Here is a 60,948-nt window from a genome sequence, read left to right as displayed (position 1 = left end):
TTGCCATAGCCTTGATATTTGGCCTACAGCATCCAGGAGAGATGATAATAATTTGACTTCTGAAGTGCTCCCACATCAAAGCAATCAGTGCACTGTACCAAATGCAAAATGCAATTAAACTAATGTGTCGCACTAGGGAGAATAAAGCTGAGCCTCAGATTTTATTTTTTAAATGAGTGGGTGTGAAAAATAACCACATTAATCATCTACTGAAGTTTTCATATGGAAGTGATGCCACCAGCACAGTCACAGGAGTTGCACCAGCAAACAATGTGATGAAGAGAGGTTTTCAGGCCCACGTAAGAACTCTGTTAACAATTGCAAACACATCTGAGTTGGAGATTCACATCAGGTGAACTGAGGTGGGTAAACGGGCTACAAAATACAGGACAAAGGGACTTTGGGAGCATCCAAATGATGACTCTTAGTGTCTGACAGGTGGGTAAACTGAGGCACAGGTAAAGCTATGGCTTTATGGCTGACACCTGCTGACAGAGCTGGGAGGAGGGCTGGACTTGCAGCCATAATCTACCAGTGAGTCTTTATTACTATTTTCCATTACTCCAATTCCGTTGGAGTAATTTGGGCACCTCTGTGCACAGAGATGTTGCAGGGTGTGCTCCCATTCCCAGCAGCACTGGCAATGCTTTCTTATTATCATTAATTCAATGGGCCCATGCAGAATACGCCACACTGCAGTCCGGTGCCTGGGAGCAGGCTGTTGGGCAGTCCCCATCCTGACCTAAGCAAGCTGGGATTATAACTGCTATTGGAGTGAGCAAATGGCACAAAATCAGTGGGGAAAAGCTGCGGCATCAGTTCAGTCTGAGCTCTGAGCTGCTGGGACTGGAGCATGCATAGCTGGAGCTAGTGCAGAGTTGTCTACCTGGGGAGCAGCCCTGCAGTGCAGCTAAGCTTGGTGTGCTCCATTCCTCAGTAAAACACCTCTTTGCATTTCCCGCTTATCTCTTTTAATAACAGAAAGTACTTTGGATTTTACAGCGGAGTAAGTTCCGCACGTAGTGTCTTGTAAGCACAAAATTGCATAGGCACTGGGATTTTTTCTGCTCTTGGTGTTGTTCTGGCAATGGACTCTCAATTACAAGCACGAGGGGTCTGTGAGCAGAACAGATTTGTCCTGCAGTGGGGCTGTCCCTGAAATGTGGCACACAGAGCGTCATCTTCCACAGCCTCATGCTCTGCTCACTCCAGGGACGGGGTCTTGCACACAGCAGTGGAGTGAATAAAAGTGGAGAGAGTGCCAGAATGATATCCTGTCATGCTGGGATTCCCTTCTACTTCCAGCTAGAAGCATGCCTGCATGACAGCAATAGCAATAACAATGAATAATTTTTTAAAAAATCCATGTAATGCAGAACTCTGCTGGAGAGCTGTAACGTAAGGCAAGGGGCTGGATTTGATTAACGTGATGAAATTACACAAGCTTCTCCTCGCTCCCTCAGTGCCTGCCGAGCAGCATCTCTCTCTCTCCTCATCCCTCTGCTCCCTCTCTTCTTGCTCTGCAGCAGAGCTGGGGCGGGCAGTGCAGTGAGGTAGGGTAGGCAGCCCTCCACTTTCCTCTCTGCCCTGGGCTCCCAGGATCCCGGGATCCCCCCCTGGGCTGCATCATTGACATGCAGCACCCAGCAGGGCTGCATCACTGCTAGAGATGCTGGCACGGAGCCTCCCGTTGCGCTGCGCAGCAAACAGGATCAGCTGCAACTTGGGGTGCCCAAGGTAAGAGCAAAGTCTTCTCTCTCAGTTCAGGGGGGAGTAGGGGGGGAAGGAGTGAGAAGAGGCTGCCAGAAAGCCAACAGCTCCTGGGGGCTTGGTGCTGAGTGCTGGGGAGGCAGCGTAAGGAGCAGGGAAAAGCTCTCTCTAAAGATAATACAAAAGGTGCTGCTGAAAATGAGGATGCTCGAGGAGGCAGTTGGTGTCTGAGCTGTGATGAATCCATGGGAATCGTTGGGGGGCACCGTAGTGCAGTGAGATCTGGGGGGAAGCAGCAATTCCAACTTGCTCCATCACTCTGTTCAGCTCCCTGTGCTCACTACGAGCTGCTGCCTTTTATCTTCTTATCTTGGGTTGAGGTGATTTTTAAAGAACTGCTCACATGTCCGTCTGCATGCCTGTGTGAATGCTGCACCCTGGGTTGGGTGCAAGTGTGCTGCACCCTGCACACACCAACCCCACACACACTGCTGCCCTCCCAGCTGCCAGCACACCTATGGCTCATCCTCCCATTTTTTATCCTTCCCATCCTTCTAGGAGATCTTAAACACAGATAGAACTGAAACCTGCAGTTTGTCAGTTCTGTTAGGAAGGATGAAATGAAGGTAAAGAGAGAATGAAGCGTGGAGAGCTGGCAGGATTTGTACTCTGAGCAGGGCTGTCATGGGATGTGGGTTCTCCAGTGGGGAGTTCCTGTACACGTGTGTATGCACCTGTCCTTTCCCTATGGCACATCCAGACCTACAGAGCTGTAAGGACTGATGTTCTTTTGCTCTGATAGAACAACTGTTGTTCAAGGGAAATTTTACTCATGTATCTAACTGCAATAATAAAACCCACTGAAGTCCTATTAAAAATCATGGGTAGCAACTGGATTCAGAAGTAGTTCAGCTGTCATAGATCACCTTCTCTCAAGAAAAAAAAAAAATAGTAAAAGAGTAACAACCCAATGATTGTAATGTATAGGTGGGGAGGATTGCAGTGCTCAGGGAAACCTGTGCTGTGTTGAGATCAGGCACTTTTAAACACAGCACCAGAGCTTAAAGGACTTTCTTTCCATGGGCAGAAATTACAGAGAGTGCAGCACATCCTGAAAACTGCTGCCTCATGTCTGGTTCTCCAGCATTACCCTTTGGGAGAAGAGAGAGAGGTTAATGCTTTAGAGAGAGGAAAAGGGTTAATGCTTTGCCAGTAGCCAGATGCTGAATGTACAGTAAAGCCTCTGTGTCCTCTTAGGGTGCAGTGTTGAGCCAGAAGTCTGCCTCTGCAACAGAAAGAAGGGAGGGCATCCACGAGCTCCTGGTGTGCTCCCAGTGCCTCCTGTCTGCAGGGCCCTGCTGGAGAGCCATGCCCACTTGTGTCAATGGAGTCACATTTGGTTTTCCTGATGTGATTTTGCAAAAGTGTAATGGGAAAACCATACAAGGGTATCAAAGCCAAGTAGAAAACATCCACCAATAGACAGCCTCTCCAGTTATCTTACCCCTTGGAGTATCAATGTGATTTGCACCACTTATGTTCTGGGACACTGAAAATCAAGAAACAGATTGCTGTTTCTTGAGGGAGCTGATTTGAAGGTACAAGCCCAGATTTCATGTATCCCTCTGCCAGGCACAGCTGAGTGCTATCTGAGAGGCAGCCAGATGATCTCTGTAAACCTGGCTGCTTGTCTACAGGCAGGGTTTGGGCATCTGCTTTTAGAAGTACTTTCCAAGTGGATGTGAGAAATGTCATGGTAAGTCTAAAAACACGTGCCATGGTATTTGGTACAGGCAGTATGTGAGTTTAATTTCAAAACTGGGATTGATTCCCTGCAGAGAAAAATATAGGATGGTGAAGAAGTGGTTCTATCTTGCTCTTGGGACAGGCTGACCAGGGAGGTGGAGTCACAGTCCCTGGAGATGTCCAAAAACCACGGAGATATGGCACTAAGGAACATGATTAGTGGGCATGGTGAGGGTGGGTGAGTGATTGGACTGGGTGATCTTCATGGTATTTTCCAAACTTAATTATTCTATGGTTCTATGATAACAATTTCTGAGTTGGGAGCATTGTCTTTGGTGCAATGAAATGCACCAAAATGGGAAGTGAAAAAGACAGAGAAGCCCCTGTGCTATCAGTGCTGGGGACTGTCATCTTTGCCTACACTTGGTGCTAGCTCTGGCTTCTCCTCCCACTCCTGGTCTGGTGGCCAAATCCTGGGGTGAGGAACAGTCTTGCTGTGAAAGCTGGAGCCAACCTCCAAGGTCTTCTTTCTGCATTGTCAGCCTGGCAAATTAATTTTTCAGATCATGAGCTGAAACTCATGAAATTGTTCTTGTCTGAGTAGATTATGGAATTACTCCCATGCTAATCAATGCATTAATGTTACAGCAACTGAAAGTCCCATTAGGGTTTTGACAGCCAAATAAAGACACTGCGGTGGCTGTGCCAGACCTCACTCCGTGTCTGCAGCAGGTGGGAAGAGGAGTATGGCTGAAGCTCCCCCCTTTATTCCTCCTTCTGTGGGGGCAATAGGGAAGGCACAACAATATCCAGTGCTTTTCCTACTCTGCAACTCTCCGGCAAATATCCATTCCTGGGTCAGCTCTGCTGGTTGCAGCATCCTGCTGTGAGATCATCTAAGATTAGCACTACCCTTCTTTCTTCTTGAGGCATTGATGCCATACTGTGCAGTTTTGGACCATGACACATGTCCCCAAATACACGGTAAAGCAGAGTAGCCAGGACCCCAACAACAGATCCCTGGGGCGAGATGGGGCAGAGCACAGGAGCTGCAAGGCGAAGGGAAGGCTGCTCTATATTTGGGTGTGGGATCTGCACAGAAGGGCTAATCCTCTTTCCTCGAATTATCCATCCTGAGGATTAGAATGCGTTAAACCCCCTGGGCCTCCCCCGCTGGAAGGGGACAGGGTTGGGGGTGCAGGCAGGTTGCTGATGACTCACGGCTGCCGCAGCCCTGCTGTGCCCTCCTGGAGGTCACCGGGGGTCCAGACGCAGAGTGACACACGAGTGACGTGTGTCGAGAAAGGGAACGTGGTGGTGTCCCGATTAGGAGAGAACACAGAGCTTTATAAATAATTGCAGAGATGAGGGAGTGTGGCAGAAGGTAGGAGGAAGGACGGGAGATCCAAAGCTGCGCTTTCCCAAACTGAAAGAGCCTCACCAGACTTTTCCAAGTTCTGTCTTTGTTAATCAGAAAAATGAATGCTTTTTGGGTTGCAGCCAATGCATCTGAGGTGCTTCCAACCTACCTTCTCTGTCTGGCTCTGGAAATGTGGTTCTGGGGACAAGTTCAGGTTCATCTGTTTGGAGTGCGAATGAATCATTGTCAGTACCCCATTAAAATGTTGAAGGGAGGCCAATAACACAGCTCAGGGACAGTGTGTAGGAGGAATAGAATGTGAGGAGGGTGGCAGTCGGAATGGCACCAAAACCAAAACCGGGATCCACTGCTGGGCACTAGCTGGTCTGGGAGGCTGAGGTAGGTGGTACAAGTGATGATCTGAGTCTGGACTTGTCACGGGGCCATTGCTTTTCGTCAGTCTCTGGAAGCTGAAATCCATCTCAACAGTGCTATGGTACTTTCCTGCATTTAAATCAGTTTACTCCATTCCCTGCAGTCCATCCTGCATGACCCAAATCAGGGATTAGACGCAATTGTATTTTCCTCTTCCCAGAACTGAGGCAAATGGGAAGCCTCACCTTGATGTTCAGCATTCCCAGCATCTAGAGGCTGTCATTTAAATAACTTCAGAGCAGCTTCGTTTGAACGGGGCATAAATGACTGTGCTCCCACCTCCCGTTTCAGAAGGGAAATACCTTTGACTGTGCATGAGGTAAGAACTAGAAATCATCAGGAAAAGCCTGGATAGAAGAGAGAAAGAGCAGAAAGGGGGAAGACCATGGGAAACCTCTGCCTTTAACGTGAGCTAGTGCCTTTCCTCCCTGCATCAAGCATCCTCAATTTCCTATTTAACTTAAAGTCAACACATCTGTCACGTTAGCATCTCCCGCTGCCTGGTTCCCCTGAGCCACCCCCTCCCATCTGCTCTGCCTCCAGCCTCCCCCTGCTCCTATTGCTTTGTGCCTGGGGTGTGCGTGCATGCGCCTGTGTTTGCTGTTGCCTGATGGACTTTTCCACTGCTTCTGCTCCGGTACCTGGATGCAGGCGCAGTGGGATGATCGGCTTGGCTTGCAGAGCATTTACTTCTAATCTCCGGCAGAAAGGGGAGACCCTTTCAGGAGCAGCTCTGCGGGCTTGAAAGAGGAGAAATGGCTGGTGAATGGCTGCAGTGAGATATTTCGTAGTTCTGGTAAGAGATGATTTTCTCTTTGGTCCCTTTCTGGACAATCGGTCGGGAATTAGAAGTAGTAAGATTCAATGGGGTAAAAAAACAAAGGGAAAGGAGCCGAAAAAACAACAGAAAAGAAGAAAAAAAAATCAACAGTGAAGGCAGTTGTGTTTGTACTGAAGCTTTTCCAGGGGTCAGTGCCCATCAAAGCAATTTAATGACTATTAGTGAGAGGCTGGGAGGCGAGCAGATCAGACAATGCATGTGCCCAGGCAGTTGGAGTAGCTTTAACTCACATACTGTTTCATTGCCCGCTTGGAATCTTCATTTCTGTGCTATTTCCAGCTTGGTCGGGGTCACACTGTGAGCTGATGGTCTGACACCAGCGGTGCTCCCGTGGGGTGATAATCCTGGATGAGCTGCTACCCAAATGCTGCTTCTCTGTCCTTTGCAGGAGTTTTGGAAGGTCATGAATTCGTGCCCCTAAGTTGATGCATAAAGCCTGTCATATTTTCTAGCTGATAAACTTTCTCCATTGCAAAGTCTGTGTTTTTCCTTGAAACCAGCCCCTTAGGCATTGAGAATATCTGGTATCTTGGGAGCACAGATAAAGATGCTTGGAAGGAAGGGTCTGGCTGGACTATACTGCTATGTGATATCCTGAAGGAAAGGTCTGTGAGTCGATTTAACTCTCATGACTTCCCCAGTGGGCTTTCTGCACCTAATAGCAGAGCTCTGACACCAGGGATGAATTTAGGGACCTTGCCTCAAGAGGATCAGGGAATAAAAAACCTAAGAGCAGCCTTAGTAACCTGGTGGTATCGAATCCGCAGAGCTGTACATAATGTTCCTCTGCTGAGAAAAAAAAAAAAGAAGAGGAAAGGAAAGGAAAATTAATAGAGTGACAAAGCTTTGGCTATTTTGCTGACAGTACACAGCTATGACCTTCTGGGCAGACCTGTGTTCCAACCAAATGCTGGTGCTTTGATCCAGCACTTCCTAAGGTTATTTAGTGAGAGGAGGCTTTTGAAATCTTTTGGCTTCATGACAGCAATGCAAATTCTTTCTTGATTTATTTACAAGTGAAATAAATAAATAAACAAATAAATAACATTCCTGAAACACTCCTGGAGAAAATAGCAGGGGTGATTTGTTTATAAACATGTTCCTCTCCTGGAGTGTTCATAGAGAAACCTCCACCTGCAATAAACTCACACGTGTTGTGCTCCCTGATGGCAGGTACTTGGGGTGAGGACTCTGCTCCTTGTGCTCACTTGTGAGCAGCCTTGGCGTTTCAAGCACCAGTTTCATTATACTTAAAGCTCTTTGTCTTCTAAGCAGCAAGTTTTGGCTTTGATTTTTGTTTCTCGTGGGCTTCAGGGCGACAGTCTTATGTGCAAGATCTGTGTCTTGTGAACAGTGGGTGAAGTGCATGCAGGAACGGGGAGTGAGCTTTGCATGACTGAATCCCTGTCTTGTGTAAGGAGAGAGTGCAGGAACTGCCAAACATGTTGTCTTTGGAGAGCTGGATGACTGCATATGGAGGGAAATCTTGAATAAAGCAGGGTTTGTTTCCCCTGAAGATCACAGAGTTTCTTTGCTATTTGTTGTGCATCTGTGCACCTGACATTTCCCCCACATTCAGCCCGAGCCGTTGGTCAGTGGTGACTGTGCTTTCCTGATCTCTGCTGCAGTGCTGCCTGGCAGGGTTAATTTCCCCTGTGTGATTAATGGCTCTGTAACATTTATAAGGAGAAAATCCTCATACTCATCTGTGGTAATGTTGGTACATCTGCCGAGAGTCCAGGGCCAAATTAATATTGCCGTACGCTAGATGTATAGATTTCTTTATCATCTCAAAGATATTTCCTGAGGGATGCTGATTTGATATTGGGGAAGAGAAGGACAGACACTGAAGTCTTTGGCTGAGGACTTCTGCTTGAATTTCAGTCTTTTCTCATGGACTTTTGGGCTGCAGAGGCTAGATTTCTCCAGTGAAAAATCCACCTTGTAAAGGCAGCGAGTTGCATGAGATCCTAAATGGAGAATACCTGTATCATTCTTGTGAAGACACTTAACATCAATGTAATTATCTCTTCTGGACAAGGTAATCAAGGAGATGGAAGATGAAACCTTTCTTTGCCAGGGAAAATTCCACAGTACTTGACTGACATTGGATTCCAGTCACCTCGTGCTTGTCTGTCCAGATTTTTCTTACCACATCTGTTAAGTTATTGCCAGTTATTTGTGTTTAAAATGAGGGCATCCTCCTGCACAACCCATCTGCTCAGCATCTTTGTTCTTCCTATGCAGTCACGACTTTGAGATCACGTTTATGCCAGCAGATGCATGCTGCTGTTTGGCGGTAGAAGAAAGCTGGGGAGCAAGGTGGCCTTGTGAATTCGTTTGTCTGAGATGAATTAGAAGGAAGGACTGGGTCAAAAGAGGGTGTAGAACCCTTATAGAAGAGATTAGAGCCTGGGTAAAGGAGCCTGGAAGTTCAGGCCACTTGAAGGACAAATAGCTTTTTTCCTAGAACTGTCCTATAGATGCTTATGATCAGACTTAAGAGATTCCACCACGTCTAAGGTGACCCAGATCTCCTGTGCTTGTTCTGGAATGCCTTAATCCCAGAGAAAAAAAAGAAGTCAAGGCTTTTCTTCTTTGGAGGTGGATGAAATGTGAAAGTGTTTTAGAGTATTTGGATTTGCCACAGTGAAGCATAAGGGTTACTGGCTTTCAGAGTTGCTTGTTGCTCTTCTTGGTATTACAGACTGGGGATATGGCTGTAGGTATGGAGGGATAGCATAGATCTACAAAGCTGTGAGAGACATGGAGACAGAGTAGAGCTGCATACTGTCTCTTCTCATCCAAGACCCAGAAGACATCAGATCAAGACAACAGAAGCCAGATACAGGTCCAAGATACTTCTACCTGTCCTCTCAAAGGTGATGCAATCTTGTCCCATAACCTAAAATACCATCTCCAAATAACAAGAACTCCTATGGCTGACATGGCTTACAGACCGGAACTGCCCTGTGTCCATTGCTTAAATCCATTTTTGAGAAATGCCTTCCTCTGTGTCTTGCCTTGAGGTTGTGGATGTCCTGCAGAAGACAGAGACCTGCAGAGCAGGCCTGATGCTGGATGAGCTCCTGCAGGAAATGCCGCAGGGCTGTGTGACAGCTGCTTCTGTGATTCAGTGCTTTGGTTAGATTCGATGTTTTGCTGTGATTCACAGCAGCTCTTGTGAAGTTCATCCACTCTCAGCTGGGTGATGGATGTGTTTGTTCAGGCTTTGGTTCCATCTGTGATGCCAGCACAGCTGTTGAATCCTTAGCTTCATGTCCTCCTGAGCTGACCGTTAGCAAGAGGAGTAGATGTCCTCAGGACAAGGCAGCCCCAGTGTCACCACTCAGCACCCCTGGAGGTTCACAAAAAAACCTTCTGGTGTGCTTTAGTTAGGAGAACTTGTGGATGAGGTGTTAAATGATTTATAGCAGACCCAGATTGAGAAATCCCAGTGGTTTCTTCTCCTGAAACGTCTGCTACTGGCTGCTAGCCAAGGTTTTTGGCATTTGGGAGGAGCTGAGGAGCCTTTCCTTTTGCGATAGCCCCAAATTGCAAACTTTGATGGAGGCCCAGAAGGAGCATGGAGCCTACTTCCAGTGCACATGTGACAGATCCCACCATAACCACTGCCATCCACGAGCCCTTCTGGTGACTGTGGCAGTGCTCTGAGGTCGTGCCATCCTCTGGAAAATGAAGGTATGTTCTTAGATCTGGTGAATTAAAGCAGATAATTTGTAATTAATCTGGCATTTATTATTTATTGTTAATTACATCTGCTTTCGGCTCTTTTTTCGTTTTCTCTTAGATAAGGATAGTTAGGGTTGGCTATTAGGTTCTCTTTTATTATGCTAGGAGGAGATGATCTTTGCTGTAAGGAGCTCAAGCGCCATAAATCATCAGAGAAGGTTTTGTGCTGCAGAGCCAGCAGGTGCCAGGCAGCACGGGCATCCCCAGCCCTGCACTGAGATGTTAGGGACTTTAGGGGCAGTCTGAGAGACAGCAAGGAGCACAGCAGCTTGGGGAGGGTGCAGGACCCTGATGGTCTCATAGGAAATGCTCACAGATTAGAAAAATCCTGCATTTGCCCCTCTGCCTGCTGCAAGTTCTGCAAAGTTTTGTCCATAGACAAGATTTATAAAGAGAGAAGTGGGCGAGAGCTCAAGCCCTGCTGACTCATGAGTCCAGGCTGCTGAGCACAGCAATTTCCAATCCATAAGCAGGAAATAAAGCAAGATTTACACCTGGAAGGCAATAGAGAAGCTGAAAGAGAGGAATGAAATATAAGGTGCCCCAAAGAGACGCTGTGGCAAGGGCTCCTATTTGGCTTTCTTGCAAAGGAGGAGGGAGGCAGCCAGGGCTGGTACCCGCTGTTTCAGGCCATGCTGCTGATTAAATATTGAAAGGGTTTTCTTGTTGCTTGAAAGCTTCTGTCTGGATGGAAATGAAGTTAACACGAGGACAAGTTAGTGCTGGCGCAATTAGTCTGTGCTTAAATAGGGCTGTCCTTACAGAGGCCAAAAATAGCTTTGTGGTTTTTAGCATAAAGGTGTTGTTAAAACGTTGCTTTGGGTTATCCTCTTTCTACTCTGACCTGTGGGGCAGCACAGGGGGGAGAGGGGATGCCATGGGCATTTTCCAGCTCTCAGCTGTGCATGGCCAGGAGCCTCCTGGGCTCTGAGGTTTGGTTCCTTGTTTTCTGCACCTGTACAATCAATCATGTCTGCCACAACTCAGCTAAATACTACTATAATTTGGTTGTAGCATCCTATGGTAAGGGCCTCAGTAAAAATGCCTGTGAGAAGTCATATAAGCTAAGCTTTGCTTTCTTGCAGCCTAAGTGACATTGGACAGTATTTGCTTTAAGGTTTGCAAAATCCAGCATGGAACATATTAGCTAATTTTTTAAGTGGAAAGGGAGAAAAGACAGATCACTTTTATCTTTCCTGTTCAGACTTAGGTCTGCAGCAGAATTTGCTGTTCATGACACATTTCCATTATTCTTTAGAACTAATTGAAAGTAATTCTGAAACTTGATTTCAAAAATTGCATTAAACAGTTCAGCTTGTGCTGGCCCTAAGTGGTTTTTAATGGCGTTATGTGATCATCGGTAATTGCACTTGATTAGAAGCACATATAACAGGGCTGATGGATGAATTCTCAGCAGTTACAACTGGATTCATGCACAGCCCTGAGATTCTGATCCATAAATATCTGAAACCAAATTAAAAATCCAGATTGGTGTTATTAAAATGGGATGTGTGTTCATGGAGAAAGTTATTTAATAAAATTTTGGCATCTTTTCTGTTCTTTCTGAGTGTCTAGTGTCGCCTGTTCAGATTCAATTCTTTTTTCCTAATTGTAATAAAACAATTGTCTTCATACTCAGAAATATTCCAGCTGGAAAACTTCCAAAACAAAATATTTTCTGTAGCATTTGAAAATCAAAATCCTGAAACTGATCTTTATTCCTACAAAACCGAGATCAACCATTCAATTAAAAACCATCCAGATTTTCCATTTCCGAACAGTGTGCTGTCAAATGCAGGAGCTGATAGCACTTTCTCCATTCCTAAGGAAGTTATTTAATTAACTGTTAATTTTTTTTTCTCATACCTGCTATGAAACAGTGCCATGATTTTGGCAGGCTGACAGCACTTGAGACCAGACAGCTCAGCAGAAGAGTGTATGACACACAGGAAAGAAAACACTGCCTCCTACATCTGTACTACACAGGTTTTCCCTCGAGTGGGAAGTAATACAAGCTCCATCAACCCCAAAAAGCCACAGGAAAGCTCCCCAGGTTACAGTTCATCTCTTGACAGGTGTTTCACGGGGGCCTTGATCCCCCTGTGTGTCTGCCTTGCTTGGGATCAGAGTGGTTCCTTTTTTGATGCTCTCTCCAATTCCAGCAGGTCAGCAGCACAGAACGAGGAGCTTCTCACCCTGCCAGCTGGTGGGTGCCTGCCCATGGGGTGCAGAGAAGAATGGAATTGCTTCCCTGCTTGCCTCTGGCTGCTGAGTTAATTAGTGGCCGAATCTAGGATGCTGGGAAAAAGACATTACTAATTTGAGCATGAATACTGCTTGGAGCTGGGATGGCGTGGAATTAATTTTGCCCCTGTCATTAACGAACATCAGTTTCAAGATCTATTTCCAAATGAGCATCTGAGGAGGGGATGCCACATCTGCTTCTATTGTGAGACTCATCAAGGAGGGGAAACTTGCTTGCTCCAAGCAAGAGAGATCAGAGTAAGGCTCCTGAGGGATGCCTGGAGATAAGCAGTGTCACTGCAGAAGTAGAGGCTCTCTCTGACCACCCACATGTGCACATAAATGCAGAGATCTCTCAAGATCTCACATGCAAAGGACCCACAAAGCCTTAAGTACTCTGTCAGGAGAGACCACTCAGGCATGCACCAATTTGGAGCATCCCAGTGAATATGCATGTCCCTGCAGCTGGAAAAGAGCTGTACACAAATGTTCAGAGAAGTAGTGACCATTTAGCCATGGACTTGGCTCCATGTTAGGGTCAGCACCATTTTTTCCCTGCCTGTTCCAGGTAGACAGATGTTTTCTTCAGTGGTGTTCTGAAGGCTGTAAAGTGGTTGGATCAGGGTATCACTGCCTGCTTTTGTCACATGCTCTTTCTGAAGAATATTGGATATAACAGCCTCTGAGCAGGTGAAGGGTGAAAGGGGGAGTGAAAAGGGGTAAAAGGGGTAAAACAGAGTTGCTTGTTCAGTTACAGAGCACAAAGGAAGGCTTTTCTTTCTTTTTTCTCCAGCAGTTGCTGAGTCAAATGTGCATGTCGAAGTTTACTGAAAGAGCCTTTTCTGCATCCTCTTATGCAAAATGTTTCTTGCTCAAAGATAGAGCCAATTATTGTGCATGCATTTACCCAGTTCTATGAGCCTGCCTGGCTTGTATCTATATTTCATGAGCCTCAGCTCTCCCCGAGGCTTGCCGCACTCTGCTCTGCCTGCAGTGAAGGGCTCCTGCACTGCAAAAGCAACAATGACTCAAGCAAAATGCACAAACAGATGAAACTCTCTGTGTTTACCTCCCCTGGTGGCCTGGCCTTATCCCTTTTAATGCTGGGTGGCATTTGGATGCTCTTTCAGAGCCTGCCAGGCCAACCTGCCACTGGGTTGATGAAGAAAGCAAGCTGCTCTTCACGCCGTGTGCATCTTGCCCTTCAGCCCCACAAATATTGCAGTCAGGAAGCTTTGTCTGACCTCCAGCCCCAGGTTGAATTTCAGGCTTTCACATCTGCTGTAAATGTCCCAAAACATGGCCAAGTTGATTTCTCATTTGGTGCAACTGGGGACAGATCAGCAGGAACTCAGCACTCCAGCTTTGTCCTCTGGTTTGCTATGCTTGAGAAGTTGACATGTGGTTTTTTGACTCACTGATTTCTTTGAAGTTTTCTTCTTATTCCCAGTTCCTTATTACCTGACCAGTTTACACTCTTCTTGTTCTTGAGCTCACATTGGATGAAGTAGCATTTTTTCTGTTCATTTTCTCTCCCCCTGCTCACTGTGCAGCCTGGTCCAGCTGGGTAGGGAAGACAGATCATTTGTACCATCCAGTGTTGCCAAATTCCTTCATGTAAAAGAGAAATTCCCCATCCTTGGAGAGCACGTTCCATCTCTCCGCTCAACTTTCATCCAAACATTTTATTCACAAAGGGGGAAAAAAAAAGATCAATTCTGGACAAACTGGAAATGTTTGAGAAGCAACTGTTCCCTTCTGCCCATTTTCCATTGAAAAAGACTGAACCAACTGCAATATTCTGAACCTCTGGGGAGAATCTGATAAATTTTGAAGAAAATATTGACTGATATGAAGAAAAAGGCTTTTTTTCCTTTTTTTCCCCATAGAAAACTGGACAGTCTTCTAGCCCTTTCTCCCAGATTTATCTGTCTGAATAACAGAAACAGACAAGCAAGGTGGACAAAATAGTTCAGACTCATTTTGTAATGGCCAAGCCTATTCCACTGGTTTCCAGCAGACTCCTTGTTTGCTGGGCATCCTTAGAATCATGTGAAAGAAAGGAGTGTCTGCAGAGCTGTATTCTTAGAAAGAATGCAGAAAATAAAGATAAGGCTGTATTTCTTTCAGCAGGGTGTGGGCTTTCCTATGGTGCTCCCCTTTCTTTCTATTGAATTTACTTTAGGATTGAAATATCCTGAACCCAATTGTACCTATGTGATTTCTTTCTCTTGCCTTTATTGTAGAAAGAACAAATTACTCATCAGGGGCACATCTTCAGTCACTGATAATGCAGTGTGCTATCCTTCCAGTTGAGATCAACCCAAAGCAATAATCACATTTATCTGTATGATGTGTATCTCTGAGATCTGCCATTCCCATTACTATGCGATCCAAACCCTGGTGATTTTATGACTGCTAATAAGCTCCATAATTAGGAATCTAATTAAATATCCTCTAATATTCCCCTTCTCTGTGTTGATCAGCTCAGGGGCTGCTTTGGATTCTCCATCCCCCACTTCATGCAGCCTTGTGCTGGAAGTGAAGCACGGATGCTTTTCTCATCCTTTGAAGTCTATCAGATAGTGCTCATCAGCATCTCAGAGCTCAGGGACAAATAGACCGACAGCATGAGCCGATGGGGCTGGAAAGTTTCTGCAAATGATAGCAAGTGCATTAAGAAAAAATCAGACAGAATGTCTGAGTGAGAAAGGAGCCAGGAAGGGCAGGAAAGCCTTGGCACCTCCCAGCAGAGAGAGTCAGCAGCACCCCAACCATCTGTATCAGAGCAGCTGGCGATTTGTCAGGCTGGTGTCAAAACTGCTCTGAGAAGGCTCTGATCTGTGGGTGCTGTGCAGAAGGATCAGCAGTTTTGCCTTCACTTGGCAGCCAGGATTACTCTACCAGAAGAAATCAACTCTGTCCATGAGCCAAGGGAGCTCTCTGCATGATGCCAGGCTGCAGGAAAACCCCTTGCTGCACCAGCCTGCAGGCAGTGCTTCCCTCCTGCCATGCACCTCTGAATGCTGCCCAAGACCTGGAGCCATCTTGCCTCTAACCGAGCCTGAGCTCCAACAAATGGCTGCCCAGGCATGCATTTTTCAAACTGTTTTCCTACCCTTTCCATATTTTACAGAAGAACCATACGTAATACAGGAGCAGAAGTAGCCTGAATTCAACTCTCCTGGCATAAATTGCGCTGACGGCAGTTTGACTTTAACTCCCATCTGCACTGTCGCGTCCCTACCCACAAGCATGAGTCACACTGAGCAATAAATAATAGCTAAATCCTTCCCCTGCCTCAACAGGTGGTTGTGAGGATTTTCTCTCTTGTGTGCAGATGAGCTATGTTACGGTCCATTCTGATAATATATTGAATCTATTAATTTTTGGAGATGAAGATTTTTCATCATTAATGTCCATCCTGAACATGGGAATTTATTAGGCTGTTTGGGAGGCAAACATACAGCCTTCTTACTACTATAAAGTGCTATGCCTAACTGCATATATTCTGCCCTTTTACTGCCTCAAGGTAACATCAGTTTCCAAGGCTGGCTATTCCAGATAGCAGTACATTTCCTCTCCCTTTCTTTCTGTCCTTCACCCTGCCTTGTCCTACCTCCCTTGCTATATCTCACGCTCCTCAGCAGCTGCTAAGACTCTTTTGAGTTGAAAGCCTCCTCATGGGTATAAAACACAAGATAAATGCAGTGTTGCTATATATGAGGTCTTGTATTGCTGTTAAATCAGTGCCAATATATTCCAGACCCTATGTGCAACTTGAGTTTGCACAGCTAGTGAGTGAAAATAAGATCTATCTATTTTTGTGATTTGCTGTGAGATGCCTGTTTCAAAACCACGTTCTTCAAAGATCTGGGCATCTGAGGTACTCTGCATGCAGTTTGCAGCCAAGACAAGCTTTGCAACTTGCTTTCTTAAAGAAGAAAACATCATTCATAGTGTGCATATAGCAAATACAATAACCACATTATGCTATCTGTTGGATGATCCTGGATACTACAAATTTCAGGTCTCCTTAGTAATATTTCATAACAGGAATGGTCAAAGCAATCAAAATGCAATGAAAATAGATGGAGCAAAGCCAATTACTCCCTTACTTTCTCTGCTAAATAACCTTGAAAAGAGTCTCAGAGTGAGCATCTCTGCTGCTGGTTGTGCTTCTATTTCTCCACAGGTAAGGTGCATAATGAGCAGTGCATCTGCAATTTTAAAAGCTCTTATGGCCCCACAACAATTGCATTGGAGGGTCATGCAAAAAGAGAGAGAGATGCTGGATTTGGTTTGAGAATCACCACTCTTATTTGAGCTAGCTCTTAGCTTTGCAATAACTACATTTCCTGAGACTATTTTCTTGTAGCCCCAGAAGGATGGACAAGTAACAACCCTGTTAAGGAGCACAGTGGAAGCATAAGGTTGGCTGTGACAGGCTGCAGCACGGGGGATTTCTTGGAATGAGCCTGTGCACTGGCATGGGCAGTGACTTGGTACACTTCACTGGAGCTGGCAAGCAACTGTCTCCTGAGACCAATGCCTGAGCACCCTGGGCTGGAGAAGAGCAGTTCCAAATAAAAGGAACTGTTCCCTGCAGGGAAAGCACTCAGCTGGTGGAATTCTCTGCTAGAGCCCTTCCGTAACACACTCTTAGAAAGCAAGAGAGGAAAACCTTGCAAGTGTTTTTGTTTGAGATGCATTCAACAATTTGTCCTTCTGTCTCTGGTTTGTGGAGGAGTTTGTCAGTCCCACAGGTGAACCCAGGGAAGAGAACAATGCGGTCATTTCCTTTGTGAGATAGGAAATGATCATAGAATGGTTTGGGCTGAAAGGGACCTTAAAGACTAATGCCAATCTATGCCAATCCCATACCATGGGCAGGGACACCTCCCACTAGCTCAGGCTGCACATCCAGCCTGGCCTTGAGCACCTCCAGGGATGTGTGGCACCCACAACTTCTCTGGGCAGCTGTGGCAGTGCCTCACCACCCTCTGAGTAAAGAATTTCTTCTGAATGTCTAATCTAAATCTACTCTTAGTTAAAAGCTGTTACCCCTTGCCCAATCAATACGCTCCCTAATGAAGAGTCTCTCCTCATCTTTCTCATAGGTCCTCTTTAAGTACTGAAAGGATCTGGGCAAAAAATGATTCTGTGGCACAACTGCCCTGAAGACTATCAAGAGAGTAGAGCCAAAGTGAGGGGGATCCTCTGGTTTTGGCAAGGCAGAAAGGTGAGAAGCACAAGAGCAGGGAGTGCTGGAGGGGCACAGACACAGTAGACCTTTGACACCGCTGTGTTAGCTGGAAGCTAATGAATGAAGAATGAATGAGGTATTTAATAAAGATACTTGCTCAAATCAAACTTCTGAAAGAAAGCAGCATTTAGAATTCACTCAGGGTTGCAACTGCTTTCACAACTCTGCCACTGGAGCAAATCTATTCATCACAGCCCTGTATTAATGAATGAGTTAATTAAGTGGCCCATTATTTAATAACACAGATTGCAAGTGTGATGAAATAGAAATCCCCTTTGTAGCTAGAGTCACATCTTTGCCAATGAGCTAAGCAGTTCATAGTTAATCAGGCGTGCTTGCTGTCTGACACAGGGAGAATTTGCTGAATCGTGGGCAGTTTGTAATCAAGGTTATTTCTTACAGTCATCTCTGGGACCTTGTCAGGAACTCCAGGCCCAGGAAGGTTAGACCTTGTAAGCTGTTCAAGGGCAAGTACACCTGGAAGCGTCAAACTCATTAGAGGGCACCAGGACACTGTTATTTCTGAATCAACACCAAGATACCTGCAGTTTTATGCTGTTAGGTGCGCTGCTGCTGAAGAGATTGGTTTATTAATAAGCAATAAAGTGTAAGAGACTCTAGCTCTCTAAGATATTGAAAAAGACAATGACATAACAGAAACTTGGATTCAGTGTTTGACACTGATGTGGCTTCCCTATAATCTTGGGTTAGCTTCTTGGCCTACATCTATAATGGGATATCTGGAAGCATTGCTTGATACCCAGGTCAGGTCTCGTGCCTCAGCTCCACATTAGGAAGAGAGATATGGGGCATCAGTGCCCACCATCATCTTGATCATGGTGTCAAAGATGGATGCAAAAGTTAGAAGGAGATCTCAGCTTGGCTGATCTGTAGGGGGCCTGTGGCTATGGGACATTTCAATGCCCCTGTGAAGCTTAGGTATCTTTGCCTCAGGTTATGATGTAAAAAACAAACCTAAGTACTTTTCCCTGATTTATGTGGAAATACAAGCACTGTAAGCTGCTTAGGCACTGCGATAATGGCACAGTAGGGGGAATAGATGATTAGGAGAGGCTTAGAGGCCATGAGTATTTCCTCTGCAAAAAGATGTTAATGTCAACAAGGTGGCTGAATTCCAGTTCAGGCATATGCATTGCTAAGTTTTCTTTGCGTAAAATACCATCTCCACAAAATTCTGGTGCTTGAGACCATACCCTCCTCCCACCAGTCCTCCTGCTGTGATTCTCTTCCATCATCCCTGGGTTTGTTCTTTTCCCCTTCACCTCCTCCTTCTGACTAAGACTTCAGCTGTGATTTCTCCCTCCTTTTGCTCCTTGAAGCAAGTCTGTTCATTATTTATTAGCTGCCGTACTCTTACACCATCTGTCTCAACTCATTATCCATATTCAGCTTGTCAAAATGACCTTTTATGGCCTTTTTCTGGCACCCTAATGTGTAGTCTGGCCCTCCTTATATAGCTTTGTGCTGCTACACCATTACTTTCCAACTCCTACTGTTAGTGTTCCTCTGTCTCAAGAACACCCAATTTACTATTCTATGTTCTTAAATTCAGAAAAGCTGTTTATTCTGCTTGACTGATGCTTGTTCCTTGTTTCATCTGCTCCATATTCACTGTGCCAGCTTGCTGCAGCACATACTGTCTTAGATACGACCTTTAAAGCATCAACACAAAAATATAAAATATTATAAAATATAATCTCCCCCTTACAACTGGGGGACTTTCTGTCCCTCCATTCATAATGTAACATAGTGGATTATAAATTCAGCCCTCAGTCACTCTATTGTGAAAGTCACCACCACATAAGGTGATGGGATTTCAGTGCCTGAAGCACTGGAAACCAGGAGTTTCCCCCAGCACACTCTGGATGGGACAGTGGGAAAAAGTGTAATGGCAGAACTTTTACCCCATGTGTCCTATCCGTGCTGCGGGGGAACAATCAGCAGGTGCCACCTGCACTGCTGAAAGCCAGCTCTGTGAACTGAGTGATTTCAAGTCAATGACTCAAACACCTTGCTTTTCTTTAACTCACTGCGACTCATACAAAACTCGTTACAGATAGCTTGCTCAATAAGCTCCACAGAGAGTTTTTGAACCTGTGCTACAGACCTATCAAACAAATCCTCAATAAAGACGTCTTAGGAGAAAATGCTTTTTATTCTTAGTCTCCACTTAGTGCAGTGTTCTCCCGGGAGGCCCCAGCAAAACACAGCTCTTTATCCAAAGCTCAAAGCAAGGTCTGCTTAAGGCACCTGTTACAGACAAATGGGGAAGCTTTGCATTCACATCTCCTGTTGTCCAGCCCTTGTTAGCCTCCTGTATGTATTCGCAGGTACAGCTGATTGTTGTAGCAATAAACACAACTTTACACATGAAAACCCTATATAGCCCTATATTGGCATGCTCATATGCATAAACACTGTGTAGCTCATCGCAAAGTAGCTCAGTTTTGCTCTCAACTACAATGTCAGTTGTTAGAGAACTCATATGCCTTGATTTCTTGAGATGAAGCAGAAAAAACAGCTGCTGACATTCCTAGAGATCAAAGGGGTTTCTGACCTTGAGCTGTGCTCTGGTCCTCTCAAGAATACTTGATGACCACAGTTTCATTTGGACATACTTTTTTAGGACAAACATCGCTTCTATTTTTGTGGGATGGGAGGAATAAGAGGGAATTTTCTCTCTTATAGGTGTATACAGCCCTCATTCATCCATCAGCAATTGTATATAAACTTATCTTCCAAAGGCTGATCTATATTTCTCAAGAGGCCGGATCTTCAGTGAATCAAATCATCCTGAGTTATTGACCGGTGTTCAGCAACCAGGGGTCAGTTCTTCAGGTGTCCCACTGGGAGCTCCTCAGGTACTCTTTTCTCATCAGCACTTTGGGATTAGGATATTTGATGGAAAGAGAAGTGACTGCTGGAAACCTGCAAGTCATGCCAGTTTTGATACAGTCACCTCTGTTAGAGGTCAATGAATGTTTTTCCTGATTGATGTTCCCCATAACCATCTGCATCCAAAAGAGTCACAATCATATCCTCCAAAACTTTTCTCCTTATCTGATTATTATTTTGGCAGCAAAATACTGTTACAAAAAGTCAAGCAAGAATTACTAAGGATTATGGCTGAGCTCTAACAGAGATGGGTTTATAATCCTTCGGTATGAAAGGAGAGCTGCTGTGATTACTGAACAAAAGGTGCTATTTCTTCCACCACTGGAGCATCAATAACGTGCCAGGGCTTCCATCCTCCCCTGGCCATCTCCCACCTACTCTGAGCATAGTTTGGACCATTCATCCATATATTCAATCCCTGGCTCTGGATTTCACTTGCTTTCTACCTCTCTGTAACCAAGTCCCCTCATTCCTTTTTTTCTGACAGCCCTCACATATGAATCTCTCCATTTCTTGCCACTTTTCCCTCTGCAGGATTCCTGCCAAGAACTCAGCCTTGCCATCTGTCCAGGAAAATGATGATACTGCTAAGCTCTGTTCTGGATGTTGAATCATATAGCTGGAGCAGCAGTGTTAAGGTTAGCCAAAAAATAAAAAATCCCAAACAGAATAATAACAAAACAAACAAACAAACCCTGAAACTGATTAATCAGTGGGAAAAAAGTCTTTTTCTGCCTCACACCAGAGATCAGATACTTTTAGTCATATGCTTACTTTTCCTATATTGTATTTCTCTACTTTCTCTTCTTAACGATACTCCTTAGGGAATACTATATCCATAAGGATAAACTGAAGAGTTTCTGATGCCATTCTTGTTAACAAGGCAGTGATGAAACTTTGGGTTTTTGTGTCCAGCACTGAGGTTAGTGAGGACATGTGCTGTGTGTGATGGCAAGGCTTAAACCTTGACATCCTGTCTCGGATCAGTAGCTGCCAGTGTAAAAGGGCTCAAGGTTGTAATAGGCTTGTTGTGATGTGTACATTTGTCTCAAACTCTCATGCATCACTGTGAAGTGCAATTAAAGTAATCCAAGCCTGCAATCTTTATAAGAAGTCATGATTTCTCATCTAAATGCTAAATGGGGCTGCTAATAGGAGTGAGTGCAGCTCAGCTTGAGTGAAAGGATGTTGAAGAATGGGGTCTAAATCTGCCTGTGCAAATGGCAATGAAAGGAAGAAAGCAGTCTGGAGTATCCAAGTGAAGTACTGAAGAGCACTAAGTTACAGACTGCCTCTTGGCGCTGCTCCTTCTTCTGGGCAAGATATCTATCCTACAGACCAAAGAGGAGCCCATCCCTAACGTTATCACTTCATGATAAGCCCAGTTTTCAGTACACTTCTGTCGCAACCAGAAGACAAGAGCAGTGAGGTCACTGAACTTCCTGCTCTGAGGGCATTTGGAAGCATAGCTTGCAAATAAATTATGCTTAAATACTTCCACAGCAAGGACTAATGATTCTTAGCACATATTGTTCTTTCTTTCTTCCTTTTAGTTTTGTTTTTTTTTTTCAGTTTTCTCTTTCAAACACCCTTTCCCCTACTTTTCAAAAAACAGAAGTCTCCGTGGCGCTACATTTTTACTACCAGGGAGAGCATGCTGTTAGGTCATAACACAAATCCATGTAATTGGGAAAGTTATTGCAATTCTGGGAGGTTCTGAGTCTCAAAAGTGCTCTTGGATTTTTTTCACTATTGGTGGTGACGCTCCAGCAGTGAAACAAGAGCTCTCTACCCCATCCAGGTGTTTCTGATGGCTCTATCCTGATATAGGATAGCTTTCTAGGTAACAACATGTACACACGTGGCACTAAGGAACATGGCGTAGTGATGACACTCAGTAGGTCAGGTTCATGGCTGGATTTGATTATCCATCATAAATGATTCTGTAATTCTTTGATATGTATATATAACCATGTCATTTATTAGCTGATTTACTCTTTAAGCTCAAAGTTTAAAGTCCACATTTTGTGCAAGCCTACGCTGTGCTGGCTCCTCTAGCGTGACTGTGCTGTGATTCTCACATGCATCTCTGTCCAAACCTCCTTTCCACAGCTGTGTGCAGCAACAAATGCAGGAGAACACTGGAGAGCCAGCTGGCTCAAAACTGCTTGAAGAATAATGGAAATCAGGTGTCTAAAATGAGAATGTGTTTAGATGTGACTTGGCTTCCCTTGGTTTTCCCTGTAGAGAGCAGTGATTCCATATTAGCTTTATCTTTTGCTCTCTATGAAAATTGTTCTCCACTGATAGTTTGATACGAAAGAACAGAGCTCAGTATGACTTTAGGTGACTTTATTTTGGCAGACACAGCCTATTAGTTGTACATCTGTCACACAGATGGGGAGACACCAGAGAAAAAACAGAGAAGACATCAAATAAAATTAATTTTGGGATCTGGATGAGAGAGAAAAGCAAGGTCATATTTTGTGGCATTAAGATATTAGCCATCATAGGTACTCAGGATGAGCTTGCTCTGGGTAGGAACACATGTAGAAACAGAAATCTCTGTTTAAGCAACCAAGCTTGGTACCCTTCTGTTCTCTTTAGAAACCAGCACAGCATGTGTGGGAAGCAGAACTTCTGGGAATGGCAGAATTTTGGACCTTGCAATCTACTTTAGGTTTCTCTATATTCTACACTACGTTTCCAATTAGTTTGGCAACCCTTAATGCTTTTTTTTTTTTTTCTTCCTTTTTTTTCTGAAGCTTTGGGCTTTGCAGATGCAAAAGCATTCCCCAAACATTCTGTTGTCATTCTTCACAATGGAAAATGTGTGCTCAAAATGTTGGCTGTTAAATTCAATGCATGTGTTCTTGTAAGCTTATCTTTCTCTCTTTGCTATTGTTTCCTTTTTCAGGACATGACCTTCACCTCCATGATGAATCAGGACAAACCTGTCAAGTCCTCCTAGCTCCCTGGCTGTGCCATTTGCTGTTCCCTTGCTGTTCACCAGACAGCAGCCCCAGCTCTTCCTACCCAAAGCAAGGAAGAAGCCAGCAAACCACACATGACAGCTGAAAAGTGAAGCATTATCAAAAGCTGTGTGAGACTGTCAGAGAGAAACTTTATATAGTAATTCTCCTTCTGAGCCTGGGAAGCCGTGCATCACATTAGTTACAAGGGAAAAAGAGAAGAAATGCTCAAGTAACTGAGACCTGAAATTGCACAAATCAATACATACATTTGAATAACTACATACAGTGTTCAGAAATCTGCATTCACAATGGATGATGGATACAGAAACACAAACCTCTACCAAGGGGGAAGGGAGACAAACCAAGTCTCAGATGATTACAGGTACCAGGATGGTAACTACGAGGGGTACGCACCCAACGATGGCTACTACCGTGGTGGGGATGAACCCACTCATGAAGAAGATGCCCAGAGTGATGTTACAGAAGGCCATGATGAAGATGATGAGGTCTATGAGGGGGAATACCAAGGAATTCCGCACCCAGATGACATTAAAGCCAAGCAGAAGAAGCGAGCTCCTGCCATGGATGATGAGTACAGAGACCGTGCTGACCTTATGGCAGAGAGGATGGAGGATGAGGAGCAGCTTGCCCACCAGTATGAAAACATCATTGAGGAGTGTGGCCACGGACGCTTCCAGTGGACCCTCTTCTTTGTTTTAGGGTTGGCGCTGATGGCAGATGGGGTAGAGCTGTTTGTGGTTGGATTTGTTCTGCCCAGTGCTGAGAAGGATATGTGCTTGTCCAGTTCAAACAAAGGCATGCTAGGTAAGTGCCACTTGAGCAGCTCTTCTAATCTAACTGACAGTACCTAGAATATATTTTTCTCATGACCAACTGGCTACAGAACCTTCTGGGGGCCCTTTTTAGAATGTTTTATCTCATGCATAATTGTGTCTGGGTGGATCTGATTCAAAAGAAGATTGCTTACTGCTGTGAAGGCAGCTGCTGTAAAGCAGTAACAGAACCATACCACACCTCAGTCCAACTTAAGGATGGGCTCCAGGACAGGCCACCACAGGCTGGATTTGGGCCAGGCAGCTCACAGCAAGTGGGACCACAAGGCAAAACTCCTAGGAACATTCAGAATCAAATACACAAAAATTTACGTGTGACTGTTCCTGCTTAAGCATATAATGATGCAATTTTCAGTGCTTTTAGAAATTAAATGGTTATCAGAAGTCTGCAAAGCAGTACTTTCTGAGTGTGATGGATGTAACAGACAGGGATGCTCTTGGTCTGGATCAATCTGCTATTATACTGTGTCTCTCAGTGCTTCCTCACTCTGGTTTTTCACTGCATCCAGGTTCACCTTTCATTTAGCAAAAAGTCCCAGCTGGCAGATCAGAGCAGCTGGTCCTGCACGCTGACTTCTCGGCCAGAGCACACTGCTAGTATGCACTGGGTCAGAAGTTGCCTGTGAAGGTTTCTTCTTAGGTCTGTGGAATGAGATTAATGTGCTGAATGGAGATTAAAGGGTCAGGCTACTAACGACATCACTATTGACACCTCCCTGTGGTCAAAATACAAAGGCATAGTTATTGTGAGTATGGGTGGAAAAGGTTGGATGAGCATTTTTTTCCCCTTGCACATAATAAGCCATAGGAGGAATAGAAGTCTCCCAGATCTCTAAGAACCAGGAAAGTGTCCAGCGTGTCCTGCAGTGAGAGCCAGCTATGCTTAGTACAGCACATCTGGAAGGAAAATAAAGTAGTTTTCGATAGAACTGCTCTAGGAGGGGATGGTGTGTCTGGAGGAATGTGCACCAAGGTTGCAGGGAAACCATCGGGCCTGCTAAGCATACATTTGGGCCAGAAGCTCTGCCCAGAAGAGGGGAAATGTGGATTTTGGATTAGACCTTGACTCCGTTCTATTTGCATTATTTTCATGTATCAAAGGCAATAGACAATTAGCCTTACATAGACTTCTCAGCTTGGTGCACCAAGGTCCTAGAGACTTTTTTTCTTCATTTGGTTTTCCTTCCTGCACCTTCTTTTTTCTTCTCTGAATTTGAGGATCAGGATGCTTCTTTCCATAGTGAGCCAATTTTGTACCTGGTTTTGTGCCTGCAAGGGTCTGGTAATATTTTTTGTTTCACAAACCACACTTCTAGCTCAAAATAGCTCAGGTCAGATACATAAAAGTGAACTGCTTACAATTGAATCCTGATTTCAAAGGGACTTCTGAATTCACCAGCTCCCGATGGAACACCAGGATCCCTATGGGTGCCTTTTCAGTGACAAGACCTTTTTTGAAAAGCAGGTCATTTATTCTGGTGACTATATATAAAAGCTGAGATCTTTTGAAACTCCAACCCCATAAATATCCATCTCCGTAGTTGATGTCAGAGACAGAAAACTTCAAATGTCACAAGGAAAATCTATCTTTGAAGTATTTCTGGCCCAACCACAGTTAAGAGAGAACAAGAGATCTCCCAACGGAGCTCTTTTTTTTTGCATGCTTTTTCTAGCTCAGCATTTGCACAGCTGAAAGTTCAGGGTGTTCTGATGAGCTCTGGATAAGCAAGGAGATATCTAGATCCGTATGCAGCTTGAGCTCCAGCTCACTGCACACTGACTCAGCTGGCCTGGAATTCCTAATGATGGAACAGCACTCTTCTTGTGCCTTTTTGTGCTTTTGAGAACCTGGTTTTGCAGAACTATTTCTTTTGTCCTTGTCTTGTTTATTCTGAAGGTTCTCCTGTCAAAGCTTGTATGCACACTGTATTTTTTACTTAAAGATGAACAAAAAGAAAGAATTTGCCTAAGAACAAAATCAACTGATTCATCTTGGTTTGAGAAAGATTAAGAAGACCAGAAAGCAGATATTTACAATAACACTTGCTTGTTACTGATTGGTGTTGCACAGAAGGCTAGTCTCTGATTCAGTGGCTTTGGTTAAACACATTGTTTCTACCACTGGGATCTTCCTCTGATGCAGGTTTTCTCTTAGATCTGAGGTTTACCAAATGATCCCTTGTGAAAAGGGATTAAACAGAGCTTAGAAAGCGTTAGACTGCAGAGTGGTTCACTGACATGAGTAATGAATGCTCAAGGGCATGGAGAAGTGAGGATGTAAGGAGAGCAGAGTGGGCACATGGCTGCAGGTGGCAGGATAGGGAAGTGCTATTGATGGAAACGAGAACAATCCTCCTCAAAACCATTCCTGGATTAGCTTCAGCACCCATCCACCACTGACAAGAAAAAGATATCTGCCCACAAAGCTCAGAGCCTCCAACATATGCTCATTTCCCTCGTGGTTCCCATTCCCTTGTCTGTCTATGTGTCGTGCTGTCACAAATCAATCTTGCTAATGCCCAGGCTTCAATGATCCTTACAGCTGACTTACCACAGTAATGGTGGCCAGCAAAGAACTCTTGTCCTCAATTTCTGCCTAACGTGTACTGATGATCTTGCAAGAGTGCACCTGCACAGAATGGAGAGAGCGTTGACTGGAGAGGGTGCGAGTCTTCCTTTCCTTGCCATTGGGTTTTAGGGACGTAGTGGCATTATCCACAGAGATGCTACTGCCCCTTACTTTATCACCATCAGCCATAGATGTCTACAGTGATCTGATTGCTCCCAGGTGGCTGCTCGTCTCAACACATGTTTGCTAAGGAAAAGTAATCAGACTATCCTAGGTAGACTGAGGGTTGCTTCCAGGCAGCTGTTCACAGATATACACCCACAAGGCCTCAACTGAGGCCAGGAAGGAAAATATGGGAAATAAATCAAGTAGCTAATTGAACTTACAGAAATAGGAGGGAACAAATGGGAGCTGGAGTAGTTACCCACTGAAAACTAATTGAGCAAAGGTCAGCTTTTGCTGAAAGGACATTTCGTGTTAAATACTCAGTGTATTGCATATTTTTCCTCCCTCAGAAAGCAAGAGTGGAAAAATATCCAGCAATTTATGGCCAAATTATGCAAAAAGTTACAAATAAACAGATGCCCACAGTGTTTCATGGAAAGTGAGAAACGAATGTGACACCTCTTAGAAAACGTTTACATTTTGTTCTGAAAATAAACATATCTACATCAGATGCAAATTAACAGCTATTTTAGCCCTAACTGTCCCTCATGGGACAAAACGTATTTTAAGTTTTTCTGTGATGTGAATTGTTATTTTGAACACTTTAGGAATATTTAATAAAAGAAAAAAGGAAAAAATAAGAAGAAAAACATCAACAGCTCTGTATGCTTTAGATGTTTGATTTCTATCATTTTTAAAACTAGCCATTCAGTGTAGGCTTGCTAACCTTTCACAACATAATTTTCATATATTCCTCTTGCAGATCTACTTTTGCTGAGCTTTCTCCAGCAACAGTCATAATAACAATGCATTTATTAAATTTATTACGACAAAGTTTTCCTTTTCAGTATAATACATCCTGTTGGAAACAGAGTGTTTGCTACGGACAGCCATACAGAGAGTTATACATTTCTATTTGCTGATGAACCAAAGGACACACAACATCATTCTTTGGAGAAATATCACATAAATGCACAACTTCAAGTGTTGTTAATCACCCCTTAGAGGACAGAATCTTGTATTTGCAAGCACAGAGCAGTAAGTACACAGCCAGTAGAAAAGATGGTGTCATAGTAACGTTTGCAACTTTTTCACATCCTGCATATGAAAAACTGAAGGCACAGTTGTATCATCAGATTTCCCAGGCTCCAGAGCTGCAGTTATCATTTCGCAGTTCAGTAAACTGAGACAAGAAAAATGTGAGCCCTTTGCCCATGACTGCAAAACATCCACTTACATGCTGAGAGTAAAGTCTATCTTTCAGGCTCACATTTCCTCTTTCTTATGATGGTGTTATAATAATAATATTTTAAGGAGACCATCACCTTCCAGGTTCTTAGCCTTGCAGAGTTAGATCGAAAACCAGAAAAAGAGATCCTGTTTGTGATCATGCAGTTACGTAGATATTAAAGCTTGTCTATGTGAGTCCATTAAACCAAATGTGTAACACTACCTCCTCTTTTAGTTGTCCAAAGAGGATGCTTTATTATCAGTGCAGATAAAACTGGCCTCATCTTCTTGTTGACCTGAATTCACCTGATATGACATTAAATCCTAATCCGTTTGTCAGAGATCAGTGCTTTTTCTTTTTCTGGATAAATACAGACTAGGAGCCCAGCCATGGCTCCCATGCTGTTTCCCACCTTGTTTGGCTGGGTGGGGGGACCAGATGGCCCTATGGATATCAATGTGATGGACAATCCCAGTGGAGGGGCTGAGTTGCTTGGCATGCACTGCCTTTCCAGTTCCATGACAAATGTGTGTGGATTCGCACATACAGCTTTGGCTTACAGAATCCCCCCAGTGCCTGCAGCCAGATCCATTCTGTATCTACCCCCACAGCTCAGCAAATGGAAAGCCTTTAACATGCACAATCCATTTCTCAGAGGTAGAGGAGCCATTAGTGCAGATAGAGTCTCTCTCTTGGTGTTGAATCAACAAAACACGTGCAATGGGACTACACTTTGATGTGATTCCCATTTAGGAGATCAGTGAGATTCAAGGATAAAGCAGTAATAATCTTACAAGGAAGAGCAGACAAAAAATTTCAGGAAGAAGGGGAAAAAGTCATACAGCCCAGAGCCAATCCTTTGGGAAATGTTGGCTGTTGTTGGAGCACAAGCCAAGCAGGATTTCTTCTTCTTCAAATCACTCAAGCAGTATTGAGTCCTGTGCCTTGCCTCATCCATCTTCTAAATAGTTCAAAACTGAATCACAAAATTTCGGTGTCCATAAAGTACATCCTTGTATAACAGATGCTCTGCTGTTAAGTGTTTGGATTTTGTTTTTATCACAGTTTGAATTGCAAGATGTAGAAGATCCTAATCCTTTAGGATTGTCAAAATGCTTTCAAAAACCTTCTTGTTACTGTACTGGTAATGGCCTCTGCTTGGAAAGTGGGTAGGAACTCCCACGTTCATGTGGCCACTGGCTCTGTGCAGAGCTGTGAGAAGAGGTGAGATGCTGCTGCACTGGGATCCATCAGCTTCCTCACTTCCGTGGCAGCCTGAAGGGATTCAGGACCAACTCATCACGTTTTCTGCTTGAATTTTCCATTTATCCCTTGAGCCCTTGTCATATCTTGATAGTGATACTTTCCAGATGTGACTTATTTTTAAGAACTTTAATTCCATTAAGGGTAGACAAAAGTAATTCATGCTTGTGATGGACACTTTGTAAATCTTGAATTTCTCCTTTCCTTTCCAAAGCCCTTATGAGCTTTCTTCTAATTATGCTGAAATAGTAAAAATACAGCTTAGCACACACATAGCCATCCCACATTCACCTTCTTCAGTCCTAGAACTCAGCCTTTATGACCAAGATTCCTGTTTTAGTTTGGAGCACATAGCTTCAATAAAGGCTAATAATTTTCTTAATGTGAAAATTCTGTACATGCTACCTCCTTTCCAGTGGGAATAAGGTCTCATATTTTCCTTATAATTTCAGCATTGCATGACTCATAACCCAAAATTTCATCTCAGAATTTCAGCTCTTTGGTTTTCCACAGGTTTTATGGGAGGCTGTTGCAGACTTTCCCATAGGCATTCATTATTCTCCATTACTTGTAGAATTGCCTGCAAATAATGGCTTATTCAGATTTACCCTTAACCCTGGAGCTGGATTTCTTCAAAAGGTAACAGCCATCACCACATTCTCCTAATGGTACTCAAAAAAACACTGCACACTCCACACCTCTCTGGGTCCCAGCCACCATACTGAACCATTTAGCACCTACTTGTTGCATTGCTGTATGAATCAATAATTAGTGATCCTGCTAGTGTGCAGTGCTCAGATCGGCTCTGAGTGAAAAATCACTTTATCAACATGGTTTTTTACCCAAAAATTAATGAAGTCCATTGTGCATTCCATAGTGCAGAATGGACGGATTTTCTAGTCTGATGGCTCTACAACTGTGGCCATGCACTGGCCTCTTGAAACAGCTGAGAAGTGCAGGATAAAGGCAGCAGGGTGCCAAACCCACCTCTGGGCTGCGAGGAGCATCCAACTCTTCCCTCTTACCTGAGGCAGCTCCTGGCCAGAACCACCTGCCTTGCACCAGCCAGGGAATTTGGCTGTAATAAATCAATGTAACAACCTCCTCTACCTCCTTCTAATCTGGGACATTTTCTGTTAAGAGGCTTTAGATGAACATCTGCCATGCAGGGATTTTCTCCATATATATATATGTACATGTACACATATAAACACACATAGATATATATGACAATTTTTTATTCTTCATCGTTTTCTGGCCATGTGGACTGGGCTGCGTATCTGATCCTGTTGTCTTTTCCTATCGTAACTCACGCAGGCTTCAACAGGCATTTTGCTAGCAAAAGGACCGTACCTTGTGGTTCTTCCTGGGCATATTCTTGCTCAGTGAAGTCTCTAAATCTTGGAAGTAGTTAAAATAAATGAAAGAAGATACCCCTGGACCTGTGAGCATTAATAATTAGCATTACTTGCACTGCTACTCACATAAAGTAAAAGGCAATGTAACAGGTGGTCCTTCTGGTGAAAATCTCAGTAGAAAAGCTAAAGACAAGTGCTTGTTCTTCTAGGCCAGAATTGCTATCATATAGTGAACTGGATACAGAGAGCCTATTCTCTTATTCAGTCTCCACTAAACATGCTCACTGAAATTGTCTGTCTTTTGAGGACCCCATGGTAGAAGACCTAATGAAGTCAAATTAAAATGAACTCATTTTTTTTAACAACATTAGAATAATTACTCTACAGAGCAAACGGTCAAGGCAAACTGTAGGTTCTTCCATCTCCTGAAATGCTCAGATCAAGGCTTTATTCTTTTCTGCAAGTTGTCCTTTAGTTAGACATAAGATGTTGGCTCAGTAACACAGGAAGCATCTGCACTGCACAGGTCAGATTGGCAATAGATTGATCCTTTCAAATGCTGCTAGGAAAAGCAGAGAGAGAGAGGCGATGTGCTCCAGAGGAAGCATGGGCAGGATGGGTAACACACAAAGAGATTTATCCATGCTGCAGCAGCCTCTCTCTCCTCTCACAGCTTCTCAGTGTCACTGCACTCAGGGGGGTGAGCGGAGTTAAGGCATCAGACTTCTGTTGTACCGTTGGTGGCACACAGCTGGGACACGTGCATGCTAAGCTGCTTATGCCTGGCCATTGCTTACGTGCAGAAGATATGTGAGCAGAGAGGTCGGGAAAGAAAGATGTGGGTCTGATCAAATGTGGGTATGTCTATATTGCACCATGTGATGCTGCAGGGAGTGGTGAAAGCTCACGAGTGGAAAATGGAGGAATTAGATTCCACAAATGGATAGAGCTTCTGGTATCTGAGATGGCTCATTTGGGAAGAATGGGAGTATGTAGCTTTCTTTTAATGCGTGCACTGCTTTTGAAAAGCTTTGTCTTCATAGTTGGTGTTTTTTTTTTGAGAGTAAGAAGTCATAATTGGCATGCAGAGCCAGGTGAGACCTTTCACTGCGTTATGAATGCTGGTTCCTGACAAAACTGGCCTGTCATTGACATAACTATGTTATTTGTGAGGCCTTCAGTGGTATTTCCATCTTTATTTCTCTCTCAAGTGGTAGCTGGCTGTAATGTAAGGGAACAGCAGCTGGTGTTGTCTGTGTATGGGACAGCAAACCATTTCCACCTGACAAGCAGGAGGATGGTGTTACCAAACTCAGTGTTTCTCTTCCTGTCTTCTAGGCCTGATAGTCTACCTGGGAATGATGGTGGGGGCTGTCATGCTGGGTGGCCTCGCTGATAAACTGGGAAGAAAGAAATGCCTCATCATATCACTTGCAATCAATGCTGCCTTCGCCTTCCTGTCCTCTTTTGTCCAGGGATACGGATTCTTCCTTTTCTGCCGCCTTATCTCAGGCCTCGGGTGTGTAACTGGTGAATTATCCTTATCAAAACAACTTTTATTTTATATCCAGTCTTAATCTCTCCCCTTTTAGTTTGAAATCATTTGCCCTTGTCCTGACACAGCAGACCCACATCTGCGGGTGTTCTAACCTGAACAATCCTATCCACGTGACATTGAAGAAAACTCATTTTTTCCATGTGCTGTTTTTTCCTCTCAGTATTGGGGGATCCCTCCCCATCGTGTTTGCCTATTTCTCTGAATTCCTGTCTCGTGAGAAGAGGGGTGAGCACCTGAGCTGGCTGTGCATGTTCTGGATGATCGGTGGTATTTTTGCTTCAGCAATGGCGTGGAGCATCATCCCACATTACGGTAATGGTTTTGTGCTTTTGGCTTTTGACAGCACCACTTTCCTGCACCACCACACTACTCCAAAACCCACACAAGTTAACATTTGTCAGACCTTACACATCCAAGCATGAACGGTATTGAAAACAGTAAATATCTGAAGTGTGCACAGAAGGTCTAATAAGGGGGCTGATTGATTAATTGACTGATGCTAAGTAGTAGCACACTGCAAAAGAAGTGATCCAGTTATCAATAGTAAGGAAATTTAATGGGGGAATTACTGGGTGCTATGAATGCTAGCAGTGAGAACAGCACACATTCCTTTCCTTAGATAAGTGCCACCACTCCTGGGGCTGTGGAGCTGGTGGCATCTCCCCAGCATGCCGTGGCCTGATGTCAGGCACGGCCCCACCTACCTGAGCTCAGGAGTGAATTGGGTCCCCTGTGCAGAGCTGTACCCAAGTGGACTCTGAAATGTGCTCCAAAGAGCAAAAAAACTTCATGTCCTCCTTTTAGCTCATATGCGTACATTTGGAAAACACCTGAAGCAAATATCTCCTGGAAAAGATTAATTCACTCAGCATTCAGCAACAGCAGCTGTCTGAAAGATTCTGTTTGAGGAAAAGTGGGACAAAGACCAGGAAGGAAAAAAACATTTATCTACCTATCAATTCATTTTATTGTGTTTAAAATGCAGTCAGTATAAAGCTCTTGGTTCTGATCAATACCACAGAGACTGCTGGAACAAATATACAAAGTTACTGCATAGCAATGACTTTTTATTATTATTATCTATCAATACACTTCTTTTTTTTAAAAAAAAAAAAAAAGTCTGCATTTACATTACATTTATTTTCTGGATACAATTTTGCTGTTATCCCTTCAGATTTGAGCCCAGGGAAAGGAAAAAAAGGCTTTTATTCATTTTTTTTTTTTTTAACTTTAATCATCTTTTGCTTTAAGAATCTGCACTGGTGTATGTTGTTACAGGAACAACATAAGAATGATGCTGTACTATCAGAGGACTTGCTTACGTATCAGGAAAAGGCAGGAAAGAGGGAATCCCAAAAGCTGGATGATGGTCCTGATTCTTCTGAGTTTGAGTCTCAGCTCAGATTTTGCAATTTTGGAAAAACAATCTTGTCTTCCTAGCTTGCTGTTGTTAATAGTGAAATATGTGTGTGAGGTATGAGATGGAAAGGAACTGCTTCTAATGTGCCTTTCAGATCAGAGGAAATTTAACCTCTGTAAACTTTTGGTGACATTTCTGAGAAGCAATAAATTCTGGCCCTGATTCCTCTGCCCCTTCCCACTCTGACTTGCCTACAGCTGCATGGAGCTATTCTTATTGCTAGGTGATTTTTATACTCAGAGATAAAAGGAGCTTTTTAAAAGGCAGAGCCTGAGCAAGGATGTTCCATTTTCTGTAATGAATGTGAACTCACTTGCTATTATCTGCTGAACATGGTACTGAGCCTCTAAAAGCCATCATTACTAAGAATAGCAAACTTTCAACCTGTTGCCGTGTCACGCATGGCTGTAAAGTTCAGAGCTGCTTTACAAGAGAAAAATCAATCTGCCTGCTTGGAATTTTCACTTGTTGGCTCTTGCTGTTTCCAGGCTGGGGGTTCAGTATGGGAACCAAGTACCACTTCCACAGCTGGAGAGTCTTTGTTCTGGTCTGCTCCCTGCCCTGTATCGCCTCCTTGGTAGCACTGAAGTTCATGCCTGAAAGCCCGCGGTTCTTGCTGGAGGTAAGATGATGATTTATGTGAACATCACAGCCTGCCATTAGCAGAGGATGGCTGGTCCCTAGTGTGTCACCATCTCCCTTTGTTTGTCCCATCAAACACTCAGTACAAGCTCGGAGGCAAAGGCACTCCTACACACACAAAGTATCTCCATAGATTGCTGCGGCCCCAGAGGCTGCAGACTGTGACATTAGTCCAGGGGTGGTGAGTGGTTACCTCTGAACGTGGCACCAGAAGAAGGCACAGAATTCCAGAAATTTTGTATCCAACAAAGACATATTGAGTATGGGCATGTAACAGGTGAATCCTGATAGAAGTACCATCTCTGCAAGACCTCAGCAGAGATGGGAACAAAGTCCAGGTCTTCTCACACATCTCCTCTTCCCCGATCTGTTCCTCTTCTGCTCCAGCCAGTTTTTGGGCAACTCCTTCCCTCAGCACAGATGTGCTGCACTGTGCACACAAACCATCCCTGCAGATCTTTGCCCTTCAAACAGCCATGCTTCATGGGTCTTCTCTGGTGTATTTGACCTGTAGAACTGATTCCTCTCTACACTTATTTTCCTTTCCCTTGGTGCTTCCAGATGGGTAAGCATGATGAAGCCTGGATGATCCTCAAGCAAGTTCATGACACCAACATGCGGGCCAAGGGTGAGCCAGAGAGAGTGTTTACGGTGAGTTTTACAAAACCATTGACATAGAAAAGAAAAAATGGGCATAACTCCCCCAGTGAAGCACAGCACCTGTTAATTCCTTCTTGGGAATCTCCCTTTCACTGTGATCACTCCCACCAATCAGCACTCTGAGATGCACTTAACACATTTCAAATTGAATGCCAGCCTGCTATTTCAATCATTAGTCAATCCTGTGAATTGCTGTGAATACTCTTCATCCCTGGTGTTTCACTCCAGCATTCCGAGCAGTGATTTTCCAATTACACGTACACTTAATCGGTTTGCTCTAAGAGACTAGAACCAAGTAAGAGAGATATTAGCCATGTGGGAGATCTGACTCACTTCTTTCTCCTTTCCGTCTTCTAATCAAACTCTGATTAAACTTCATGTACCTTCTAATGAGCTTCCATCTGCCTCATACCCAATCTTTAATCTCTCCCAGGGAAAGCGAAGTGAGTGGTTACTTCTCATTAGTTTGCTGCTTCTGAAAAAGTCCTCACCAGGGGTCTTGATTTATAAGCAAAATGAGGGAAAAGGTGTTTGCTGGGGTTAGTTGCAGATTTCTATAATTCAGTTGTAGACTCCCGATAAGCCAGCTGGGGAATAGATCTAGATTTATGCTTTTAAATTTAAGAAGACAGATACTCTTAAAGGACAGATAGAAAGAGGAAAAAGAGATGCACTTGTACTTAAAACATGCTCATTGCTCCATCCAATGGCGTCATGGTGCTGCGGGCTGAGCTGAGCCAAGCGCTATACCTCGAGGCTGAGTCAAAGTTGAGTGGCATCTGCTGGCATGAGCGGATGGCACATCGGGCTGGTGTGGAGCAAACTGTCAGATTGTGTGGTTTTCTGATAGGCCAGAAGTTGCAGCTTGTGGTGAGTCAGTTGTCACCAGGACAGTTCCCAGAGATGACATTTAAGCGGTGCCAACAAGAGGAACACAGAGACTCCACAGCCGAGCCAAGGCACTCGTTCACACTCTGAAATTTATTCAGTGAATTTTCACCTCCCTTGTATTTACAAACAGATTGTGGCTTCCTGGAGCATATCCTCCATTTAAAGTTACTGAGCAAATATTTTCCAGGACTCGTTTTTAAGGTTTCTAGTCAGCATTCAATGTTGAAAATTCAGACTATTTTGGTGGAGAGAAATGATGGCATGATGTGGGCTCAAATCACGACTGGATGCATTTTCAGATGCAAAGATTCCCATCCACGCCTTCAGTTGATGCAGATATTCTGCCAGAAGTTCTGAAAAGGTGTTAAATGAGAAATACCAGTTGCGATTTAAGAAGGAGGTCCTGGGGCACAATGAGATGCAGATACAAATGGCTGATCACAAAGATGATTTTTACTGTTGTTCAATCCTTATTTCAAGCAGGAATCTAAAGGATGCAGAAATAGCATAATGCATAGTCATATTAACCAATGTACAAAAGACTAAAGTGGATGTAATTCACTTCAACTACTTCAGAGAGGGAGAGAGAGAGAAAAGATGAAAGGATATAGGGATGGAAGGCAGGAAGGTGAGAAGGAAGGCAGGATGGAAGGAGGGCAGGCAGGAAGATTTCTTGCTGTAATAAAAACTCTTGTTGTAAATAAATTAATTAACTAATGTCTATTGATCACATTCAGGAAAAAAATAGTAAGGGATATCAGGCTGAAACTCTGCTCAGAAGACTGTGTAAACCCAGTATTGATTATGGAGACTTTGGGTCAATGTTCTTTTTCTCTCTCAATCTCTTTTCCTCTTTAGGTTTCTTATATCAAAACTCCAAAGCAAGTTGATGAATTCATTGAAATTCAAAGCTCAACAGGGACTTGGTACCAGCGGTGGCTGGTCAGAATCACAACCACCTTCAAACAGGTAAAGGGATGCAAACCCATCCCATGGGAGCTTTTGAGCTCAGGGCTCAGTGTCACTGGGCTTTGGAAGCCTCACTCTCCCTCAAAAAGCCTGCTCTGTTTGCACGCTGATTGCAGTTTCCATCAGATGTGAGCATGTGCAGATGCCACACTACCCTGAGATGCCCCTGTGAGCAGCACGGCGGTCAAGCTGTGCTAATGGCAGAGCTTCCAGCCCCAGCCCCAAGTACTTGACTCTCCTTCAGAGCAGATAGATATTGATTCCCTCTCCTCTAAGCCGAAGTGAATTTACCACCTGCAGTGGATTGAGAAGAGTGCTTGCTACTTGCTCCTGCTGAGACTGAGTTTATAACAACCTCACATTATGTCTTCAGCTAATTTAACCCCTCATACTTGCTATGCTTACCTATACCTAGGCAAAACTTTGTGGACAAACTTGCTAGATTATTCCTGTTAAGAGGATGAGCCTCAAATAAAGGAGAGTCCATCTGAACTAATTGCAATGCAGGTGCTATGTTGTTGTTATATTTATGTGGCAAGTAAAGAGCACGAAGAATTATTTACCTGTATGCACCTGGCAGTATTTCCTGCTGTAGCTCAAGAGAAGACTTTGCTCTCTGTCTTGCTCTTCTTGGTTTCATCCCTACCTGAGTTTATCCTACCCCTCCTAAAGCACCATCTACGTTGAGATTTTTGCTTTTCAATGAGCTTCAGAGCTCGGTTTGAAAGCAACCCTGAGGCCACACCTACAGGTGAAAAGACAAAACTGTCAGAGGGTCTGGGATCCTCATCATAACACCAGCTCACTGTACAGATTAAAGACCTTTGCACACAGTTGAACATGTGATATTTCTGTAAACCATTGATCTAGACAAACATAATTTTGAACTAACCCTGAACATGCATCTGATCATCCCCCATTGAGCCCTTTTACTGAAAATATAGAATCTATGATGCACACAGAAATTAATCTTGTAAGTCTCTGCTAGGGTTTCCTTGCAGATGATTCTTTCTTGTGGATTTGTAGGTCTGGGACAACGTGCTATATTGCTTAACAGCCCAGTACAGGATGAACACGCTGATGCTGGCTGTGGTTTGGTTTACTATGGCCTTAAGGTAAGGTACTTACTTAACATTTTTGGGAAACTAGAGAGCTTTTAGAGTCTCAATACTACAGCCTCACACTTGCAGAAATCCGTCTTTCGAGGAAAGCTTCCAAATTTTTTGCTGTTCTGCTGGTCTCTTGGGCAGCAAGGATATAGCACATTGCTGTATTTTCTAGCAAAGGATTCACTGTCCCTAAAATTTAAATGAGTTGCATTGCTTTAGGTGAACAAAAATGAATCAGTGTGCATCTGAGAGCAGCATGTTACAGAAGGGAGACTTTTTCTTGGTCCTGTCAGACCTAAGCAAGGATTTGCATCAGAAATTTATTTGCAATAGCAATTTAGCAGGTTTACAAATTATGAAGTGGATTTTTGGAAAAGCACTGTGATATTTTCAGTGCCAGGGTCCCTAATATATTTCTCCCACTCTGCTATAGTTACTATGGCCTTATTGTCTGGTTCCCTGACATGATCCGCTATCTCCAAGAAGAGGCCTATGAGTCCCGAGTGAAGGTCTTTGATGAGGAAGAAGTGTCACACTTCACCTTTAATTTCACCCTGGAAAACCAGATCCATAGAAACGGGGAATACAGAAATGATAAGTAAGTGAACAGAAATCGGTTTGATTGATGCTGATGGGGCAAAGGGCATGAGAGGAACTGGGAATGAGATCCACCAACATACACAAGGCATTTGGAAAAGTAACCCTCATTTCTAGAAAGCTCATTTTTTTCCATTTCCCACAAACTTGTAAATCTCTGTTGTTCTTCTGGATACACAATCTGCCTCCCGCAAATCCTACAGGGAGTTTTCCACAGGACTATTAGTCTTTGGTGTCCCACTTTCCACATACCTTGCCTCAGACGCCTCTCCAACCCGAGGAGGCGCACCAGGGACGTGGGGATGCAGTGGTGACTTCTCTTTCCTTAGCACACACTGACATCTACTGGTCTTGAGCAACAAAGCCAACCACCGCAAAGGAAACTGTTGTTTTGCTGCATTTTGCAGGTAACAAATTGCGTTGTAGACCTCGGAACGACTTCTCCCTGGTCTCCACCCCACAGCCCATTAGTCTGTGTTGGCTGATTGTACTGGTGCGCTTCTGCTGTGCCGAGCAGCATCTCCCCGCGGCATGTGCCACCTTCTGTTTTAGTGCTCTGAAGTCAGAGAAGGCACTCTGGGAGAGTATCATCATTTTCTTCCCTTTTACCTTCCCTGAATCCAGCCTGACCCTGGTCATTCTAAACTCCACAGCAGTGTAAATCCTAGTGATGTGTAGCAGGTCGTTTTTATTTTCTGAATTCCAAAGTAATGAGTGGGGAAATACCCTTATCATATAGTGATCTCATTGCTGCAGAGAGCCTAGAAAGGCTGCTACTCCAGCTGCTTTGCACCATGCGGGAGGTCACACAAAAAATTTATTATTCTAGTCTTCATAACTGAAGCCACACTTCATTGCCCATCCAGGTACATCTTTCCCCTCAGGAGCTGTCTCAATTTATCTCAATTTCCTTGATGTACAGATTATGGACTTTAATGGAGGACCCCATCCTGACCTCCTACACCCTCCCTGTGACCTTTCTTGCAGTAAGGATCTGTGCTTGATGGTGCAAACTTAGCCCCGTAATTCCTATGCCCCTGCCTACAGAAAAGCCAAAGTCTGGTGAGATGTGGGTGGAGGCCAAATTTAGGATTTGAGGACTTTGGTCTTATCCTAGAGGAGATCCTCAGCTTTCCCTAACCTCCTTTGGAGTTCAGGATGCTCAGCACCTTCCAGGATGAACTCATAAAACTGTGGTGTGTATCATTGTACTGCTGCTTTTGTCTTCTCCAATTTAATAACTCAAAATATGATCAAACTGCATTCCAGCAATGTCCAGAGCATATCTCCTTATAATTTATAGGTCAGTTTTCCCTCTAGCCCTTGCCTGTGAGTTAAAACTCCATCAAACACCAGGCTGTTGCTGCATGACTCTTTTAAAGACAGATGTTAAGAAAGCAATCTGCAGGCAAAGGACTTTTAAGGGCCTTTGTGAGCACATACATCACAGGCTATTATTGAGCAAATGCAGAACAGCTTAAGTGTTGCTGTAACCTATGAGACCTTCTGCACAGTGCAAAAGACTTGAGTAGTCTTCTTGTTACATTCTAAGCATTAATAATATCTGTTAGTAGCCACAGCTAATAAGCCCTGCAGTGTTCTCTTCATGCTGTAAATAGCCATCACGCTAGACTGTCTTGTAAGTGCTCAATTCAATTAAGCTTCTGGGTATATGTTAGAAGCCTTTTTATTTGGTGACAGTTGTGGCCTCCTTAGCTAAAGCAATAATGCTTGCACTTACTAGCTCTTTACATCTTCCTGTACATGCCTGTGCATTAACTGATACATCTCCCCAGTGTCCCTGCAAAAGCTCACAGGTAAATCAATACTGTGTCATCCTTCAGGCAGGCAGGTCAGATGTGCCAAGCTTCCCATCAGAGGAGAAATCCATCACCTGACACTGTTGATTATTTTTGGTGTAATCTGTTTTCTTTACATGATATGCAATGGTCCTTGAACAGAGATGGCTACAGGCCGTACACCTCCCCCAGGAAATCTTACTGCATTTTTCCTTAAAAAATCACTGTGAGTTTAAACAACTGTCAGAAACCTTTCACCAAATGGCCACATGGACTCCTGATAATGTCTGGTTTTATTTCTGCCTGAGGAAGGGGCTGAATAAGGAAGGCAACAAGGTCAGCTCACAAAGAAAATGCCACACACAGGGTGAAATTATGTCTTCTTCAGATAGACTAGCGCTGAAAGTTAGAGGATTGATGTCTACTCAGCCTCAGAAACACATCTTCTTGCTTATGACTACTTTGAGAGACAGAGAAACAACCAGAAATTCCAACAGATCCATCTTTTAAACTCCTCAAAGCCCCGTTTCTTAATAAAATACAAAATACAGAAGGATTTTGTTGGAAGGACAGCTGTGCATTCAAGCAAGACCTTTTCTGTAAGTGACCCTAAAAACTGTCATTAGTACTCTGTCTATTAAACTAGGATGGCCTGTTATCCAGTGTAGAGAGTATCTCCAAGCACTGAGTGAAGCTCTACCTTCTGCCCCACAGATTTATTGGCATGAAATTCAAGGAGGTGAGATTTGAGGATTCGCTATTTGAAGAATGCTACTTTGAGGACGTGACATCCAGTGAAACCTTCTTTGAAAACTGCACCATCATCTCTACTGTCTTTTACAACACTGGTAATGGGATTCCTGACATGATCTCATCTCTGTGATTAGGAACTATTTCATCAGATTCTAGGAGAAAGGATGATAGGGATCTGTGTGCCTGCGTGTGCACTGTGTAATGAGGGTGATGATGGAAAAAGAGGGTGAAGACAGGCTGAGAGACTAGCTGCTTTTATCTTTATGGTTGGCTCATTCCTAGGAGACAAAAAAATAAGAAAAGAAAAAAAAAAAAGAAGAAAAGGAAAAAAAGAGGGTTTTCCCCTTATATTTTAACTAGATATATTTGTTTTCTCATAAACTGAGTTAGCTTTCCACATGAGCATAAGCCTGTCACTAAAATGTGTCATCACTCACAATGCCCCAGAGGCTGAGGATGCTCCCATTGGTTCCTTTTCTTGCTTAACTCTGTATTTGCACCAAAGCATCTGGAAGGAGTGTGCCACTAACAGATAAACTCCTCGGCCATTTCTCTTACAGATCTCTATGAACACAAATTCATCAACTGCAGGCTGATAAACACCACGTTCATGAAGGAGAAGGAAGGCTGCCATCTGGACTTTGAGGAGGACAATGATTTCTTGATCTACTTAGTCAGCTTCCTTGGCAGCCTGTCTGTGCTGCCAGGAAACATCATCTCTGCACTGCTTATGGACAAAATAGGGAGGATAAAGATGATCGGTGAGTATGGATGTAGTGGGTGTCAGATGGGAGCGTGGCTCTGCAAGGGGCCAGGGCCTTGTGCTGCTGCACGTGGAGGCAAGCTGAGCTGGCTCAGGTGGAGATGAATCATGCCCACGTCAAATGGAGCAGAAGAGTAAAAAGACTGGAGGGTGAGGCACCAGACAGTGACTCACAACAATTCAGTTCTATTCCTCTTCCTGCCAGTGATCTACTCTGTGGCAGTGGGCAAGTTACCTGCTCCTCACTTTCCCATCTATCTTTACTGTAGATTGGCGACATCTGCCTTTTCTCTTAGTTTGACTTTAATGTCAAACCCTCTGTGTTCATCCAGTGCTCAGCACCACAGGGGCTGAGCTGAAGCAGGACCATCTGGTGCTGCTGAGTTGATGCTCATGTCCGTAGCATTATGTATAAATAAATAAGACACTTTGCTTGTGGCAATGAATATTCACAAAAATTATTTGCTGTAGCTGTTTGACAGCCCAGGAGTTCCCTCTTTGGGGCTTCTGATTTTCAAATGATTTTACAGAAGCTTCAGGAAACATATGGTAGATTAACTGACCATGTCACAGCCAAGCAAACATCACTCTTTAGCCATACGGGACTAAGTTATCAGCTTTATGATTCCACTGGAAATTTCTGTGATTGCTTGCTGCAAGGCTAAAATCTGGCTCTCCCAGGTACTATGGAATAATACCTCGAGGGACAGACAAGTGAGCTTAGCAAAATCAGGGATGTGACTTAGGGGGAAAACATGAGACTCTTTTGAGTTCACCTGTCTCTCTTCTGATTACAGTGGGAATTTTAGTTTGTTTAGCCCCACACTCAGATGGGTAAAGGTATGGAAGATGACCCCGTCAGTGTGTCAGGAATTTACACTGGGAGGGCAAAATGAACCTTCATGTAGTGAATTTGGAAAAGGCCCAAACAAACCAGAGGGTTTGCAGTAAATAAATTAAACTGAATGAGAATCAAATTGCCCACCCCACAAACATGTCAGCGTTTCAGTATTTTCATCTGGAATTGAGATGACAGCTGGAAACCTGAATGCTTATTTCTGCTGCAGAATGAAAAGTACAGGACAAAAATTGGGAACGACATACTGAAACGTTTCACTATGGAATTTTCGATTGAAACAGCCTTCTGGCATCCCACCCGTAGCACTCTGTTGAACATATTATTTCTGGTCAGCTTAACATGAAGACTGAATTTCTCTTTTGCGTTATGTGCCTCACTGGGACTTCAGTTCAGTTTTATCGTGTTCCACTAAACTCTCTCCTGTGCCAAATGTCAGGTCTGGTACACACACAGTGACCCCAATGAAGTCCTGTACTTCTTCAGCAGAGGAAATATCCACACTGTGCAGTGAGGGATGCAGTTTGGGCAGGCACCAAAGAAGTGGGCATGGGGTCCTGCATGGAAGCTTTCCATAGGCAGGGCTCTGCACTGGCAAAATACAACATAATATCCAAGATGAAACATTTTAGTTCCAGTTCAGCATCCAAATTATTTCGGTTGGTGTCAAATTAATTTTAAAAACTCAAACAAGAAGTTATTTAGTTTCCTGGTAACTCCATAAATGGAGATATTTCAGCAGCAAAAGAACTGTTAAGTGAAAGATAGTTTTGATTTTGCAAAAATTGCTTCTTCCAGGTGAAAATTCCCAACTGGGGAAGAATGCAGTGATGTAGCTATTAATATTCCTGAATCTGAACTGTGGCTAACTGAGCATGAATGCTCTCACTTTCTCCCTCAATGGTGTTCATAAAATTATGGCTCCTGTGCAAATGTGCCATGAAATCTAATGATGTTCTTATAATTAAAAGAGACCTCAAGTGCTTCTTACAATCGACTGTAAATTATCCTAATTGAGTCTAGAAATGTGTCAAGTGATTTCAATTTGATGTGAATTGCTCTAGCTCTTCACTCAAAACTCAAGTTGAAAAACCTTCACAATGATTCTTTCTCCTTGCCGACTTGTTTACTTCCCTCTGCTCTTCCTGGGTCCATCTGGAAGTCTGAGATGCTGGAAACCTGCCTGGAAAAGCCTGTCTTCAGAGCCTCTGTAGAACGGGAATATCAGCAAGATCAGATGGTTATTGAGAACATTTTCGGGCAGGTTTCCAGCATCAGACAGGGACAGATAGGCAGCATCAAGGTACTTGTGCATTCGTACAGATCTGTATAGATTTCATTCATTTTGGGGTGAAGCGCTGCCACTTGAAAACCATCTTTATCAGCAGCATGGTTGCTTGGCTATGGAGGAGAGAAACCAGTGCCAACATCTTTCTCTTGGCTCCCCTGCAGGTGGCTCAATGCTGATCTCTGCAGTGTGCTGCTTCTTTCTCTTCTTTGGCAACAGCGAATCGGCGATGATCGGCTGGCAGTGCCTCTTCTGCGGGGCCAGCATCGCCGCCTGGAACGCCCTGGACGTGATCACTGTAGAGCTCTACCCCACAGATAAAAGGTGCTCAGACCTTTTCTCCTGTTCACTCTTGACAATGTGGCTTTGGCTGCTTGGTTTCTGATGGAAATATGAGGCAAGCTGTATTTTCCCTTTTTGTATTTTAATGAGACCTTAAGGGCTCAGTCCTGTGGCTTGACTGGATCAGCACAGACATTTGTAAGCATAATGCTGCATGCATGGTGGCTTGCATGCAGGAGTTGGGTGGGTGTACACAGATAACAGGCAGATAAAATACAGCAAATCTGTCATTCCTATGTGTGTGCATGGAGGTCTGGCCTTCAGGCTGTATCCTCCCATCTCAGCTCATTGCCATGACAGTCTTCTCCTCCACAAGGAGACAATCATGTGCACAGAATAATCTGGGAGACAAGACGGAGTAGAAAACTTTGGGAGGATTTGATGCAGATGGTGCTTTCCTGCCAGAAATGTTATAAGAGACTCTTCTTGCCTTTTCAAGCTGTAGGAAAGAGCCAGAAGTGAAGGAGAACTGTACTTTGAAGGCAGAATGATTTCAGCTGCTAGGTGAATCAGGGTTTGCAGTAGAGCCCTGTTTGTTTCTCTGGTGACAGCCCAGAGGGACTGCAACAAATTCTAGAGAGGTTGTGTCTTGCTTTCCTTGAGTAGGCCAAAGGCTGCCATAAGGGGCAACTCAAGAGCTGGGAAGAATTTGAGATAAGAGGAGAAATGAATTCCCACGTACATTTTCTTCAATCATACAGACATGCAGAACAGTTATATCTATTTACTATTTATTCTTTTTACTTGCCAGGAAAGTAGCCTAAGCAACATTTAAGCACTGCGGGCTGGAACTAGATGATCTTTGAGGTCCCTTCCAACCCAAGCCAATCTATAGCTCACAAAATAATTTTTCCAGACTTTCTGTAGTTATGCCAAGAACATCCCTAACCATTGCTTTCTGCTTCTCTTCCCCACAGGGCAACAGCCTTTGGCATCCTCAATGGGCTTTGCAAGTTTGGTGCCATCCTGGGGAACTCAATCTTTGCCTCCTTTGTAGGGATAACCAAGGTGGTTCCCATCCTTCTGGCTTCCTCTGCTCTGGTTGGAGGTGGCCTGCTCGCTTTGCGCCTCCCAGAGACTCGAGACCAGGTCCTGATGTGAGCAACTGAGGCCAGGGGGGTCAGGGGTGAACGTGGAAGAAGAACTAAAAAGAGCCATGTTTGGAAAAATCAAAATGTCCTTTTCTATCTACTGTTTTGTCGATACCTCAAAGAGAGGAGGCAGAGAGGGAAAGAAGAGCCCAAAGGGATAAAAAATGAAGCCCTTTAGTATCCGACCCTTTTACAGCCACAATTGGTGCATGCAGCTACTACACATGCCCTGCAGAGCTTTGCTGTTTGGGTTTAATCTTGCCTACACTGGGATCCTGTCCTTTCCCACTCCATCCCAGTGTAGTGACACAGGACAGGAGCAGTGGCTTTCTGCATGCGTGTGCCTGCACGCGTGTCCGACAGGAGAGCAAACCTTGATCCTGCCTGCCTTTGCCGAGCTGTGAGACCCTGCCTGCCTTGCCAAGCACTCCCTGGCAACTCAAGTCCACTGTGCTCAACTGTGAAAGGAAACCGAATGGGAGGCAGGTAACAAACCTGCTTTAGATCACATCCAGCAGCAGGGTCCAGAGCTGCAGATGTGATTAGTGACCTTATCTGTCTTGATTTGGGGGTCATCACCTTAAAGAGTGAGAGAGTTCTGAAGGATTTGAGGGTGGGTGCTCAGCTCTCTCAGAAGAACCAAGATTTCAAAGCCCTTTACTATCTTCACTTGAGCATACAGATTGCTAGGCGCTTTCTTGGTCTGGGAGAGAAGTATATATGTCATTATATATATATGTATTTTCACATACTTGCAAACGTACGTGCACACACTGAAGTGATCAGCTACTGAAATTCATGATTTTAAATTTCTGCACTATTAAAATATCTTAAGAGAGGCACTAAAATCTAATCCTAGTAATTCAAGGTTATCTGGAGTTACAACCAACTTGGTGATGCATTGTTCTTTATATCCAGACACCAAATATTTAAATGTATTGATGACTGGGACTATATATTTCTATGATGATATTCTTTTTTCCTATGGACTTTCATGGAGGAGAAATTGATTTGATGTTGGAGCATTCCACAAACCAAATGTGTACATATTATCCAGTGTAAATAGGAGACTTTTTCTCTAATGTCTAGAACATGGTAATTGAGAATTTACCAGCATTTTAGCCATAATAGTTAAAGAATATGATGCTTCATTTTCTTACATATTCGGGTCTCACTGAAATACTGTAAGCACAGTTACTTATAGCCATTTAACTTGTTACACGGGCAATGCACACAGCAAGCTTGCACTGTACATAAGATTATATTCTCCATCAGGTGGGACAGTTCTACTTGATATCCTGTGAAGACCATTTCTGAATTTCACATGCCCCTTTTATTGTTGCACCTGGAAGAAAAGTGAGCTGTGTATTTTTGGATATATTTTTGGGGGAAGCAAGACTTAAACACCCACTGTTAAATAACACATTCATGCTCGTAAATACGTAGATAGTGCTAATCATATCCTTTGGACAAGCTCAGTGATAGCCCAGAATTGATCAGAAATGGTCGCATAATGCAGGGTATTTATCTCACCAGGATGTTTTCTGACACAAAAGGTTCTTTTGTACTTTTGCTCGTGACCTTCCTTTTACCTTTCTTTGGATCCCTTTTTTTCTCCTTTTATTTTTAAGAAAAATAAGCAGTGCTATGCTGAAATCCAGCAAGACTGCAGTCTAACACCTCTGCCTTCAGCTGCACAGAGGCGGTCACACACACACCATGTCTACCCCTACACAGCTGTGACACTGAGTATGGGCCTGCAGCACAGGACAGGTGAAGGGCAGAAAATGGGGTGAGATCACAAGAAGCAAATCCTTGCGAATGAGACAAAGCCATCTAAAGAGCATCACTTTCATCCTCGTGTCAATTGGGGATAAGCACTTAAAGAGCAGCTAGGTTCCAATGGGCTATTTGGGATTTTTACAGATTTATTCTGAGGTTTACAAAACTGATAAAATCACAAACCGCTGTAATAGCCGGGCTTATTATGCCTCATTTCTTCATTTTATGGGTAGCTTAGGGCCTTTTTGATTGTCTTCAAAACAGCAAGGTTCCTTCTGTAAGGTAGGAGGGAATGTAATTATGTCCTTTGGCAGCAGATCACAGATTCTGTTGAGAACCACAACCCAGAACGTGTGTTTTTCCTCTAAGAACGCCTGGTACTTTTGCATGGTGAGAAGCAGTCAAATATGTATTTCAACACAAAACATCACCACGGTCTTTATGTTCCATCCTTTCTGTTTGGCTCTGCATGTTGATGACCGCATTGAGTTCGGGGACAGGGTGGGGGGAAGTTTATTTAATGGTCAGGGTTATTTTGTTGTGCTGCTCTGTGGAGCCAGAACTTCTCTGTATTTATTTTATGAAGCACTCTTAGATATATACACATCCAGGGCTCTGACAGCAAACCTCACTATTTGTGTTCTCCGCTGACATTGCTCAGAGGCTCCAATGGCATGGCTTATTTTGCAAAGTTTCCTTGTTGGTTTTCTGAGAAGGAAGAAATCGACTTCTTAAGGAGGTAGAAATTGTAATTGGAAAGGTCATCCAATCTTTGAAACCTATCTTCTTTACAGAATGGCTGTTCCACATGATCTGCCTGGTAAACCTTTTGTTCCAGAAATTATCTGGAACAAGTAAAGAGTAATAGGTTGTTGCAGTCAATATCACCCCAGCTACCCACGTGGCTGTGTCCCTAAAACACATGGCCAGTCACTCCAGAGCTAGGGGATGTCACTTGTGGGTCTTGATGCTCCCATCCCTGACGCTTGACCAGGGAGTTCATGACCAGAAATGAAAGGCAAACATACATGGCAGCTAGTACAGCAGGGCCTGGAAAAAGACAACGGTGAATAAAGAAGGAAGGAAGGTCCAGAGGGAAACTTTGTAAGCTTAGACACCTACAGCTTAGCTGCCTGAATGTGAGTTCATCACCCAGGGCTCCAATCACTCTCAGTTGTAAGAAATAGAGAACACATGTGATCCCTCTTAGACACCATGTCTAGGAGGTGAAGTTGCCATGTTCTGACACCTCCCAGCCAACTTCAGCATGGACAAGACACAGTGAACACTCTCAACGTTTCTTTATAGGCATTGCCATGATCCAAATGATGGTAGGCTTCACACTGTTGCTCTCAGGAGCAAAGCGGTTGTTGGGTGCAGCCCCCTCAGCATTGTCTGTGTTTTCATATGGGTCTGAATTTCAAGTTATGTGCTGTGTGCTGAGCCCAAGCCACGAGGCACCAGGCACCGTGCATGGAAAATTTCCATCAATCACCTCCTCCAATGGCTCAGCTTCTTTTCTACTGTAAAATCAGCATTATACTGCAGCGCAAGGGCCAGCATGCCCTCCGGTGGTTCTCTTTGCCTACATTTGCCACAGTGAACAGTCTCCTTGTCTCGGGGTTTTGAGTCTCTGGACTATCCATAGAGAAGAGGAATATTCCAGCTGATCACAACCCCAGTGCTGAGGTCTATTTCCTCAGATTCATGAACAAGGGCACTGAGGACTGAGACAGGGGACTTGCCTTAAATCCCAAAGACCTCTTCTTGAGGACAGCTGGACTTCTTCATGTGTATGTGGCACACCAGCCCAGCCAGTCAGCCAGGGACATGGAAAAGATGCAAGGACATGACCTGGTCTACTGTGTCTTCATGTGCAGAGTACTGGGATCCACAGGAGCAGTTCATTACTGGGTTTCCAAGCATGCAGAAACAGACATTTAGAGGAACACAAAGCACTGTTATTACTGTTGTAGAAGACCAATGGAATTACAGTAAGATTTCTATCTCTTTGTATTCCCTGTAGATTAAACTGATTGTTGTCCTCCTATTTCTTTACTTCGGTTGTGCAGCACTGCTTCTGCTCTCACCTTCCATGGTGCCACACCTTGCCAGCAGTGGCTGTGCTTGGGACTGGATGGGCAACCCCCTGCTTGCCCACGATCCTCAATCCCCTTAAAATGCTGTATGACTCATAAACAGTTGTGTATGGATCTTCTGGACAAAGAAAAGAGTGTCTCTTGGAAAAATGCAAGCCCCAGCCTGTTGTTTTGCACTCTGGTCAGGCAGCTGATGTCATTAGGTGACACTGGAGTTGTGCAATAAGTGATATCCCCTGAGCCTGGGAGCAATCCAGCTCCTGGGTCAGGTTCACATATGGGCATGGAGCTAAGCTGCATGGAGCTGAGCTTTCTACAGACCTGAAAGTCTCTTCTGGGTCCTGCTTTGAGACTTCCAGCAACAGAGTACACTCAGATATTGATATGGAAGTCTTAGGTCCATTTGTGTCTCCTGCTTATGTCTTTTGACCCTCCAAAGGACACAGAAATCTCAAGAACATATTTTTAGGTCTATGTAGATCTGAACCCAGTACATCATATTGCCATGAAGTTTCTTCCTTTGGTTTCTCACCCTTGTGTTAGCAAATGCTGCTTTTAGAAGAAGAATCGAGCCTGAGAACTGTGAAGGAAGAAAACGAATGAAATTTCTTTGCTGTATGTAACGCTTGTGCTCGCATTCACACACTGCAAGTTCCACTGCAAAGAACACCTCGTGTTGTGCGTGTTATGAAATACTTCATTTAGATGTTCTGTCTGCTGTGTGTGTGAAATAGCCAGCTCCAATTCCTCTTCTTTTCTTCATTTACTCTCCCTCTTTTTTCTTTTTTTTTTTCTTTTTTCTTTTTTCTTTTTTTTTTTTTAATTCGATCTGTGTCTGGTTGTCACTGGAAATTGCAGTTGTTCCAATGGACTTTGTTTTTGTTCCTCTTGTTGCATTAAAAGGCTGGAAGAAAAAGAACTCCTGTAGTGTTTGTGTTTAACGTGCGCCTTGAGTCTTTTCACAAGTGCTGCTGTGGCTGACCTTGTTCTCTGAAATTGCTGGGACTGCCTCTGATGTATGCAATGTGTATGTAGTCCCACTGCAATTAAGACCTCCCGTCTATTACTGCTTTATCACACTGCGTATTTCTTCACCCATTTGGTGAGGAACGTAATAAAGAAATCATCAGAAGGCCACATCAGGCAATTTTTCTCAGATTAGGTACAACCAGGCCCCAGTGGACCCATATGGGCTGGGGTCCTTCCAGGCAGACCAAAGGCAGCAGCAGGCTCAGGCACCTGGTGAGGACTGCTCTCAGGTGGGAGCTGCCAGCTGTGAATTCTGCAATACCAATAATCTCTGGCTGCAGAGTACAGGGCTACAATGTCTACAGCTCATAAGCCTCTTGTGTGTATTCTGCTTTTCCATGGGAGGATGTGTATTAGCAAGTACCATCAAAAATCGTTTTCTTAGAAATGGGTTTTAAAATAAAGGTCAGAGATTTACACTAGAAGATGCTTTTGAGTTGTCCTTACTCCAGACCAGCTGACATTCTGTGTAAGGCTGACACCTCAGTAACAAGGAAAATCCCATTTTTGAATGTGCAAAGTTTCTGATAGAAACCCCCACTAATTTTAAAGCAGTGCCCTCTCCTTTATGAAGATGTTTATGAGAACAGCTACCTGAGATGGCGTGGGATAGACTGGATGATAAGAAAACATTGGCACATCTCTGTTCCTGCTTTTCCATACTCATGATTCTATCTCGACAATTTCATGTTTCTCATTATGTGGGATTTCATGACTACCAAGAAATGACCCAGATTCCCTGGATGTGCAGGGTTAGCCAAGCTGTCAGAGGTTATCTTGGGGAGGAAGAAAGCTGGAAATGACAGCATTTCCAGTATCCACTAAGTCCAGCAATAGGTCTGAGTGACGCTTATGAACAGTGAATTGTGATATTGGGAATATGATTTGCGTTGGATTATGGTAAACTGGCCCATCAATTTGCCAGTGCTCAGATGTCAGAATTCCCTTTTTTGGGGGACTTTTCGGGTAGAGATCCTGCTCGGCAATTTGACTTCATCCAAAAGTCAATAACTTGGTCAGGCACTCAGCGCTGGGAGATGAAGCCCTGTTTTTGCAGCTCGTGGCTGAAACTGCTGAAGGATGAGCACACTGCTGATGCATAAACAGCACTATGGCTCTGTGGCTGAAGTCAAGTGAATCTGTACTTCTAAGACCAGTTCCTTGTAAGATAACATAACAAAAGACCTAACCAAAAGGGTGCAGCAGATTATTTTTTTTTTTTTACTGTTTTCAGTGAGAACTGAGGATCTTGCTGCATTGTTGACATTGTATATGCATTTATACTATACGTAAAACTCAGTGACTGTGAGCGACCCGGTCGGCTCTTTTCCTGGCCAGAAATGAGCAGAAGTAAGACCAGAAGATGGCAGCAGCTGCACAGCGCATACCCTGCTGTTGGCAGCGCTGCTGCCGCCGTGAGGAGCTGAGCACAGGGATCTGACCCGCCGAGGAAACGGGGCTAAAGGGACCTTAGAAAGCCTTGAAAAGACAGAACTCTGCTCAGTGCCAAAACTTTTAAAGTGGGAGTTGTGCAAACCTGAAGCAAAGCAAATGTAATTTGGGGGAGAAAATAAGAGTTCCTGCTTCAGTAGTCATGCTTCAATGCATTGGTTTTCAAGCTTTCATAGAACGGCTCGCTTTGGAAGGGACCCCAAGGAACATGAAATTCCAACCCGCCTGCCACAGGCAGGGTGTCAACCACTAGACCAAGTACCAGATCAGGTTGCCCAGGGCTCCATCCAACCTGGCCTTAAATACCTCCAAAGACAGGGATTCCAAGACCTGTCCAAGCAGCCTGTTCCAGCACCTCACCACTTTTGCCTTCTTGGTGTGCAGCACCTAAGAGTTTGCCAGCAGAGAGGCAAATCCACTGCCTCCTCCTCCAACCTCCAGTACAAGCAGAACAGGCTTAAGGTAAGATCTGAGCTCTGTGCAATGAAGTTTCCTCTCAGAACACTTTTGTGACCTGCTTCTGCCTCCCTCTACCATGAAAGGCATCACATGTATTTGTTAATTCTTTGTTTATCGTCTCAAACGACCTGCAGCCACAAAACCCCACTGCCTTTCCTTTGTGGGTGGGGCAAGATTCTGATCAGAGGAGTGAGCCTGCTGAAAATAAACCCGATAACATCAACAGCTGCTGCAGCTGCTTGTCTTACAGCCTGTAGAAAACACATTCTGAGACTTGTGATCTAGTTAAGTGAGTGCAGAAATGCCTCCGGCAGGACGGCGGCTCCAGCAGGCTCTGTGCAGGCTGTGGGGCTTCAGAAGGAGCTAATGTTTTTCCAGAGGGAGTCCCTCCTGAGCCCTGAGATCTGCTTCAGACTTGGAAGAGAATATTGTAGGTGGCCTTCTGAAATGTATCTTTGAGTGATCAATGCAGAGCTTTCATCCGTCTTCATTCACACTGATAGAAGAACCCTGAAAACTTCCAGCAGCCCTCTTAAGCTGCTGAACAGCAAACTTTTTTGCAGCCCTTGTTTGAGCTTAACCAGGTGGGTCACAGGGATCCCATAACCCTGGCTTGGCCTGGTCCCCTCCACATCTCATCTGGAAGATGTGTCACCTTCGTGTTGATCTTGCTCTCTTAGGCTGGGGTTCAGTAGAAAACTTGAGAGGAAGTAATCGTGATTAAAGAGAAAAGAGAAGTAATTTTGGTGAACCTGCTCCAGAGGAAAGCAAAGCTGAAGTTACGTGTATCCCTACAACATTGCTGCAACTTTCCAGTGTCCACTCAGAATCCAAAATTGCCTTAATGAAATTTAAAAAAAAAAAAAAAAAAAAAAAGGAGTTTGCACTCAAATCCTTTTCTGACCATGGTCTGTTTGGGATGAAGAGTTATGAGGGACCTTTCCAACAGGAGAAGCCCATGTCCTGAGTGTCTGCCATGCACACACGCCCCAGCCTGCAGGCAGTGCTGGGCAGCAGGTTCTGGATCAGGACAGAGCTGTGGCTGCTGCAACTTACAGCTCTTTGTCACTTCAAGAAGAAAGATGTTCTGAAGCAGACTTTTTTCTGCTATTTATCAGGCTGCACACACGTAAGGTAAGAACAAGTACTCATTGCTTTGACTTGGGCTACTTTCTAACAGCAGTGTTTGTTTCCATGCATCCATTCTCTGCAATTCTCCAAATAACAGTGCTGTCTGCTAGGGAAGAACCGGACAGCTGATAACTATAAGCCCGCTTTGCTTTGAGAAGCTCATCTAAAGGTACTTGCATCGTGTCGCAGCTCTGTTATACTGGGAAATGGCCCTGCTGTGGTTTAGTAGGCACCTCCTCCAATCACTTTAACATACACCCATGAGTATAATTGCACAAAGCATTAAAGACAACACAAAGAAAAATCTCTACCTACATGTTTGCCATACAGGGATCCTAACCTAGTTTTGTGTCTGCCCTTAGGCAGAATAAAACATGATTTTTTTTGTCCTGAGCAGCTCTGTGGTCGTAATCTGGGGACATTCGTTCTTGTGTTCCCCTTTCCACCTGTAACAAGCACCTATTGCCTTACATTAAACCTTAGAGCAAAGTCCTTGGATGGAGGCCTGATTTATTCAGTCTCAAAATGAGACATGAGGGATGGTGCTGCCTGTACTCACATACTAGCTGGCATCTTTCTTACTCTCGTTGCACTCCTACCTCACAAGTGATTACTTTGCTTCTCCCTGGATGTAATTTGGCTTCATTTATTGTCATTGCTGTTATTACTATTCATAAAAGAGATAATCAAGGTAACCCAGCTGTTGGACTTTCCAGCATTTGGCAATGACTTCTGCAAATCACAAAGAACAACATATCTTCTAGACTGAGGCAAAAACAAAAGCAGAGAAAGGTGATGATGGACTTTAAAGAATATATGTCCTTTCAAGTCAAAGACTCATTCCAGGTTGAGATTATCATGCAGTAAATAATACACATGAGTCTTTGACAATAGGAAGCAAATTTACACTGTTGCAAGAACACTAATCGCCAGACTAGCGACTCACATTATTAGCTGAGAATAATTATTTTCTCCAAGGAAAGTACAGACCTTCAAAGGAGATAACATCTTAAATCACAGCAAATTTTAATTTAAATTCAGAGTAGGAATGCTCATAATATCCCATCTCTCTGTTATCTGTCCGGGATGGTGTCATTATAGTGTTTTAAAGACAGCCCTAATCATTAAACTAAATACCTACAGCCTAACACTTTGCAATTTCATTTTCTCCTTGTCAGACTGCGTAATTGATATTTGTACTGGAGGTAACAAAACTGAAAACGTGAAGGTGTTGATAACTTTGCCATTACTGTCTCTTAAACTGCCTGTGAGACATGGTGATGGCTGGATGGCAGTGGAGAGCTGGAACACTGTAAATGGGAAATAAAGCAACTCAGCTAGCCTAAGCCTGCAGTCAAGGTCTGTTTGGGTGGGGATTCACCGGGTCTGAAGGACTGACAGCTCCCACTGATCAAAGGAATGTGTTCCAAAGGCTTCTTGCTGAGAGTCCACTGGGTGAATTTTTTTTACCTCTGAGTTTGTTTCCTCCTCCGAATGTCTTGGGTTCTGTGAGAGCACTTCTATGGCAAATGGCTTGACACTGCCAAACTGCAGGGAGGGTCAGCAGATCTTCTATGAGGACTTTTCCCTCAGCTATCACAGCACTGAGGGTACATGAAATCTCCGAAGACTTAAAAGTCTCCATTACTTTCTGATCCTTCTCAGGTTTGGCTTGCAAGTCTGTGCAGCACAAAGTGCAATAGGATAGCTGGGTCAGGGAGATGCAAATGGCCTGCAGAGGCGATCCTAAATCTTAAACCTTTGAAAAGCAGGAGTTTGGTGTTGAAAATACCACTAAGGAAAACACAACAAAAGAAAACAAGATCCCTCAAATGTGAACCACCTGTTGAGAAAGTCTTCTGAGGTGACAATAATTGTTATCCATTCTGCCTCCAAAGCAACTCAAATCAGCTCGGTGACACTTGTCACAAATGAAGGCAGTTATTAATAGGCTGCATATTTATGAGACTTCTTTACAATGCAAATTGCTTCTTAGAGAGCTGCCTTCACCCTGGCTTTTGGGCCATTTTATCCTTTTATTCCTGACATCTCGCTCCTCCATAGTGTCTGAATATTCTTAGAAAACAGAGGAGTGAGAGCCCAGTTGGCTTCATTGTCTTGGGGAAACACCAGAAGCTCTGGAGATGTTAGCAGGAATGTAGGACACTCTGCTCCAGCAAGAATTTGAAGGTCCTGGTCCTTCTACTACTGGTAGAACAATGACCAAAATACATTCTATGATATGGTTAATGCACTTCTCTGCTGGAGAGCAAGATGGTTAGTTATACCCATCCACTTGGCAGTGCTGATTGAATAAGTTTATTTGCACTTCAGAGATGCTTTGGCAAATGTAGACAGGGGAACACTTTGTATTTCAGCATTTTACGAAATGGGTATTTTTAGCACTTGGGTTCAGAACTAATTTTTCAGGAATTTCTTGGCTTTCAGCCTCTCTGTTTAAAAAAATAACCAGTGAAACATTCAGAAAGACTGAGAGAAGGCAACAGGAGTGGGGACAGCTTTGAGCAGTTGCTGAAGTCCCACGTTGATTGTTTTTTTCACCCTCAGAGTCAGGAAGCAAAACAGACAGAAGGCAGCAAATACAGTGCAAAACAAAGTATGGAAATACAAATCAGCTATTAATAGTGGCAGTGACCCAGGGGCAAGCACTAGCTAGAGAACTGAGGCTCTCAGGCTTCCAGATTAGATTTAGAATCAAAATGGTGAATTCTTGCCAGTAACAGATTAATGAGAAGTATATACACACTGTGTATGTTAAGGGAAGATGTCAGAAAATTGAGTTCTGAAATCCTGGCTGGAGATTTGTGTGCAGTATGGTGTATGAGGCTGTGCTAGGAATCGAGCTTTTGCTTCTTTGAAAACATGCCTGCAAACTGGAAAATGCCCGTATCACAGAATCACAGAATGGCCAGGGTTGGCAGGGATCTCAAGGATCATGAATCCCATCCAACCTGGCCTTGAACACAACCTTGTCCAGAAGACAGGGCATCCACAGACTCTCTGGGCAGCTGTTCCAGCACCTCACCACTCTCTCTGTAAAGAATTTCCCCCTAACATCCAACCTAAATCTTCCCTCCCACAACTTCAAACCATCTTCCCTTGTCCTGCTGTTATCTACCCTTTCAAAGAGTTTGTAGGCTCCCTTTAGGTACTGAAAGGCTGCAATGAGGTCACCCCCCAGACTTCTTTTCTCCAGGCTGAACAAGTCCAGCTCCCTCAGCCTGTCTGCGTAGGGGAGGTGCTCCAGTCCCCTGATCATCTTCATGGCTCTCCTCTGGACCCTCTCCAACAGCTCCCTTTCTTTCTTGCACTGGGGGCTCCAGACCTGGACACAGTACTCCAGATGGGGCCTCACAAGAGCAGAGGATGACAATCATCTCCCTGTCCCTGCTGGCCACCCCTCTTTTGATGAAGCCCAGGATACCATTTGCCTTTCGAGCTGCAATATATTTACACACAGCAAAAATTGGACTTACCGTAATACGTATATTATATAAACAGACTGGTAGCTTTTGTGGTCAGTTGTGATTTAGAAATGCAGATTACTGTTATTATTAATAACTATGATCATGACCAGCTGGACTTTATAACCCAGGACACTCTGGTCCTGGCAGTATATTACTAATGTATTTGTCCTGATCATTATCTTATAAAGCAGCCAACCAAAGTGCTATACTGCAAGGAAATCATCCCCTCTGTGCTGCTAAGTGAACTAAACTCATAGGTACCATTAGCCTTCCATTATGTACTCTTCCAAGTACAATTAAGCACAGACAAGGTCTAAAACTGGGGCCTGTTGTTTTTCCCAAGCACACGATGCAGGTGGAGTTGGCTTATTATGCCCATATTAGTTCTTGTTGGTTTTTTTTCATGCTAAATGGTCTCCTTAAAACCTCATAGAGGAAATCTATTCATCCTGGCTAAAATATTTTGGGCCCTTCCAAAACCAGTAATAAGAGGCTGAAGACAGTCATCTGCCTTGCTAATGGACCACAGTTACACGTGTAATTGATTAATTAAGGAAAGAAAATCACTGCTGAGACCAAGGGAGGAATCCACAGTTTCAGCAGGCATTAGAGTGAAATAGCAGCTCTTCCCTGGCAAAGGGGCTGAGTTTGTTTCAGGTATTTTTTTTTCTTTTCTTTCTTATACCGTCCTGTCTTTGCATACATGTTCTTACTGGGTATTCCAGTGATAAAGTCCTTTCACCCAGGTGTGGGTGAAAAATAGGAAAGCAATGAACACTCCAACCCTTCTTCTCCAGCTGGCAGAAGGAGCAGAACTTGATTCAGTTTTAGCCCATGTGTTTCTATTTCATGCAATCATTCATCAGCTTTGCACATGTGAGCAATTATGGTTGGTGCAAGTAAAGGAGTGGTGGGTAGAAATTAACAGGCTTTGGGTGGGTACCTGAAAGGCTCTTGGCACTTTGAAAGGGTTTTCTGGTGTTTTCAGTGGTGTAGGTTTTGTGGCTCGTGGGAGACAATACAAAGTATAGATTTAAATTCTTACCCTCATGAAATCTATTGCTTTTCCATTAGCTCTTGCACACCTTCCACTCTGGGTGCATTAACTTCAGTTCACACAAAGCTAAAGTCAGATGCAAGATTAGACGGAGTTCACAGAGGGTTAGAAAGAACTGCAAAGTGCTGAAAATTGATAAAGAGCCTTAACTCTATCTGTAAATAAACATCCTGAGACCTCTAACAGGAGAGCCATCGACAGTTCAGCCAGGCAGCTTCAACTAGAACCAGTTTTTAATGCTTAGAGAGAGACTGAGTTGCTCAGCTTGCTCCCTTCACCTGCCATTAGGCACTGGCACACCATTTGTGCAATGGTCAACTTCTGGAGAACAGATGGCTTTTACAAATACCAGTCCAGAAATAGTTTTATTTATGTTCTTGAGGTTGGATGGGATCCTGGGTAGCTCAATCCCATGAGCTGGCAACCCTGCCCATGGCAGGGGGTTAGAACTACGTGATCTTTAAGGTCTCTTCCACCAAAACCCATCTAGACCACAGGAATGATTTTTGAAGTCTTCACTTCATGTGCTTTGGTGTAAATCTTTCATGGTCAGCCTATGCCATACATTCTAGGAGACTGTTTCTGTCATTGCTGATAGGCAAGTGAACAGTCTGCATTAGTGATGAGCTACTTCTTTTGGTCATGATGAATTAGGAAAGTAATAGAGATATTAAATGTTTTTTATTGCCTTGGCCTGAAGCAGTGATTGAGCACCTGGTGGGAAGGCAGGGCCAACCCAGTGGAGCTCAGGTGCAGTGCAGCACAGCATAGCTGAGTGACCAGAAGGGATGGAACCAGGATCCACCCCTTCTCAGCCCTCATTTAAGGGTTGGCAGTGGAGGTGAGGGGGTTTTGCTGGTGGTACCTGTCTACTTGAGGTCTTCTAAAGGCAAGTAAATTTTCTTTGTTTATTTCTGTATCTATGGCTGATGCATTTGGACTTGTTCTTTTTTGCTGGAGCTTTGGACTTTGTCATCCTGCTATTATTACTGTGTTTTCCATTACATTATAGTGTTACACCACTTTCATGGTGGGTTTTTTTTGTTGTTGTTTTTTGATTTTTTTTTCTTTTTGAGTCTAGTTGAGCTTTTTACTCTTAGCTTGCTTGAGTTTTTTTTTTGCAAGGATGTGAAGTTAGGTATATTTTCTTAAGTGTCTCCAAATGCATTTGTCCTTAACTGCTGTGAAGTGCTGCTTCTTGGAGGTCATCTAGGCCTGTATTGTTAAGGTATCTAATGCTGCATAAAGATTTAATAAAGCTACTACTTGTCTGGGATGACTTTAAAGAGTGACATTAACTTTGTTTAACTCTGCTTGGTATCACTCAGGCTTACAATGAGTTCTAATGTCCCACTGAATAAGGACTGATTCGAGCATGTGCTCATTGTTAAGCACCTACATAAGTGCCTAAGAGAGATAAATGGAGGGAGTCAGAGAGCATCTGGTATCTCTGCCTTCCTATCTGTGTGATTTCTCTATGGTGAGCAGGTGAAAAGGAGAAGGAATCTGGAAAAAAAAAAAAAAAAAAAAAGTAGATTAAATTAAAGAATAAAGAGAGAAATTGATGTTGTTTGGGCCATGGGTTCAAAGTGATGCATCAACTCCTTTTGATGGATTCCCTCGTATGGAATTGCCTCTTCCTCTGTGTTATGGTTCTAAATGATGGCCTAAACAGGATAATCAGGACAACTGCCATCTCGTTAACAGTCCATAAACTGGTAGAGGAGAAGCTTCTGGATTTTTCCCTGATGTCAGCTTTGAGATCCAGCCAGAAAACCTGGTATCATGGAGCAGTGTTGAGTGCATGTGCACACACCTGTATCTGCAAAACCTGTCGCTGTTGGACTCAGTAATGGAGTTTTGTTGGAAGGAAGGTTGGAAAGAAATTTGCCTTATTTTTGCCTTTTTATTCATTTCAGAAATGTGGAACTAAAGCAGCCAGTGATTTTTGTTACAGGGTTGTTTTATTCCAGATTTTGTTTGTTACAAATGCAGATGTCAGCATGGTTGGGAATGGGAAGAGCAGGAGTATCATCCAGAATTATTGGGTTTTCTTAAAGATTTTGTCATTTTTCTTGGGTCTCTCTCAAATAATTTGACTTCCTTCCCAGAATTCCATTTTGCATATTAAAATGGGAAAATTTTTCTTCTTATCCAATACACCCCATGTTGCACAAATGTGTGCTTTTGTATTTCTTCTGCCATTCCAGTACTTGTAACGTTAGCTCTGCATTGATCTGTCACTTCCTCCTTGTCTGGATGGGAGTTCATTTCACACACATACACCACTCAGATCTTGCTCCCATCTATTGGGAATATTTAGCTCTCATCCTACCCAACCCGATTTGAAGAAATCAATTCATTCAGACTTGTGAAGACAATGATCCCGCAAAAGGAAAATAAATGAGCAGCGGATGTTTACTCTAATGGATGATGAAAAGTTAAAGTGTTTTAAACGCTAATTTATTTCCACTGGGACTATCAGTTGGATTTAGGCACAGGAAGAGCTGAAGCTCCTGAATTGATTCATTTTCTTGCTGTCGTCTCCGTTTTTCCTGGATAAGCCAAGGTTTTTATCAGTTGGTTTAAGTGAACTGTGTCTGTAAGGCACAGCAGATAGGCTGATAGACTTGAAAACTGGAGCCTTTGTGAAAATTCATGTCTATGTTAGTTGTTGCACATAGTTGACCCTTCCTCTCTTCCTCTCGTTTCTAGTTTACATCTGTTTGGGAGGTGCTGAAATCACAGCTGTTCCTTGCTGAGTGGGGTTTTGTCATTCAGGGTGATTCTGTACCAGTTGCTTTCCCAAAGTCTGTGTAAAGACCCACATCCCACTGGGGTAAGTGACAATCAAAACGCCAGAGTGTTTAGGGCTGATGATTAAATGAAGGGAAAGCAGAACACGGGATAAGAAAACAAAGAGTGAACATGATGACAGGCAGGGACATGTGCAGAGGTCTCTGCAGTCCTGATTTGCAGTCTTTTATCATGGGAGACTCTTCAGTTCATCCTTTTGCAACTAGGATG

General features: G+C 43.8%; 1 protein-coding gene across 1 annotated transcript; it reads left to right on the top strand.

The window, feature by feature from the left end:
- The first annotated feature begins 23,554 nt into the window (after positions 1-23,554).
- On the top strand, positions 23,555-45,434 carry SV2B (synaptic vesicle glycoprotein 2B). The gene is made up of 12 exons (XM_042824495.1): positions 23,555-24,071; positions 32,025-32,205; positions 32,405-32,556; positions 34,153-34,286; positions 34,868-34,957; positions 36,716-36,826; positions 37,853-37,941; positions 38,369-38,533; positions 41,046-41,179; positions 41,645-41,845; positions 44,156-44,315; positions 45,251-45,434. Exons 1-12 carry the CDS (start codon positions 23,555-23,557, stop codon positions 45,432-45,434), a joined length of 2,118 nt encoding a protein of 705 aa, XP_042680429.1.
- Positions 45,435-60,948: the final 15,514 nt, after the last annotated feature.

Source organism: Centrocercus urophasianus, unplaced genomic scaffold (assembly GCF_019232065.1).
Source record: "Centrocercus urophasianus isolate 14NV4802_14NV808 unplaced genomic scaffold, USGS_Curo_1.0 seq_23, whole genome shotgun sequence".
In the NCBI taxonomy this organism is placed as follows: Eukaryota; Metazoa; Chordata; class Aves; order Galliformes; family Phasianidae; genus Centrocercus; species Centrocercus urophasianus.
Note: the sequence above shows the minus strand (reverse complement) of the source record. Positions and strands in the feature narration are given on the sequence as shown.

Excerpts from the sequence above, each read along its gene's own strand:
- SV2B (XM_042824495.1), top strand. The coding sequence starts at position 23,555 with ATGGATGATGGATACAGAAACACAAACCTCTACCAAGGGGGAAGGGAG. Across the intron at positions 32,206-32,404 it reads CGCCTTATCTCAGGCCTCGG|TATTGGGGGATCCCTCCCCA; the intron begins GTGTGTAACTGG and ends TTTTCCTCTCAG. Across the intron at positions 32,557-34,152 it reads GAGCATCATCCCACATTACG|GCTGGGGGTTCAGTATGGGA; the intron begins GTAATGGTTTTG and ends TGCTGTTTCCAG.